At 37.5% G+C, this 72089-nt stretch overlaps 2 protein-coding genes across 7 annotated transcripts in view; one reads left to right on the forward strand and one right to left on the reverse strand.

The window, feature by feature from the left end:
• Positions 1–568, forward strand: part of nkx2.4a (NK2 homeobox 4a) — a 2983-nt gene extending 2415 nt beyond the window's left edge. For both annotated transcript variants that reach the window (XM_053633050.1, XM_053633051.1), the window contains one exon: positions 1–568. This exon is cut by the window's left edge. The gene's annotated coding sequence lies outside the window, so the exon portion shown is untranslated.
• Positions 569–24771: 24203 nt separating this feature from the next.
• Positions 24772–59504, reverse strand: kiz (kizuna centrosomal protein). 5 transcript variants are annotated; one of them, XM_053632964.1, is made up of 15 exons: positions 59069–59504; positions 55850–55912; positions 54662–54824; positions 51319–51399; positions 48865–49384; positions 46687–46894; positions 43484–43603; positions 42873–43040; positions 42235–42385; positions 40174–40339; positions 36927–36986; positions 34661–34768; positions 34171–34225; positions 27014–27063; positions 24772–24975 (listed from the first exon to the last, which is right to left on the reverse strand). In XM_053632964.1, exons 1-15 carry the CDS (start codon positions 59131–59133, stop codon positions 24872–24874), a joined length of 2082 nt encoding a protein of 693 aa, XP_053488939.1. In that variant the 5' UTR covers positions 59134–59504; the 3' UTR covers positions 24772–24871. The 5 variants fall into 5 exon arrangements, 4 of the variants coding, with proteins under 4 accessions (XP_053488939.1, XP_053488938.1, XP_053488940.1 ...); XM_053632963.1 differs by having other exon boundaries at positions 36927–36989; positions 59069–59502; XM_053632965.1 differs by lacking the exon at positions 59069–59504 and adding an exon at positions 55218–55371 and having other exon boundaries at positions 36927–36989.
• Positions 59505–72089: the final 12585 nt, after the last annotated feature.

Consider the following 72089-nt stretch of genomic DNA (forward strand, 5'->3'; position numbering starts at 1 on the left):
ACAAGGCTTTGGGTCAAGCCACCTTTTCTTTTATCCGGGACATGTAGATTTTTTCTACATTAAACACTTCTGCCAGTGAAGGACAAGATGTAATTTCTAGCCTTATTCTGTGTGTTTTGGACTCCCCTTTATTGTCGTAGTAGAAGGGTGCCCGTTGTTGAACAAGGTCGTCGCTCTCAGCAGTGGTATACAAGCAGAAAACAGGATGCTAGGGTGTCAGGTACGAACTTATGATCCACAGAAGATCCCCGAGTGACCTGATGTTACAACGAACCTCCCGCGATGAACAATTGAATTTATTCTGATATGACTATTGTAAGCTAATGTATCCTTTTAGATTAATGAAAAGTAGGGACTGTATATTTGGCTAACACTTAATTTTCTGTTTACCTGTAATATAAATGATACATTTTTTTGGTTGTTTATTTTATTTCCTTTTTGTAAGTTAAGACAAACACATACGCTATGGCTGCTGTATATGTTTCAAACCAATTGAACGTTGACAATAAATCGATTGAATTACAAGTCATTCTCCGGGAATTAATTTGGAGTTTTCATTAGGCCCGTGTTAACACAGCATCAGTAGAACAGAAAGTAAGGCTGATGGACGTAAAGATTGTCAAATCATTAAGATTAATATAATGTGGTATATTTTAAACATGATTAAGCATTATGCAATGTAAATCTACTTATCGTTTTTACAAACCAGTTGCGAATTAAGCTGTTTTCAGAAATCAAATTAAAATGATTAAAATGATTAAAATCAGTTGAATTTTGAAATATATATATATATATATATATATATATATATATATATATATATATATATATATATATAAATGTATAATGGTTATTTATACATTTGTACGTCATGCAATTTAATTTTGCCTTATTCCTTTTTAAAGAGTGCATCGCTTTTTTTTCTGTCAACACGAGTACTGCTATTAGCCTACTTAGGCTGTTGAATTAACTTTAAATATATCACTTTTATTTTATAATACGATATTATTGTCTATATAACATAATTTTTAAAAAGTTACACAAAAAATGTATTGTCAGGAACATCAATCGGCACAATCATTTTACATTTCTTTTTGGCTAACATGAACACTGTCCACAACATGGTGGTATTATTTAGGCTCATTATATTTTTGTTATTAAGAACAGCGTATTGCAACGATTTTTTTAGGCTATTTATCTGATCAATGTTTTTTTTAAGTGTGATATTATAGAGCTATGTGAAGAGGATGGAGTAAAAATATTTAGCTGAATCTATTTTGTATGTTTTATCTCATCATCATCCCCCTATTTCATCTCCCTTGTTTTCATTCTGTGTTCTCGGTGATGGTAAAATTGCTTATATGAGCGAAACAGGAGATAAATTAAATTACTGAGGAATTAATATAGAAGGCTGTTTGCAGGCAGCCATTGCTATAAAGGCTTTTATCAATAGCAAAATGCCTTTCATTTAGACTATTGAACTAGCATGATTACTACTAAAACTACTGAACAGTTATTGTGAATGAATAGTAGAGAAGATTGTTCTCGGTGGAAAGGCCCACACTATTAAAAAGACTGGTATTCATTTATAATAATGGTGTTCCTGTCCAGCTGAATTTTTTTGATAAACATTGTAGGTGTTAATTTAAGCAGTTCAAGTGTTTATTCAATACGGATCATTTTTACTGTGCTGTAATGTTCTAAACAATGTGCAGCTAGGATATCGAGGCTCATAAACGTGTTCTTACTTTTTCTAACTTATAATGCAAAGTAATTCTAAATAATGTTATTAGAGAAATTGTAATATTCCCGTAAATTAAATAATAATAAGAAGAAAATAAAAACAATAACAATAACAGTAATAATAATAATAATAACAATAACAATAATAATAATAATAATTATAATTATTATTATTATAATTATTATTATTGTTATTGTTGTTGTTGTTGTTGTTGTTGTTGTTGTTGTTCGGTTTTGTTTGTTTGTTTGTTTGTTTTTAACCAATTAATACAGATTATGGAAGGCTCTGGTAAGCCACCTTCTAGCTTCATTTCTTGAGTGATAAAAAAAACTCCAAGGAATGCTGCAGAGACTTTTAAGGTGTATTATGAAGAGCCAACTTAGTTATTAAACAGACAGCTCAGTTATTAAAGAGACAGCTCAGTTATTACTGACAATGCGTTTTGAGAATGATTATCATCCATTAGGAAATTGTTACAGGACATCTATCGTTCTCCTGATAGAAAACTATTGCAGTCACAAGGTTATGTGGTCATTATCAGTAACAGGTTAGTAAAGGTTATATGGGCAGTGTTAGATGGCTGCTGTGTGATATGGTTCTGTTGTCCAACATATTTGAAATGCATGCTTTAACCTGTTCCCACCTGATTATGATATTGCTTTAAGTGGGCTTTGGAAGATTGAATGCATGTGCAAATTGCATCCAGATAATATGGTTCTGAGGACAGTGGCTTTAAATGACAGATTATGACCTTGTTTTGGCCTCATTATTCTGAATCTTTAGTAGCATACTAGAAGGACTCTCAATATCCTCTAAATGGTGACAAACTTTGCAACATTAACATTGAACACTACTGATGTGATTTTGTACCAAGCCATTGATTTCTCCAGCCCATTTTCATAGCATTTGTCATTATTGTTTTACAAATCACACTAGTGTGATTGCTAATAGGAAAAGTTGGTTTCAGTGGTAACAGTAATATAAAAATAAAGTTTGACATCTGTTGTAATTAATGCTGAATTTGCAACTATGTAATAAGTCTTTAAATTATATTCTATATAAATAAACATTATTTATGATAAACATTAATTATATTGATTAATTTCAATACTACAATATATGGTGCATTCTGAGTTCACAGAAATAGTTGAAGACTGAATTCTCTGCTCCTGGTCCTAATGATCACTTGATGTTTACAACCTGCAGAGGTGCTTAGACACCTTACAGAAGTGGTGTAAAAATTACATACCACAGTTTTAATATCACACAGTGTAGATGCCTACTACATCATTGCAAGTGTGCTCTTCTTTTTTTTTAACCATTTATTCAACACTTGGAAAATACTAATATAAAGGTTCAAAGAGAGTATTTCTACTCTCCATTTCTACTCTGCCATAGATTTTTGGAGCGCCATTCTTTGCTGCTAATTGCAGGATCCAAACAAATTCTTAACAACGAGTAATTTGAATCCAGGCTGGAGGCCTTGTCTGTATTTTTTCCTGCCATTATTCTACTTAATATGTCAGAAGGTCTGATCGTAGAGAAACCTTTTCAAGTTCTATTGATGTGTCTTTCAATTGACCATGGTGACCTAGCAACCTGACCAGCACTAATTGGAGTAGGCTGCCTGATGTCAGCATTACAGTTTTTGTGGGAACAAATACAGAGCTCATGAAATAATTTTCGAAATTATAGGAACAATGACTCCAGACTATTTATAGGCAAAACAACAAGATGATCTAGAGAATAAAAGAGAAACTGTATCCATCTATTAAATATAGTTAATATAAATAATGAATGTTGTAGGTTTCACGGAAGCTTGCAATATAAGGAGCTATAAAATATTCTCTTAAAAAGGTAAAAAATGAGTGGCAGAAACAGGGGCATTGATTTTTCATTATCATAATTGTTTATTATGTTTGCAAATTAGAATGTCCTTTTTCTATCAGAACTGAATTAAGCATATTACAATACTGAATTACTTCTTAGCAAGTGTTATTATAACTACAGTCAACTACATCTGATCCATTTTGTTGTCATGTCCACAATTATTTTATATAAAATCACTGACTGGAGTCCTTTGTCATAATTTGACTTTTTTTTTTGTTTTGTTTTGAAGCAAGAATGAAGCAAGAGTGAGCATAAAGCTCCCCACCCCCACAAACCCACTGAGGAGGCTGTACATCCCCAAACATAAGAGCCACTTCTGTTACGACCAATTGAGAAGGTCTGAAAATATAGCTCAAAAATAGTTTAATTCTGAGCTTCCTAGATCAGCCTAGGTCAAATTTGCTCTATAGAATGTCTGTTAATAGTTGTTAAATATATATATAAATGTTGTTAATTTGTTTAATTGTTGGTGAAGTTTAAAAAAAAATACCAAAAGAGATTACTGTTAACTTCTCCCTCCACTGCATCTTATTTTCTTCAGATCCTTTGACAATTGTACTTGTACCATACTGCCACCTCAGAAACAGGCTTTATGAGCAGTGCAGCCAAAATTGACTTAGCAAGGTATACAGAATGAAGCAGCTTTATGCTAAACCATGTGCAATGTATGACCCTGTTGGTCCATTGGCTGTGTTTCTGCAAATTGTATGTAAAGTCATTTTTTTGTGGTTATGAGAAGCCATCAGATGAAATGCCACATAAAACGCAAACTTTCCTAATTCTAGTTATTTAAAACTGGAGAAAATAGCCAGCAAATAATCATCCTTCAACAGAATGAAAAACATTTGAAGAATGTCAGAGGACTCAGAAAGCAATCTTCACTCTAATAGATTTCCATAAAAATAAGCAAATGAAGGCATGCTTTTGCTGAGAACTTTAGGACACACATACAGTTACACACAAAAAAAAAAATCACACTTTTCTAGAGCTTTAACTGTATAATTCTGCAATATTGTGAAGGCAGTTCAAACCCCTTTAGTCTGTACTCCTTCACATTTACAATGTGTGTGTGTGTGTGTGTGTGCGCGTGTGTGTGTGTGTGTGTGTGTGTGTGTGTGTGTGTGTGTGTGTGTGTGTGTGTGTGAGAGAGAGAGAGAGAGAGAGAGAGAGAGAGAGAGAGAGAGAGAGAGAAGCATCCCTTATTACCAAACCATGTCACATTCTGCTCACTGCTTGCCTGCACTGCACTGGCCAGCCTGTAATCCCCCCTCCAAGTACCCATGCATCTTATTCAGGCATCCCGTAAGTAGTTAAAGAAACTGTTTTCAGTCGGCACTAATAACTACTGACCTAGAGTGACACAGGCCCACAATAGCTTTGCAGGGCCTGAGTTGCAGAACCAAAGAAGCTGATTAGTACTTGAAGAGGTCTGAAGCAAGAATCAATGGCTGGTCTGTCCTTACCTGCTGGGTTTTGGCTAGCTGTAATTATGGCTGTACACCATTACTTACGCTTCATTAAGTTTAGCAAACATCCCTTAAGAGAAATTTGTTTACTTTTAAACAACTAATATAGTCTATATTAGGGACCATATGGAACCTATATGGAAGAGGCACAGTTAATATGTTGCTTAATGACCACCTTTGAACATTTGAATATTTTGTGAAGTGCTACATTTTAGCTAACATTTTTCATTAGTCCATTTGTTAATTTACTTAAAACTCACATTTCTCTCTCTATCTCTTTTTTTTTTTACCTATGCATGCATGTTCTTTTTTCTGCTTACTTGTAAATGAACAACTTACATTAATGAATACACAATGGAAATACAAGAAACACATTCGCCACAATGTATGGTCTAATAAAATAGGAGCATGGGAGTATACATTATACTCCTGTGTACCAGATATTAATAATTTGGCTACAACACTGCTACTTTGACTACTTTTTGAGAAGAATGAAGAATCCAGTTCTCTAACCAGATGCACAGACTTTTGGCTTTAGCTAACCATGCAATTAATCAGATTAGAAATGTTACAGGGAATGAAAATGAAAAACAAATAGTGAGCAAATTTTTCATTTAATGTATTCAAAAAAATTTCACTTGTTCCAGAGTGAAAACATTATTGGATCAAATAAGGCCAGTAACCAGCTAATGACCCTATTATTCAGTTGATTGTGATTTCAAGAAAGAATAGTCTAAGCTTAATAATTTCCAAAAGTAGGCCTAAATTCCTGACCAAAATTCATCACTTCTAGCACACCTGGCTAAAGGAAGGTATAAAAGTTAGATAGTAGCTATAGCTGGGTTTTTAAAGATAGGACAATGGCAGGAAAATCCATGTAGAAAGTATGTTTTTCCAACAATTCTGCAAGCAACAAATCACACTGCAAAGTAGAAGGATGCTCTGAAAATGTTAAAAATAAATATGCATGTTTCTGGTTAAATATAGTGTTTTGTCTCATTTATACCCTAGGTATCCTATAAGCAGAGTTTAATAATATTATTAACCATTCCATTTCTTTCTAACTGGTTAACTAAAGAGCAGAATATTTTTTAAGCCATTTGCCTTTGATATCTATGCATAGGCTTTGCATTAAATTTTCATAAAACAACCAGGAACATTTGTCCACCTTGACAAAATGCTCCAGATAACAATAGCATTCTCAAGACACACAAGTGTCTAAGTTGTATTCACTCCCCAAAATTGAAATCGGTCTTGAATGGGCTGCATTGTAAAGTGCTCAAGTATTTCAGGTCTCTGCTATGCCTTCACAATGCTACACTTTCTAACTAGTCCACAGCTCCGTCCCAATCCCATGTTGCCAAGGCAATGGCCAGCTGCAATGTCGGGCCTTGTTTGTTTATAGGAGCCAGGCTGGACGGTGGTTCAAATGGATCTGGCCAGTAGCACGGATTTTTTGTGTGTGACCACTTCAGACATGTGAGAGGAATGAATGAAGTTGCATATGTTCAGGTTCTGCTTCATTATGGGCACCCATTATATGTCCACGCTTAGGTGCTTGCTGGGACACACTCACAGATGCACAGTTTCACATGCACAAACACAAACACACACACACACACACACACACACACACACACACACACACATATATATATATATATATATATATATATATATACATATATATATATATATATACATATATACATATATATATATATATATATATATATATATATATATATATATATATGCGCACACATTTACAATATGCACAGTTACAAACATGTGCAGAAACAATGCTAAAAGTGGCATATGTATTCACATTACAAAAATCAGAAACAACTGTATGGAAAATATTACCATAATGAGAGGTTATGGCGAGGATAGCAAATTAAATGATCAATTTTTCCCTGCTCATTATATCACTTTGGTTTGTGAAGATATTAGCCTAGGGATAAACAGGTTAACATACATTGTTAATGTCACGGTAATGTCCTTACATTTACACATGGGATCAGGCCACTAATAAGTTTAATCAGCCTAATTAAGACTGACAAATTAAGTGACAAACACTTTCTTCATTAAGTGCAGATAAACCTAAGCATTTCAGCACGTTTGTCATTGTGCTACCCCTGTATACAAACTGGGTAGAACAAACCTAATACACAAACTACACAAACCCAAATAGCACAGAAAGACCACCCACTTTCTTTCCAATTCTCATCTTGTGGCAACCTGTCTCCTCTTCACCATTCATCAATGGACACGGTACTCCAAGGAAGGCATTTACAATTAGACGCCTGTTGTTCATCTTAATAAATTTCTAGACTGTTGCTTAGAATCAATAGCCTGCAGTCCATGTTCCCCCCGAAGACAAACAGGATTACACCCCAAATCCCACGTTCCTGCTCCAGTTCCCCCTCCTGTGTTACCAGGGGGTCATACACTCAGAGCTAGTATGTGTGTAATAGACTTGACGAGACAGTGCAATCTATGGCACATTCTGTATTCACAACTATCTGTTTATGAATTTGTCTATCTATCTGTCAATCTCTCTATCTCTCATCTATCATGTATGTGCAGTTATAGCCATGCCTTTACATCTTTGCCTGAATCTCAGGTCTATGCACTTGATCCTCCATAAAAAAATGTTTTTATGACTGTTCCCTGAAGAATTACACATAACCTGCATAATATGATGCATATACATTATGCAAATGTAACCAATTAGGCCAGGAAGCGCATGGGACAAAGGTGTGTTACAGCTGGCTGGCCTCTTGGTCACAGCAGATGCTGGAGTGTTTGTTTGGCCTGATTTAAGCAGCTGGTCACAGAGGTTAGTTCTGGCAAGAAGGAGAAAGGAGACATTCATCCTGCCCCACAGGGGGTACTGACACACTGAAAGAGAAAGTTAACTCAGTTTTAGCTCCCTCTTCATGACATACCTCCTGGAACCTTTTGTATGGTTAGATGAAGATACTGGGAAACAGGGAAAAGATGCATTGCAGCCAGTTCCTCATGTTTTCCCAAAAGTCCTCAATCCAGCCACACTTCATGGTTAATTAGCATCCTTTAAGCAGCAACATAATCACAACAGCACATTAAAGCTGTCCTAATCAGCCAGGCCTAATCCTGGATCAGCGCTCTTGCTCACTCTCCCTTATTTTCACAAGCTGCACAGTCCCTAACAGTATTGATTAGAATCAATCGGCAATAGGGGTTGGGTGCTCACTGATTGGAAATCACTTGGAGAAATCATTTTACCTGATCACATGGTGTTGAGAGTATCATTATTGCTTACCATTCTGGTTGTTCTCACCTTTAGTGATTTTACTTGAGAATTAAAATAAAAAATTGTATTTGAGGAAAACATGCTGCATTGCTACACTTAATTTTAAGTGAATCCCAGTCTTTTGTCAACAAACATGTGGTACTATTTCAGGATTAGGTTCCATATGCTTTTTAATATATATATATATATATATATATATATATATATATATATATATATATATATATATATACATATATATATATATATTCGCACATTTTTCATGGAATGGCTATTCTACTTTGTGTTAAACCTACTTTACTAAACTTTAATAAAACCTTACTAAACTAACTTTACTAAAACCTTAATTTACAGAATTATGTGTATCTTTAATTAACACAAAGGCCACAGTTGTCTGTATTATATCTTAAATTACTAGTGAAAAACATGACCATTGACATCAATATTTTCTTTTCCTCATCACCACATGCAGAAAATTGTAAAATAAATTAAAAAATAAGTAAGTAAATAAATAAATAAATCTCAGTCTCTTTCTTCTTCTTCTATTTTCTTTTTCTTTTCTTTTTTTTTGCAACTAATCGGAGCTGCAGAATACGCATAAGGTAATTACTGTACTTTTCAAGACTATAAGGCCATAAATTTAAATCTCCAGCAACTTCTCAAGTGACAACTCATCTAATCACAAGAACAATCATGGAGAGACTATGCTGTTTACTGATTGCACTAATCAAAAATGGCTTCTTCAAACAGCTCTAATTGGTAAGTTTATCCACAGAATCACATGGCAGATATATGGAGGACACCGTCGTGATTCGCCTAACCCAAAAATCCCATTTGCATTGAGTGCCACCAGAATGCTCTTGACTCCCACAAGTTATCAGCAAACCAGACAATTATTCATCAGGCACAAATTGGCACATCAAAGTCAAATCAGGGAATTATGGAGAGGAACACCCAATGTCGGCGCTGATAGATGTAAGGAGAGATGTAACCTTTGATTGACCACATTGCCCTTCCAGAGCCGTCGCCCACATTACCATGTTTAATTCCCCAATGAACCTGATCTGACCTCTGGACAAGTGCTAAACTCAGATAATGGCCATTTAGGTAGATAAATGGAATTTGGCTTTTTTCACCCTTATCTCATGAAATCAAGACATAATTTTACATCAAGGGGTTTGGACAGCTCAACAAATTCATAACTCAAGAAAAAAAATTTGGGGAGGTATACAAGTGTGAAACCATGTAGAGAGAAAATCTGTCACAAGCAGTAGCACTTTACTTAATAGACACAAAAGCATGCTTGATATTTATATAGATGGCATAGTATATAAGAGATTATGTAGTGCAGAAGAATTTCACATTGCACAATAAGATGAAATGTGATTTCTGGTTGCCCAGACTGCTGCACTCTCAACAGTAAAAGCATCTTGTCGATTATCTACAAATCAGGAATGTGCCAGATTTAATTCACATGATTTTCATTAAAGAGAAATTGTGGCCTTACCTTTAGGGAACTTGGGAGACCAGTATTTCAGTGATTACACACATCTCTGTCTCACACAGAGGTTCAAATACTTTCCTCAGTTAAGACATCTGAAGAAATATGAGAGTCTCCTTTAAGACTGATTAAGTTCATCAAAGGTGCAAGGAAAAGAGCACTTTGCTAAGTTTAAAACAAAGTGTGAGGACAGTGGGTTAGAATTTCACAAAAAAGGAAGAAGAAATGAAATAAGAGAGAAGCTGTTCAGTTTTTACACCCCACACATACACAGACACAAACACATACATTCACACACACACACACACACACACGCACAAACACATACATTCACACACGCACAAACACACACATTCACACAAGCACACACACACACACACACATTCACACACATTCACACACGCACACACACGCACAAACACACACATACACAAACACATACATTCACACAAGCACACACACACACACACATACACACACACACAAACACACACAAACACATACATTCACACACACAGACACACACACAAACACACACATACACACAAACACATACATTCACACACACACAGACACACAGACACAGACACACACATTCATACACACACACACACAAACACAAACACACACATACACACAAACACAACATTCACACACACACACACAGACACAGACACACAGACACAAACACATACATTCACACACGCACACACACACAGACACACACACACACACACACACATACACACAAACACACACACACAAACACATACATTCATACACACACACACACACACACACACACACACACAAACACATACATTCACACACACACACACACGATGTTGAAAGGGATTAATCCTATATTATGTAGAGATCTGAACAGCAGGTAGTCAGAGCAGCAACTAAATGAATGTGGTTTGGCCTCCCTTTGCTTCAGCACCGCTTGATGGTCTTTTGAATCAACTGAATAGCGCATATTGCTGCACTTGTAAATGTGTCCTACATTAATAAAAGGTGGAGACGCTTGCATGAACAGACAGACACTCACACTCGAGGACCAAGCTATTCCCAATTTTTTTCTCACTGCCAAGTAAAACAAACCATACAAGTCCCTATTCAGCACTGGTCATAAAGGAAACGTTTCAAAACACTGCACTCTAGGACACGAAGCATAATATAAACATGCATTACAGATCAAAATGAGTGGCCTTGGAGCAGTTTTATGTAGTCTCTTTCCTCTCTAATTCCACTTTTTTCATGTAGTCACCTACAGTACTGATGGAACTTTCAGTTCTTTCATGCTGTCTATTTCAATGAGTTGAATATTCAATTCAGTCGATCAAACAATAAAATTTTGTTTGGGAGGGAGATTTTATTTTTTCATGGATGATGGTCATATGGTCTATATTATTTGCCTAAATGGAAAAGCAGTTCTTTATCGGTTTCACCAGTCTTAACAACACCCAATGCTAATAGTATATATTACCATCTTCGTTTTGTGGTTGGTGTCTTGATCTTTTGGATTTGTTTCTATCAAATACAACTAGATTTCTAAATCTCCACTATTCATACAGGTTCATGATTGTATAATACAGGTTTACATGTAAAAACAACAATAACAATATAACAGTTCACATTAGCCAATTAAAGCAAATCCATAGTAGTAGAAATGCCTCAGAGGTTTATGGAAGCTTGGGCTTGAGTTCTCATTTGATTTTGAGAAATCAGTGTACTCACGTTGTCCAATATTAAATGAGTCTTTTTGAATCAGGTAAATGCTGATCAACAACCACTGCAATCACTCCTGGGAAAGGTTTCACAAAGTTTTGGTTCCTTGCTAGCCCAAAATTTATTCCACAAGTAAAACATCGGACTTCGATTCATGTCATTTCAACTACATGTAGCACAGATTCTGTGACCAATTTACTGATTTTTGCAACTGTTATCCACTACTTTTATCAGCTATCCAAGCCAGATTCATCTTTCTGTGTGGAGTCACCAAGTGGAAAGGCATGCACATAGTAGCAACACGTAATATGAGAGAAAAGCAAGGTACAAAAATGTAAGCAAATTCCAGTTCTGTAGGAGCAGAAGGTAACACATTACATTTACAACATTGTATGACTTCACTAAAGAATTAAACATTAGGGCTCCTGAGTGGTGCAGCAGAAAATTTTTTGCCCTTTCATCCAGAGTTTGCGAGTTTGAATTGATTCCACAGTCATCCATGGCCGGGAGTCCAAGAGAGCATATTGGCCATGTTCTCTGGGTGGGAGTAATGGCTCTTCTCCTGTCAATCACAGAGACACTAGCCAATCACTGGTGTCTAGGGGCTCATGCTGATGCATGCATAAGAGGGAAGATGTGATTGGCTGGCATTACGAGGAAGCACAAGTTAGTCTTCATGCTCCCTGGTTGGCAGCTGTCCTATGATAAACAAGACCTGACTGATATTTATTACCTTTGGAAATTCAATTTCCATGCTTAAAACCAGCCTGCATGCTATAAATTAAACTTTACATGAATAACTTTTAATATTTATAGGACAAATTCTGTGACTTTCCAACATCTCACAAAATACATTTGTGGTGTGATCACTTGTAAGACTACAATATTTTGTTTGTTTAAATACTTTATTTGCAATTCTACTCTTAAATTCTACATGATGGCTTCATTCCTAGCCTAAATTAAGCACCACTGTGTCAACTGAAGTATCCAGGAGGAGAAACTAAAACCCATATATGTGATAAGTAGCTCTTTAACAAGAAGCTGGTAGTAACTGGTATTAGAGTCTGATGAAACAAATTATGGACAATTTGATAAGAGATATATTTTTTTATATCCCTCTACATACTGCCACACTGTTCTTCTTGTCCTCAGAACACAGTGGGACATGCAGATATCATTCCCCTGAGAGAGGCAATAAGACTCCTTCTGAAGGAAATTGATGGCTTTTCCATCTTATGTGTAGTATGAGAAGTTGACAAAACACTAATTATCCAAACAGTTTATATACCATACATTCAGACTGGTATGAAACTTGAGAGCACTTGTTCCCCCTTTTGAAAGCACAATACATCAAAACAGCATGGCAGGCTCTGTAGTGGTCACATGCTCTTCACACACCTTTATAAGTGAGTTTTCCCCTTTTGATGAACAAAGTCTCTAAGTCAACAGGGAGCACGGTCAATGACCACATTGCTTTATAATGCAACACAAGAGGTGGGATAGGAGAGTAGCTCTTAAAAAACAACAACAAAACCTCCATAACCTGAATGATATGGGTTACAGTAGCTGTAGTTATCATGATACCTGGCTAGCTACAGTGTCCTCCACTAATATTGGCACCCTTGGTAAATATGAGCAAAGAAGGCTGTGAAAAAAATTGTCTTTATTGTTTAACCTTTTGATATTTTGTTAAAGAAAATTCACAGAAATACTCTACTCTCATGGATATCAAACAATAGCAAACACACCACAGGTTTATTTAAAAAATGGTTAAATATAGGTGTGTAACAATTATTGGCACCCCCATGAATTCATGTTAGAAAAATATATTTGAAGTATATTCTCATTGATATTTGAATTTTTTTTTAGTTCACCTGGGTGACTAAGAAAGGAAATTGCTCAACCATGACTTCCTGTTTCACAGGGGTATAAACATGAGGTAGCACATAGGCCAAATTCCCTTAGTCATTCATAACAATAAGACCAAGAAATATAGCTGTGATGTCGGCAAAAGGATGTTGAGCTTCACAAAATGGGAAGTGGCTATAAGAAAATAGCACAAGCACTGAAAATGCCCATTTCCACCATTAGTAGAAATACCAGATTAGAATACCATCAATAATTAAAAAGTTCCAGTCAACTGGAAATGTTATGACTCAACCTGGAATTGGATGTGTGTCTATATTGTTTCAACGCACTGTGAAGAGGTTGGTTCGAGTGGCCAAAAAATCCCCAAAGATCACAGCTGGAGAATTGCAGAAGTTAGTTGCGTCTTGGGGTCAGAAAGTCTCCAAAACTACAATCCGAAGTCCCTACACCACCACAAGTTGTTTGGAAGGGTTTCAAGAAAAAAGCCTCTACTCTCATCCAAAAACAAACTCAAGCATCTTCAGTTTGCCAGACACTACTGGAACTTCAAATGGGACCGGGTTCTATGATCAGATGAAACCAAAATAGAGTTTTTTGGCAATAAACACCAGAGGTGGTTTTGGCGCACACAGAGAGGTAGGCATATGGAAAAGTACCTCATGCCCACGGTTAAATATGGTGGTGGCTCTTTAATGTTTTGGGGCTGTTTTTCTGCCAGAGGACCTGGACATTTTGCTAGGATACCTGGCATCATGAACTTTATGAAATATCAACAGATATTAAATGAAAACCTGACTTCCTCTGCCAGAAAGCTTAAAATGGGCCATGGTTGGAACTTCCAGCAGGACAATGATCCAAACATACATCAAAATCAACACAAAAATGGTTTACTGACCACGAAATCAAGTTCCTGCCATGGTCATCCCAGTCCCATGACTTGAAACCCATAGAAAACTTGTGGGGTGAACGGAAGAGGAGAGCTCGCCAGCATAAACCTTGAAATTTTAAGGATCTGAAGAGGTTCTGTGTGGAGGAATGATCTGAGATCCCTTGCCATATGTTCTCCAGCCTCATCAGACATCATAGGAGAAGACTCAGAGCTGTTATCTTGGCAAAGGCAGGTAGCACATTAAGTATTGACTAAAAGGGTGCCAATAATTGTTGCACACCTATATTTAGCAAAGATATTTTTTTATAAACCTGTGTTTTGTTCACAATTGTTTGATATCCATGAGAGCAGAGTACTTTTGTGAATGTCTTTGAACAAAAGATCAAAAGGTTAAACAATAAAGACAATTTTTCACAGCCTTCTTTGCTTATATTTACCAAGGGTGCCAGTATTTGTGGAGGGCACTGTGTATATGCTCTCTAACAACATTAAGAAAAGCAAATGTATAAAATTATATATACAAATTTAATAAAACATGACACATCAAGAAATATCAAAGATATAAGATGGAGGTATAATGACCTCTGAAATAAGTACTGTTAAATAATCATGGATGATTGGGTTTTAAGATTTTGATAATATAGTGCAAAATTCTTCTTCCAAAATTAGTATCATATTTAACATTTTCCATAATAAAATAATATTCCATTATAATAATAGATCTTAGAAACCCAGAACCTGGAAGGGCAAATCATGAACAGATATAGAAACTCATTTAAAATGAATAATGATGCATTTTTACTAATGAAGGAAAAGGTATTTGTTCCCCAAGTAATTAAGATCAGATAGATAAGTAAATTTATGAACAAGACAGACAGATAAACTAACGTACTAACAACTATGAACAGCCATGAATCATCATTAATAGCTGTGGAAACAGTACCGTAAAATGACACAATATACTTGTATGCTAATTAGACTTTTAATGAAAGTCCATATTGTGATTCATAACATGCCTATGTACAATGCCTTACACATTTTATAATGTTAAAAATACAATTGAACTGGCTTGAGATTTTTTCCCAGTTGATTTGCACAATATGTCTAACATTTGAAGGTAAAAAATATTTTTATGCCAAGTTTAATGAATTAATTAGTTAATTAAACAAAAAAGCAAATATTTTTGGTTGCAGAAGGTGAAACGGTGCCCCAGTCTAAAGTCTTTTGCACACCCCAACAGGTTTTCTTCTAGGATTGCCTTGTATTTGGTTCTACCCATCTTACATTCAACCCTGATCAGTTTCCCAGTCCCAGCTGATAAAAAAGCGTCCTCCATCATGCTGCACTGTGTGAATGGTGATCTCAGGTTGCTAAGAAGTGTTGTGTTTTCGGCAAACGTAGCGCTTTCTGCCAAAAAAGTTCCAAGAGAACCATTTTTTCCTTGCATGTTGCTGAGGTTCCAACATTCATTTTGGTAAAAACCAAATGTGGCATGTCTTGTGAACAGTGTTGACCATCTGACTTGTGTAGCTCTATACTCACTTCAAGTTACACTTGGTTGCTGAACTGACATATTCCCTCTTTACCTGTTCATTAACTTTTGGTGGATAGGAAGAGTCGTTTCATTCTTTCTAATTTTATGGTGCTCTGCAGTAGTTTGGGATACATATTTTTTTTATAACCATACCCTGATGGACACATTGTCCTGAAATTTGTACTGGACTTGTTTTAATCTGTTCTTATGATGCTGTGTGTTTAAATATGCTCTCTAACAAACTCTGGGGCCTTCCAGGAACAGGTGTATTAATATTGAGCTCATGTGACACTTACATTGCACACAGATGGCCTCTGTTCAACTAATTATGTGACTTCTGTTGGCAACTGGTTGCATCAGAACTAATATAATGGTTTCACAGCAGTGGGAATGAATACTAATGCAGTCACAACTTACATTTTTTTTATTTGTAAATAATTTGTGTTTTCTTAAGGACAGAGTACAAATTCAGAATCAATACAGCTGCCTTGTACCTCACAGAACAACAAATAGGCGTTGAATGGTGAATTATTGTGTTAATATATTCATCTGTTTTGAATGCCTAAGCCTACCCTTTTCACAGAGGGCTAGTCTTACAACTAGATCATTATTAACTAGGAAGATATTGTTCTATTGATTCATTTCTTCTTTATTTGGAACTTTCCTTTGAAGGTCTACCTTTTGTTTTTCACTGCCTTTTACACGTGTAAAACTATTATTCCTTTATGCTGTGGTTTTGGTCTCAATAGGTGTGGCTGTTACAAACCATTCACAACCTACTAAAGAGTTTGAATAATTCATTGACATTCATTTCTATCTATCTATCTATCTATCTATCTATCTATCTATCTGTTTGTCTGTCTGTCTGTCTGTCTATCTATCTATCTATCTATCTGTCTGTCTGTCTGGGCACAAACCACCTCCTAACTACTGAAAGCTCAACAAGAATTAATACTAACTTATCACTCTACTTAACTCCCTAGTTAGTGTTTTCTTCCCATAAAAAGTGGTAAAGTGGTAAACAATCCTCCATTTAATAGTAATAAAGCATAAAGTGTTATTCATTTCAAAACATTTGCAGTAATTGGATGTGTGTGTGAGTTTGAATACAAGTACTGTCATGGTGTCACTGTTGAGCCCTTGAATAAGTCTCACTGGATAAAAGTGTCTGCCAAATTAATAAATGTAAATGGGTAAATGAATATATGTACATTTGTTCATGATTTGATCTTGCATAGATTCTGGGTTACCAATGAATATTATTGTAAAGTGTTATCCAATTCCCATGACTGATTCTACATTGTGAGTCAACAATAAAACATGACTAAGGATTTTAGAGCTCAGTAATTAAGTACAGCCTTTTTAAGCCAACTGAGTGAACTGCTGCAGTCGCAGAAATGTCATCTGCCACTTTAAATATCATTACTGCTTTACATCCTAGTGTTGATCTGACTTAGAATGTCTTCCCTTGCCTCATCAGTATCTAAACAGGGCTGCTGTTGGGGAGCAGGTGTCTAAGGCTCAGCATTAGCATTTCCCATTCATGCTAATGGCTGAACCCTGTTTCCCCCATGAGGAGCTCTGCGCCTGCTCTCCTCTTCAGAGCACAGTGCATGCTAATAAGAACACACTCTACAATTCCCACACTGTGTGTCTTGACTAATCTTGTTTTATCACCTTTGTTAACATCTCCATGAACAACAGATTTAATCCAGGCAGAGATTACTGTAATGTGACTTCTGCTGGCCCAGATGGAGCCTGCAGCCAACAGTCTATAAGCATTTGTATTCCCGGAGGTAAGACAGACAAAGTGGGATGAAGTGAAATGTTATGGAGGTAACAGCAGGTTATGAACTGGGTTTGAATATGTGAACATGTAGATTAGGGAGACAGATAGACACATAGGCACTGGGAGGAAAGAGGAGATAAACGCACATCGGCAATGGGAGTAAAGAGTTCTCGTCAGGGTGAAAAGTTGACCTTTTCAGATCATTTTAATGCTGTTTAAGCAGCGAGTCAGTGGATATGTGGCAGCCAGAGAGAAACAAGACAGATGATTTTGCCTCTATCCGCAGGACGAGATGATGAATAATTCTGTCCATCCCACGAGATTGCCTTCAATCATAGCGCATAAGGTGCCAGAGCTGTAGCCCTGTGTGCAGCGAGTAGTGAATTAGTTTCTGACAGATTGCCGAACAGGCTCTAATAAGGCACTGCACTGGCTTAATTATTTGATGGCAAGTCAGAACTCACGATCTGGGGCTGGGCTTTTTGACAGGAGAGTAGCTAGAGTCAAATGAAAAACAATGCCAGCAGAAGAGCATTTGAGAAGACACGGAAACACATTTAGGTCAGCCTGTAGTCTTCCATCAGTTGCATTAAGTTCTTATTTATAATCATTAAACCTGTTAAAACCACATGTACCGTAAACGTTGAAATTACACCACAGAAAAGTATTAGCTACAAGTGAAACTATCATTCAAAATGGCACAGATAACTACAGTAGTTAGGCATTTTAGACATTTTCATATTTTCTCTGTCGGCATTGCATACTTAGCATGATAAGTGGAAGTCCATGGGCATAACTAGCCAGTTTTTGTATAAAACAAGCAAACTGAGCATCTAATGTATATGTATAATGTAGGTACATGAATAATGTAGATTATTAGTATAAAAGGTATGGAATTTAAAAGCTACACATTTCACACATTTAGAATTGCAGAAACATCTAAATGGATAGCGTGCACTAGTATACAGTACATTAAATCATAGCATGTATGCTCTAGTTGCATTTTAGATTAGGTGAAGTTCATCATCAAAAAACCAAGTGCTGCTACAGTATAGTACATTCAGCAGTCAGTTAAAACCAAAGTTTTTGGTACACCATTGCATTTTTCATTTGTGATATTATATGATTACATGGTTTCAACTAATTTCCAGCATATACATACATATAAATTACTTTACTATAGGTAAATGGACACTAACTCTGAATCTGCCTCTCATTTCTCCCTGATGTCTGTGGGGTAAAAGAATCACATTACTATTCTGTTTAGCATATCACAGAAATATATTTGCTGTCCAAGGAATGTTTTTCTCCCTCTATGTTCATGCTGCTCAGTGGCATTCTGCTCACATAATCAAGGATGAACGCTGTCTGTCTACCCAATCTAGCCCACAGTCCCATTGGGAGAGGAGACTTGTAGCAGGAAAACCTGCATGAATACTAATTCAGCCTCTTGGCCTTAACAGCTTTAGCAAGCCCATCTCATAGGAATTTGCTGAGCATGATGTTTCCCCATATTAATTACTCCATGGGCATGAGAGGGAAAAACATGGAGAGATCACAGGAAAACCTATAAGGAGGGACTTGCTGCTCCAACTTAAATGTGGTTAATTATAATTTGATTTTGTGCATTAGACACAGGGGCCCAGAGGTGTGGAGTGGAGCTGACTTACATGATCTATGCAATGTGAGTCATCACAAACACTTTACTTGGACCCACAGTTTATCTTCACAACTTACTGAATATTAGAACATGTTCCATAGTGAAAGGTCTTATTCAAACCATACAGCTTTTTTCAGGTGATTATGTTCCAATCTTAAATTGTCCAGTTTCAGTCAACATGTACCCTGTGCAGCCTCAGATTCCTATTCTTGGCTGAAGGTTTGGTGTGCTGTGCATTCTGAGATGCCTTTAGTTTCACCGTGATTGTAAAGAGTAGTCACCGTAGACTTCCTGCCGGCCAGTCTCTTCTTAATTCTCCAATCAACAAGACTTTCTGCCAGCAGAACTACTTCTCACTATGTATTTTTTGTTTTGTTTTGTTGCACTATTCTGTGTAAATCCTATAGACTATCTACACACTATTCTACACACTATTCTGTGTAAATCCTATCCTGTTGTGTGTAAAAATCCCAGGAGGTCAGCGGTTTCTTAAATACTCAAACCAGCCCACCTGGCACCAACACAGTCAAAGTCACTGAGATCGAATTTTTCTACCACTCTGATGTTTGATGTGAACATTAATTGATGTTCTTGACCTGTATCTGCATGATAATATGCATTACACTACTGCCACATGATTAGCAGATTGGATAACTGCATGAATGAGAAGTACAGGTGTTCCTAATAAAGTAGAAGGTAAGTATACTTACTGATTGAATGAAACAATAAATGTAGCTCTATGCTAAACATGATGTTAGAACATAGGTCATCAGGTGGTTTTCTCTGGGTCAGCAAGTCTCAAACATGTCCATAATCAGCATGTGTACTGAACCTTGGCTCACAGCATGTCCTCGGAGTCCCACTTGGACACAGAACAGAGCAGACTGCTTTGCTCACAGAGAGCATGCAGGCCTCAAATGTGTCTTTTGTCCTCTGGCTCATTCAGATTCTTCCTGAATCAAGTAATATTTTACTGGTAATATATGAGATTGGACATAGTGTCTTAATTATGGTGCACAACTTACACAGGCTGAAATATTCTCTCATCATTTTTGCTTCGCCCTTTCAGTCTTCTATCTTTATGCACCAGTCTCACCCCATGTCGGATTGCTACTTCTTCAATGCCAAAGTTGTTGTCTTCATACAATATGGCATCATACAATATATAGATCATGAGTAAACTGAGTATATACTTTCATGTAAATGTGATTACAAACAATTAACAACTAAGGAAATACCTGTGAGTAACCAAAATCAAGATCAAATCTTAGCAAATTTTCAGAGTCTGAGTTACATTTGCGAAGGGAACTGTTTTACTGTCTAAATGTCTGAGTCATCCAAAACCTCATAAGGGCTTGAATAACAAAAAGCTGTGCTTTTGTGTCTCCACTATACTCCATCAGAAACACTGTCAGAGAAACCATAGCTGCATGAATGAATATTTAATTAAGGCCCATTGAAACAGAAGATCAAATGACCTTGTTTTAAATCATTATTCCTTGGTAAAAAAATAAAAGTGGAGAGGGGAAGAATGGAAGGTACACACTTCAAACTTAAACTTGCCCAACAAGCGAGAATAAATTACATAAACATGCAATATGCAAATGGCACAATGCTGGCATATCATTGTTAATGAGAGTCTTTAACTTCCCTACTTGCTTTCATCTGGGTCTTCCTTTCTTTCATTGTACAAGATGCTGCTGCTAAAGACTGAAATGCTTGGTTTTCATAGCAAAGGGACACAAAGGAGTGCATGTAACAGTGATGCTATCAAATATGAATTCAAATTTGTCCCAGCTAAAGCTCATTGTCATATGAGCCTCAGTGTATATTTGTCATCTTTTCTTCCCACTGGTCGAGCCCTCTACATGGATCAAGGCTGGACTAAATCTTTGGAAATTTCACATAATTGGAGCGCACACTTACACACCACTATAGAACCAACCAAAGTGCTGTGGGCCATAAGCAAAGAAGCTTCTGTTTTTTTTCTTCTATAAACCAACACAAGCAGAAAATAAAGGTACCAAATTGTAATTTTCATGTTATTTTGGTGGTACCGTCTGTTCTAACTGTAGTTTGTACCTTTCACCTGAAAACACAAATATAGTATACCTTTAAAAGTAATTTAAGGTACTTAAATTGGACTTTAAGGCCCATCAATATACCTTTACTCTAAAAGCTAATTAAAGGTACACTGCATGCAGCTTCCCAGGTAAAAGATACACACTAAAGGTACAAAAGAAACACCCTTGATGGTACCACTTCAGCCACAAGAAAGAACAATTTGGTACCTTTTATTTCTGAGAGAAAACTCAAGCTCTGCCCTGGAGCTAAAGTGTCCATACACTCTTAGAAACCTTTAAGGATTCTTCAGTTGTTCCCCTTTTGAACCCTTAAATGTTCTATGTGAAACGCTACAGAGTATTTCCCTTATCAGAAAGGGTTCCAAGTAGAATCCTTTTTGGAAACCAAAACCCTTAATTATCCAATGAACCTTTAAAGAACTCTTGAAGAAGTTCATTCTACAGTAATACTATCATATCATATACATCACATACCCCAAATACATGAGGTTCTGAGAACTGCATTAACAGGTTTGAAATGAAAATGAAATAAATGAACAATGAAACAGCATGCAACAGATGATTAAGTTACCTAGACGTTGCATAAGCATATAGTGACCACATGCTCAATCCACATTGCACACATTCCATCTATACCACCGTTTTTATATTTATATTAACAAACTAACTAAGGCCCAAATGTACAACCATGTCAGTAAAACATTAGGGATGGAGACAGTTGACATTGGGTCAGATGTATTTATAACACAATTAAGCAGTGGGGCAGTGGTGGCTTTGCGGTTAAGGCTCTGGGTCACTGATTAGAAGGCCGGGGGCTGCCATTGTTGTGCCCTTGAGCAAGGCCTTTAACCCTCTCTGCTCCAGGGGCACTGTATCATGGCTGACCCTGCGCTCTGACCCCAACTTCCTAATATGCTGGGGTATGCGAAGAAAATAATTTCACTGTGCTGTAATGTATATGGGACCAATTAAGACTCATTAAGCAATATCACACGATCAAGAATGCAGTTATAGTGAATATCCTCACAGCAGTGATTTGGCTGTGCTGATATTCAGTACAAGTGTGATAACGAGTGTGATATTGCTTTTATACAACCAGCCATCCATTTTCTGTACCACTTCTCCTACACAGGGTCCTGGGTAGCCTGGAGCCTATCCCAGGGAACTCAGGGCACAAGGCGGGGGACACCCTGGACGGGGTGCCAACCCATCGCAGGGCACTTACACACTCACACACCCATTCACACCTTATAGGCAATTTGGATCAGCCTACAATGCAAGTATTTGGACTGGGGGAGGAAACCAGAGGAGCCAGAGGAAATCTAAAGCATGGGGAGAACATGCAATCTCCACGCACACAGGGCAGAGGCAGGAATCAAAACCCCAACCCTGGAGGAGCCAGGCAAACATGCTAACCACTAAACCACTGTGAACCCCCTTGCTTTTATACAACAGTTCTACAAAACAAAAATTTACTATGAAATAAGTGACATTTCAGATACAACATAGTCAAATGTCTTGTTTATTTGTATTGTATTTTGTGTACATTCCTGTTAAAGGTGTTAATGGAGTCCCTTCTTCCTTCATCTTCAATGCTCATAAGAAGTAAAAAAGCTTTGGCAGGAATAAATCGTTGTATTTGTCATTATGAAACAAATACTGATTCATAAACATAACTGCATTAGAGAATAGATGCATTCTAGCCATAGTTTTTGGGCTCTTCAAGGGCTCACAAAAATGCTGATGTGCATCTGTGATACTAAAAGCAACTTATGATTGTGCCGATCAAATTAATTCATCCTTGCGTCTCTGACTGTGGAGGAAGGTTATAGCAAATGAAGACTAAACTGCTTGGAGGGAAAGGTCCATTAAAAAGAGTTGATTGTGTTTGTAGAGATCAGCACAATGTTACTCTCGCCCAGTGCGATCTTTCAGCACACAAGTATCTGTTGACATGATCCTTAACTCAGATATTATGTGAGGGGAGCTTTCTGGCAAACTCCAAATGATGCATGCAGGTTTTGGTTTGTGCAGCACTCGAGGGTCAAGGCTACCTACAGCCATTACTGCTAATGAGTGTGGAGTCCTACTTTAGCAGGTTCAGCATCATAAGGTCATCTAAAAACTGACTAATGGAATCCTACTGATGGACTGAATGCCGGTGCTTTTATATTATTACAGGATTCCAAGCCTTTGCATATGCTAATTATATTAACACAAGACCAAATTAACTTTGAGCTTGAAACGTATTGCGAAGCAGGCAACATAGTCCTACTCATGCAGATGCAAGTCACAGGTGATGAGGAATATTGATGGTAGTAGAAACAGTTCTGGATATCAATATGTGGCAATTTTAGTCTGTACTGTTAATTTAGGTCCATTAAAATTGCTGCGGTTATTATCAATGATTAGCTGGCTCAGAAAAAAAAACACTTATTATACAAATATGACACTGTGTTGGATTAGCTGTTAATATTTCTACTGTATTATAAATGTATATTTTTGAATCGGAAAATTACTGGTACATCAGCTAAAAAAAAGAGAAAAATAAAAAAAGAGGCACATCCACGAATGAATAAAGCACAGTAAACCACAGACAGTTTAGCAAATATCACTCACAGCATATCCATTTGTGCTACTGTTTAAAACATAACTAAATAATCTATGATGAATGCTGAAAAAAACTAATTCTCCATTAGACTTGTTTTAAAACAATTTCTTCAAGGCTTGTTTTCAACCCTGGAGAGAGGACCATGAATAGATCAAGGACTAAATCCCTAAAGCATGTAAAATATCATTTGTAAACCTATCACAACGTATACACGTCCATATTAAGTTCAAGGTAAAGTATGCAGTGCAGACAGGAATACCTCCTCACATTAAGCCACTGATTTTGTTCTTGTGGCAGTGCAAATATAGAGAGCATTTGTTTCTATATTCAGATGAGTGCAGCACATTTTGTCCTTCTAAATGGGCCATAGGTACTTGAGTGAGTTCAAAGGTATTTCAGCAGCATCCAGAGAGGCCATTGTGTACCAGCTTTTCACATGAGTTGACTCACAACGTTCCACTCCAGCTCTGATACTAAAATGTGTTGAGATGCTTGCAATGTGTTCAGATCTGAAATGCATAATATTCACCAGAGCAAAGGAATCACTTTAAAAACCAAGTTTAATCTATTTTAACCAGGCCCAAGTGTTGTTCAGTTAAAGAGACTCAAGCAGGGTTAACACCAGCCTGTTTTGAACACTCTCCACATTCTTTGCCCACAATAGAGGGTCTCCCCTGCCTTGTTTTCATGAACTGCTAATGTTCCTCAGTAAAAGATTTGTTTTTATTTAGCGAAAAGGGCAGTTACAGCATAGTGTCAGGAGAAAAACAAACAAGATAGTACGGTCTCTCGGTACAAATAAAACCTAACCGTAAAAGTCATCAAAGTCACTGTTATTAGTGTTGTGCGAGCGAGGACGCAAGGCCATTTCAATGTCAGAGTTGGTGTCGTCAGAATCGCCCCAAAAAGCTGAGAACAAAATGAAAATATATGAACAAAATTAATATGTAATCATTTTAGTGCTTACAATCTCAAAACATTCAAGCATGCACATGCAGGAATAATATTATAAACTTCTGTTTAGCATCTAGAATCATTACATGTCCTTGTCTCTTAGTATGAATTAGTATGTATGAATGAAGTATAATGTATGAGATGATGTATTAGGGATTAGTGATTGTGGTACAGATAGAACCTGATTCAGCCACATAATTACTGTAGTAACTAATAATAATTTACAGTAAAAATAAAAAGTGGAGTGTAAATTTCTATTATATATGCTTTTTGACTGTTCTATGGATGTCCCCTGGCGTTTCTGAACAAAATATAGAAAGCCTTACTACTCATGTGTATGCATTTTTGATTGCTATATAATATTTGCTATATAATTGTTTTCATGGTGTAAATACGTAAGGAATAAAACAATGTGGTATGCTGTTATAAGAAAGCAATCAACAACTGGCCGACATGAAGAAAAAGGTATTATTTTCCGATAACAGCGCATCCTGAAGTGTTTTGTTCCTCTTGTACCACAGCATGTTGCCACAATTACATTTATTTATTATTAATTAAAGAACATCATATGTTTAGTAAATCAGTTAAGTTACATTTACAGTTGTTAAACTTGTGTCAAAACAGTTATAAATAGAGATGCACTTATACAAAATTTCTCAGCCGATACCGATAACCGATTATTCAGAGTGATATCGGCCGATAATCGATAGTTCTGCCTTTCATACCTTCTTTTAAATTAATGATAATTAATTCCACAATTCTGAAGGAAATGCAAATAAAAACTTTATTCTCTCCATTTCACCAAGTTGTTTCACAGTAACTGGTCTCATAAACAGAAAACACATTATTCAAATTAACATTAACACATTAACTAAATTCTGAAGATTAAAGTAAGATTTCTTAACTTATTGAATGTTATTCATTCATATTAACAATGACTGAATTCTAAAAAAAAAAAAAAAAATCTGTTAGTCTCAGATTCACTCACCACAAACAAAAGCATTTCTACTTCATCATTGAACATTAAACTGGTAATATATATAGGCCTAATATAAACTTTTTTTGGTTATACTCATTAATTGCATATGAAATATACTACTCTACAAATATATTTTTCTGTGCAATATATACTACTTTTTTGTCACTCATCTTCATTTAAATCTTTCAACGGTGTACTGGCGCTTTAAATCAGCGGGAGCAACACGAGCAAAAAATCAGACTCGATGCCGCTTCACTGCTGCTCACTTCCGGTGTAAAATTTTTAGCGGTGCAGAGATTACAAACTGCAGTTTTGTTGTCGTTCCACACAAGAGACATCATTTTTACACACGGCATGAAATCGATGTTTTCACGCCCTCTTTTGATTGACGGGATATAATCTGCCCTGATCATCGGATGTTTTTAAACTATCAGCTGATAGCCAATAGCAGGAAAAATAGCGTTTATCGGCAGATACATTGGTGCATCTCTAGTTATAAACAATAGTTCCCTGACCAGTCTCTCTTATTCTCTTTTGTTACTTAGTAATGAGAAAGCACAAAATCCTCCATCCTGAAGACTCTCTCATGGTGGAAAACATGCTGACCGTTAGAAAACACTGATACTGGGGACTCCTTCCATAAATGTTTAATAATTGTCTTCTTACAACTGTCTCCATATTAATAACATGGCTTCCATTTGTTCATTAGTAATTATGTGGAGTGTTTGCTAGTGAATAACCTGTTACTATAGAAACAATGTATTAGAACAAGCACATTAATATAAACCCTGCAGCTACTACTAATATCAGATCTATCTGATATATCAAAATAAATCAACACCATCTGACCAGTCTGATTTGTGAATTCAACACTTGAATAGTATAACTTTGAATAACTTTTTAACAAGAGACAACACATTTAAATGGTCATCTGCAAGAACAATTATAGTTTTGCTCCAACAACTGCACCTACACCTTCAATCTCCATGGTAACTGCAACATTGTGGTCTTTACCTTTTGACTGAACAGCAGAAAAAGCCTGTGTTTTCTTCTTTGAATCATTCCTGTAAAGAAAAAAAAGAAAGTAAATAGAACGTAGAATCTATCCCAAACTGTCCTAGAGAACAATCTGAATCATGTCAAATCAAATTTAACCACCCAGAGTACAAAATCCTCCCTTTTTCGTCATGCTCTTAAAAGAAAGACAGCTCAATAGCACAAATCTTTAGCCTGTTGTTGTCAGTTACACACCATACTAATCAAGACCGATGGTAATATTTACACACTCGCAAGTGTCTAGCTGACTGAATTAGTTTTTTGGCTTGGTGCTGTTGATCACATTATCAGACTAACAGCCCTTTAAGCCTACAGTCTTTTCACTGCAATGAGGTAGGTCAGCCTATTTACACACTGTACTAATATGCAAATTATACACACTTCTACACCAAGTCACAAAGACACTACTTGGGCCATATGTGTGATTTGTAAATATCTCACAGATGTTATGAAAGGACCAGCGGGCATATTACAGAAACGTTCAATCTTTATTCTTAAGATCTGATAAATTACAAGATTGTAAGATAATTTTAACTGGATTTAGGATTCTTATCATATCTTACAATATCTTATCTTGTCTCTAGTTAAGAAATCTTAAACTGCTCCATCAATTTTGATAATTAACTCTCAGGTGTGTTACCAAGCAACCAACTACAAGCAACAACTGTGAAGTAAACTTTCAATTAAAATAGAGTATGTTGAAGAGTAAAATCATTTGCACCATGACTGGTAATGCTCTGTGATGGTTCGTTGGCTTCTGTAATGTTGGTCGCAATTCTTATGCTAACTGCATTATCATATTTCATGGAAGTCTATAATTATTTGTCAGTGTCAAAGCACAGCACATCATCTGGGTACTCCAAAGTCTTTCCACCATCAAACATCACAGTTCTTCATCTTGTATCACTAATAAATATAATGCCATTCTCGGGCATGGCTATTGTAATGTGTCTGTTATTGTTGGCTTTCAAATAAGTGTTAAGTTAGGACACCAGTGGGTTGTCCTAAAGTTAAGAGGCTTTTTTTAAGGAGTTTTTGTCATGTTAGGATGCTTCTGTAAGACCCTGTTCTTATCAGTAGTTAAGATAAGATATACGCACTTAGGAAATCTTATTCTGTAATCGCTTTTGTCCTAAATGAGGTCCTTAACTGAAATTGCCATGGTTACCAAACAGATAAGATAGTATTCTAAAGTTAGGCTCTTTCTGTAATACACTTCCAGATCTACAGTCATAACCCACTAAAAGCATCAAATTGTCATATAATATTCAGTTTAGTATGACCACCATAAATTACTGTGAATCCATGTTGTGGTGAGACAGATTTTGGACAGCAGCCGCAAAAAGAAAACAGATAAATCTTTTATCTGTTCCCAATCCTCCCAAGCAAGATGTCACAATGTCCCCAGTATTTTTAAAACATCAAAATGACTTTATTTTCTTTTATATGGGATACAAGAAATAAGAGGACAAGCTGGTAAAAGCAGGTATTTCTTAAAGATTGACCTTGCCACTGTTAGCAGGTGTTAACTATCTAAAAAAAACCAACGTGGTAATGCTTTTCCAACACACAAATAGACCCGGAAATATGGGAAAATTCTTTTTTTTTTTAATAAAAAACAAAAACAAAAAAAACCCTAAAAGATAACATGACAGTTCTAAATTTCTGATGAAAACTAAACAATGTAAATATATATTTTTGGAAAGCCGACCAAATCCAGAGAGCTGCCATTTCCCTGCTAAGGCTGTTTGCAAACGAGCCGAGTGGCCAAATAAACTTCCTTGACTCCTTTTCTAATTGTGCTGAAGGACCCAGTCAAGGCCCTCTTTATTCATAAGTGTTCTGAGCAGAGGGTTGCTGGGTTCCCATAGCATCAGTGATATCTCTATGTAAATGAGTGACCCCTGGCAAGCCTTTGATCTGTAGCAATGCATATGCAAAAGCCCAAGCTACTTTTCATACAGGCTTCCTCTTCAATTTCCATCAGCACAGGGTCTATTCAGGTCCTAACAATGTCGTCTTCGTCTTCATCTTTATCAGCGTCCTCAACGTTATCATATACCCATATTGTTTATTCTGCTCCTTTCTCTTTTTGTCTCATAAGGGAAGAAAAAAAAATACTGGGTTATTCCCTGAACTATCCGGGTCAGCAGAAGAGTGATTTGTATCCATGCACATTCACATTTCAGTCATATTGCTCAATTATCTGCACTCATTCTTGGCACTGTTAAAAACAAAAAAAAAAACAAAAAAAAAAACAGTATTTTTGTTTAAATGTGTATATTCAAACACACTATATAGTATGTTGCATCTATTGCAATAATAATCAAATATGGTTTGCTAGATAGTTTCATCCCACACATTTTTATGATCTCATCCGACATTAAATTAACAGGACATAAAGTATGTCATTTCATTGTTTTTTTTCTACTAGTTTCAATAATGTATTTCACAAATGAAGCATGACATAACTTCTATCAGAAATGTTCTGCAAGTTGAAGTGATTATGAACTAGTTGAGATGGCTGACAAGCCTAACTGTGAAAATATCCTGCTTTTATAAATGACTAAACTCATGAGAAGCAGAGAGAGAGAAAAAAAAAGGGCAAAAATTTAATTTATTTTATTTTTTTATGCACATGCTCGATGTAGCCTTGATGAGCACAATGGTATATTGAATGTCCACATTAATCATGTAATTACATAACTGCACTGATTTAGACAGAATATCACACAGAAGTTAGGAAACTAAAATTGTGGAAATATTGTTTCTTATGGCCTGGAAAGAAAAAAAAACTGCTGTGCATCATTGATCAAATTTCTGTATGTAAACCTACATAGAATACAAGTTATGTTCATTCACTCTTTCTCTAGTAAATGGTGAGAAATAGACAAAATAAGCAGGACAGAAGAAAAAAAAGAAAGAAAAGAGTACAAGTGTAGTGTATTGCAAAATATGTAGCAATATTTCTTTTTTTACTGTTACATCAACAACATTGTGTTCTTTTTGTCTATAACTAGAACAAGTACAATAATAAATACGTTTCAATGTGTAAAATTGGGCTATTCTTCTATATGACTTGCATGCAATGGGAACGCTCCATCAAATGCTCCTCTTCAGACAGGGATGGGTCTGATTTCAAGACATGATTACCATAGAGAGCTGCGGATGCCACTGACCCCTCCAATCTAATATTCCATTTCCATAAACATTTATGCCAGTTCATCTTGTGCTGAGGTTCACTTAATTGAGGCAACGGATCTGAATATGTAAGACTGGACTGGCAACTGTTTGGCTGTGTCTCATACACGGAGGTGAATGTAATGTGTAAAATGATGCAAATTACCACTTTGACGGAAACCTCTGTTTTACCTCCGCTGCAGTGCTTGTGTGTGTATATATGTGTGTGTGTGTGTGTGTGTTTTCATCCTCTCTGTTGCACATTGTTTTGGGCATTAGGACATATTTGTAATGTTGGATGCAGAGTGCCCCAGTTCATTTCCATGCAACCATTTGATACATTAATATATGGGACATAATATATGTGTGGGTTGCTGTTATGAATTTGAACCGAGAAATAAAAAGGCAGACGACTCGCTGTATTCGCTGTGCTACAGGTAAACACACTGCTACTGTTCCATGCTTGGCATCTGGGCAGTCATTTTCATAATAACTGTGATCTCACGTCATTATAATTGTGTGATTAAACATAATAAAAGGCTCTGGGAGACGACACTGTTTCTCTGCTCTGAAATTGTTTTTGAAAAGAAACAAACATGCGGTCAAAGTCCCTGAACTACTGCATTTATTATTATCCATCATTCAGGTCACTTAACAATATCTCTCCTAAGAGATTAAGCAAAATGCATGATGGAAGACATGCGGAAAAGAAATAAGGATGGGAGAAAGAAGAAAAACAGAAGAAAATAAACCTAATTAATTTCTTGAACTGAAGAATTTGTAAGCTATTACATATGTCAAGAATCATTCTAAACTGGCATCTATTATGTATTATAATTAATCCCATGTGGTTAAGGAAAATTCCACTTATTTACCTGGCTTAAAAAAAAAAAAAAAAAATGCCACCCACACAGAAATGCTAATAGCACATGCACTCTGAAACAATGTTTGTGTAAGGGTGCAAAAATGAGCCAGTGCCGCCATTCTCACCTCCTCCTACACTCATCGCAGCACTGACCTGCAGCACGGCTGATTTAGGATTGATTAGACCTCTGCACTGCACTGCGGCCGGAGGAGGTGGGTGGGGGAATGGGGAGTGTCACAATGAGGTAATGACTCAGTCAAGAGCAGCAGGAGCGACCTCTATAGGCCAGTGTCTGGAAACGACATGTTTATTCAGTAAGCCTAAATAGGACTGCTCTCTATTGGCTGAGCAGAAGAACTGCAGGACAGGGTTTTTTTTTTTCCTTTGCTATGAAAACAATGAAGAGGAAGTTCACCGGGGTATTCGAGTCGTAAGACCTATTTTGTACGTGTATTTACAGAATCACCTCATGTCAGAAATCCTGAATTAGGCAGAGAAATATTATGAGGTTTTACCTGTAATGAAATGCTAAAACAGAGAATGTGGTATGGGAGGGGCAAACATGAAAAATAAAATAAATGAAAAGCACAATGAGCAGCATGATAGGACATAAATAATGAGCAAACAACTTTTTTAAACCATATAAAAGGATGTGAAATAATGTGGAGGCATGGATTTAACTTTTAATTTGATTGACTTGTTTTGAGTCACAAAAAAAGCAGAGTGACCCCTAGTGGCTGAAAGAGTTAAATGCTGCAACAAACAGCTCCCTCTCTAGCTTGCTCTCTTGGTCTCTAACACACACACACCTTCACAAGTGCCTAGCCGACAGGCCAGGCAGACTATTGTGTTTGTGTATGTAGGAATTACCTCCTGCTTCATTGCCAACAGACAATGAATTATCAAGCAAGTGCATGTGTCTCATGCTGTTTGCACAGAAAATTAACACGCGAGAAAATTCAAGACATAACGTCTCTCTGCGTCCACTGATACTCATTAATGTGGAGTTTGCTACTAAATTATAACATAATTAAACATAACTAAATAATCCATGATGTGGCACTCAGACTCACAGCTCATGCCTACAGTAGAAGAAGACACAATAGCAGCAGGAGAGGAGGAAGCTGTGGCATGCACCCCTAAACAAAGGAAGGGAACAAGTGGTCTTTACATGGAGTGCGGCTACTTTACTAGCCTGCATCATGCGTTTCATCCCTACTGGAGCACAATGCCCTGCCGATTTACACACCACAATGCCAGCAAAAGATTTAGTACGGCTCATCTTTAATAAACTGTAGCTGATCTGTTTGCTTTCCATGTCATTAATAGTAATTCACCACTGTGTATGTATATAAAAGTATCTTACAGCAAGAGGAGAGGGAGAGAGAGAGAGAGAGAGAGAGAGAGAGAGAGAGCGAGCGAGAGTGAGCAGAGAAAATAAGAAAGACCCCAATTCTCTCCAGTGCCATAATAGTGAAATGAGCAGATATAAATGTGTTAAGAGTATCTCTTGCATCTTGTATGGACTGCATGCATTTAATCTGGAAAGCTTATTAAGGGTGAGTCATTGCTATGCAAAGAAGCGCTCGGCGCTTTTCTCTGCTCCTTTCAGCCGAGTGCAGTGTTTGGCCAATAGGCCTGGCCCCCCGCCTCCCATTGGGCATTCATAACATGCAACATTTGCACAATGTATCTCTCAAAGGCTACTGAATAGGGGGCCTTAATACTCATGTAAACAACTGCAAACCAATTACTTAATGAATCGGCCCCACACATAATGAGGAGCAACACAAAGGCCCATAAATGCATTTTTTGCACCAAAGCCCTGCTTTAAACTCCAATCCCTCAGCTCTAGCGTCGGCTTAACTGCCACATCGTAATTATGGCTAAGACAACAGAGAGGCAGGCATAATTTTTTTTTCAACTTTGGGCCCAGCCAGCATGTCTTTTGATGTTGCTCATCATCTCAGTAACAAAATAACAGCAATAAGTGTGTGTGTGTGAGTGTGTGTGTGTGTGTGCGTGCATGAGAGAGAGAGAGAGAGAGAGAGAGAGAGAGAGAGAGAGAGAGAGATGAGCACATGTTTTGTAGTGTTCAAGTGTAGGGCACTTGTGGAAGCAATAAAGCGCAAGAAATTGCTATGGTAAGAGGCATTCTTAAACAGGGAAAAAAAAATAATATGAAAGCGTTCACTGGAAAACTATACAACACTGAAAATCTTCTGCCTTTAAAGTGCAACTTCATATTGTAGTGATTTACAACCAGACCAAGCAAACAAAAAACCACTGTGACCTCATCATTGAAACAGCCGTCCTAAGGTCTCTGGGTATCTCGCCCAACAGATTCTGAGGTGTGTGCTATAACTTTGGTTGGGGGGGGGGGGGGGGTTATGATCTGAAAGCATCTCGCCCTGGAGATGGCTCATGTTTATTAATGCAGCCATTCATTGAGCAGGCCATGGCATCCATCAGAGAGCTCTGATCGAGTGTGGCCATTATGCCCTTCCCTTGGCTAATAGTGTATGCTAGCCAGGAAAGACAGAGAGAGAGAGAGAGAGACACACACAGAGAGAGACACACAGAGAGACACAGAGAGAGAGAAAGAGAGAGAAGGAGTGGACCAGAAGAAAAAAAAAAACCTAATACAAAAAAAAAGGCAGTACAGATGGATAGCCTGGGCCAACAGACTCCTGGCCCTTGTGTCGGCACTGCGCTCAGTAATCACATGAAATCAAAGACGATTACTCCTCATAATGTTTGCCCACCCATTACCTGCCCTAATACATCCACAGTGAAGAGGCACATCAGCACAGAGAGCCTTCTCCTCTGCATTTTATAGCTGATTGTACATAGATTTATTGATGTGCAAGTTAAAATATTCTACACTCAAGCTTTTCTGTGATTTAAATCTCTGATTTGCTGTGTGAGGATGCACGGTATTTTTAAAAAAAGGGAAAAAGAAAAAAAAAAGAAAAAAAGTTCAGTTTGACTGATGAAAATTCATCACAGTTGCTCTATTTATAAAAAACACATTATCATGTAAATCATCGTTATCCATACAGTTTCTTACCGCAAGTCTTGAATAAGCCTCTTGCTACTCCCCGATTTTTCATGATCTGATAAACCTTAGAATGTAAAAGGAAAAATCATGTGCATTACAAGCAAACTTATTATGAAAATAAGGTAGTCATACCATAAAACCATTGGGCAATATGACAAAAAATATCATATGACTATAATATCACATGTATCTGCTAGCAAAACAGTCTAGTTGTATAAATGTAAAATATTTTTGTTTTAAACAGTTTTTTTTTTACAAAGGAGAAATCTAAAAATAATTTTTAAAAAATCCAAAAACAAAGATTAATAAAAAAAAAAGTCATCACTTATCATATAATTTAACATTTTTAAAGATTTATTTTAAGATTACATCTCAGAAAAGCCTACTGCGATAAATTACATCACAGTATTGATATTATATTGGCATACTGCCCAGCCCTACTTAGGATTGTGTAAATGATCTCTGTAGTCTTCCAAAAGAGCACGGTTAGATCAGATACCTGATGGCTCTAAGTCAGAACCATCTTCCTCCTCCTCTTCCTTCTGTGCGCTCTGCCACTGGTTCTCTTGTGTGATTGATTGCTTAAGCAGCTGATATGCTTTTGTCTCTACAAAAAAAAAAAAGAAAGATAAAAACACACACAAAACAGGCTGATCAAATATTTGCCCAAGACCTGCGTTTCCAACTTTGCAGGGCCTCCATGTTTAATGAACCAACAGGAGCCTTTGAGAGCTCTGATGAGGAAAGAGTGGAGGGGGAAGGACATAAGATGAACACTAAACTACGGATTTAGTTCAGACACGCAGGCAGCCGGCTGTCGCCACGCAACAACAACGACGACCATCCTTTTGTGTTATCACCTGAATACAGTCAAATCATGCTTCAGTCTACATAACCTTTGAAAGAAAATGATAAGGGTAGTAAAGCCTTACTTTGATATTCTTTTTATTAGAATGTACATTAGGGGAATTATATAATGCACCCTTTTGCTCACAGTCAGCGATGTTGAGCTAAATTACTGTGAGTTATGTTTTACTTTTCAAACTTACAAAACACAGCATCAGTTTTATCCTGACTACTGACAACTTCAGAAAGTACTATCACTGTACAACCCAGATTAGCTACACTACTTTTTAAACTACAGTGATGAATGTCACTCACTTACCACTGATACTTATTAATGATACTAATTTAATGCCTTTGATGACTATTATAAGGACTGCACAGGGACTCAGACGGTACCTCACAACTTCAGGACCTGGGGTGTGTCTGTGCACCTTCTTATATGCATGTAGCTTTTCATCATTGTAATTCAGTATGCTCTCACCTCCCAAAAGCATCTTAATAGGTGGGGATTGGCTACTCTAAATTGTCCCTAGAGGTCAATGGTTATGTGAGGTTTTTTCTTTCCTGTCAACATCTGAATTAATTAAGTATCACGTGAGTTTATGAGCCATTACTAACGTTGTGACTCCACATAGGTTTTTCTCCTCACATTTCTGATCATCATCATCATCATCATCAAGGCAGAAAATGGTGATGGGAAAATTATAACAGAATGACAATCGCAATGATCTGAATTATCCATCCATCTTCTACCGCTTCCTCCTTTTCAGGGTCACGGGGAACCTGGAGCCTATCCCAGGAAGCATCGGGCACAAGGCGGGGTACACCCTGGACAGGGTGCCAGTCAATCGCCAGGGCACAATCACATACACACTCAAACACCCAGATCTGAATTATATCCAAACAAAAATAGTGCTGACACTGTGATGGACTTGACATCCCTCCAGAGTCTATTTCTGATTTGCACCCAGTTATCCATAAGTGGTCACTGAAGGAGAATGAATGTTATAAGATCATAAAAGCCAATCACTAATTGTAAACCCCAAAAAGATCACCAACTGACTGGCTCTTAAAGTGAATCTACAACATAATAGACTGCAATGCCTCATTACCTCACGGAAATTATTAGAATTGTTGAAATGTAACTGTCAACAGATGAACAACGCCTTCCGATGCCCATTTACTCACTAAGAAAGATAAACGTGTACTGAATCTAAAAGGTTTTTTTTTGTGTGTGTGCTGCAAAATCTACAAAAACATCATTGTTTCCATATAGGAATAAACACACATTAAAAAGGATTTATTTAGATGATTTGGGTGTTTACTGTGATGACTGCAAAAGAAAGACCCCAGCGTCTGCCTGTAAATATTTCCGACACGGGCAGGGATAACAGAGGTGTTTTTTGTACTGCCGTGCCTTTGATTAGTGGCAGTAAGATGCTGGACTTCTTTCTTTAGGGAAGCCAGCAGATGAAAGGCACAGTATGAAATCAGATAGCCAAGTGGAATAATGGACAGTTTTACATTTCTGAGCCTGGTGCTGGGGGCTTGCTAGTCTGAACTCTTAAAGGCATACCTTCACATCAAATCTTTTCAAGTCTGCCTCTAGCTGTAGAAGATAATGAGAACCAATGCCAGATCTTGTATGGCACCCCCCGGCCGGCCAGAGGACAATTAAATGGCTATATTATTCTGCCCAAGAATCTCAGTTTTATGTGTACCAATGACAGAAGAAGGGGGAGATGAGCCTGTTTTCTCTTGTGATAATTAGAGGACCTCTTCTGCTCTTCAGCTGGAACTTTCACCTCCATCATCTTTCCACAACTGTCTATTTTTGGGTGGGGGGCAGAGACCCCCATTATTCATTGACCAAGAGAAAGAACTTCCAATTGGGCGGGATTTCTGGACTGACTTTTTACCTCTAATAGGAAGACTTTCCACAGGGCTTTGGTTGGAACTGTCCTCTTCATCACTTTGTTCTTCTGGAAAAAAGAAACGAGAGAAAAAAAAAAGCACGGTGAGAGGGGGAGAGCAGGAAAGAGAGAGGAAGATGGAGAGAGGGGGGAGGGGGGGTTGTTGTGCAGTCTTTGTGTATCTGAACAGCAGGACTGATGGGGACAGGGACGGGTTTAAATGGGGAATTGAAGGTCCACTAGGCATTAACGGGGTAAAGAAATGGAATTCTGACGGAGTGTTTTCTCATGAGGACCACAAAGCCCTGGCACAATGCTCTTCTTCCAATCTTCTAGCAGAATGGAATCACTATATTGAGACTTTCCATCATAAAGCATTACAGATCAACGCTTACAAGCGTGACCTTGTCTGCCTCTGAAATACCTGCAGATTCCCTCTTTGATCTGTGTGGGCATCAAGTGCCGTAACCAGCTCGCTCAATTTTTGTGTTAAGTAGGATCCTTTTTTAACTTCACTCATACCAGCCTTTATTAAAATAATGTAATTAATGAAACTTTTGTTTGTAAAAGTGTTTCCTATTTTACACAAAATCAAAGCAGCTACTAGCCAAGAAAAGTTTAGTTGACTGTGTACTATGATACATGGAATTAACAAATATTTATTTATGAACAAAATTTGATAGGTCAACAATTTACATAATGCACAGACTATATTATATCTCTAAATGGGGACATTATCCCCATGTATTATCAAACAAATACTGTTTTGTCCAGACAATAAGTCGCTCTGTACAATAAGATGCACAACTGCAAAGCTCAACTTCTTTGTTCAATTCATATTAAATGTATCCAGCATTTTTTTTTTTTTTTTTTTTTTTTTGCATAATGCTTTAAAACAGCACTTCAGAGCCACCTACTGGTATTGTGTTGCTTGTTTTGTGCCTGTTAGTGAAGGGTTGCTGAGCTGAGTTATTGGCTACAGTCCTTTCTCAATATCTCTGTCTGCCCTGGAAAATAAAAAACCTCATCTGTACAAAGACAGTACATGTTTAATGCTTAAAGTTGAAACCATGACATTTTTGCTTGCATAAAAAAAAGTCCTGCTATGACAAAGATTATTTCATCTAAGTGATAATAGTAAAAACAGTGTTCCATCACACACAATGTTAATTCACATGGAAGCTCTAGCTTAAGATACAGACCCATACACCATGAACTGACCTTTACCACATTCTTTATTTTTTACAGTTTGCAAATTAAACTTTCTATGAAAAATCTATATATGAAATATCTATAGAGAACGTGCTAAGCTTGCTCACTTGTGCTGTTAGCATATCTCATAGCTGAATGGTGCTCTGAGAACAAAAGCTTCAATGTGGCAATTGTTTTGTGATTCCTTTTGCTAATTCTGATAACTACTGAAGTGATTACATTCACTGAAGTGATTAAGTGTTGGTGGCAAAATATTGCAATTGCAAGTGTAGCATGACTACATGATAAACAGGAATAGTACAATTAGGCAAAAAACACAAAAATGATGACATACAGTCTCCTTAAAAAAATGTATTGGAACAGCAAGGCCAATTCGTTTGTTTTTGTTAAACATTGTAGACATTTTGTTTTGAGATCAAAAGATTAATATTAGACGATAGATCAGAATTTTAGCTTTCATTTTTTGATATTTACTTATATGTTATGTTAAACAATTTAGAACATGGTACCTTTTGTTTGAACGCACCCATATTTCAAGTAATCAAAATTATTGGAACACGTGACACAGGTGTTTCTTGCTACCCAGATGTGCCCTGTTAAATGGATTGTTTAAACAATTAATAGCTCTGAATGTTTACTCTTGGTTTGAGCCCTGGGTCTTGCCTATGAAGACTGTGTGTTGTTAAAAAAAAAAAAAAAAAAGAGTATAAACCCACATGAAGATCAGGGAGCTGTCTATGGGAGAAAAGCAAGCAATTTTGAAGCTGAGAAAAAGGGAAAAATCAGTCAGACACATTGCATATGCATTGGGCATAGCCAATACAACAATTTGGAATGTGCCAAAAAAGAAAGAACCCACTGGTGTACAAACAACCAGGCCAAGGAAAACAACTGCAGTTGATGACAAACATTGTTGTGAAAAAAAACCCCAAAACAACAAACAGTCAGTGACAACACCAAAAAGCTCCACAGGGCAGGAATGAAAGTATCACAGTCCACCATTCGTAAAGAGAACCGGGAGCAGAAATACAGAGGTCATACCACAAGATGCAAACCTCTCACGAGCAGTAAGACTCAGAAAGCCAAATTGGAATTCACAAAGAAATACAGAGATGAGCCACAAAAGTTCTGGAACAAAGATTAGCCTCTACCAAAGTGATGAAAAGGCCAAAGTGTGGAGAAAGTAAGAATCTGTTCATGATCCAAAACATATGAGCGCATTGGTCAAGCAAGGTGGAGGAAGTGCCATGGCGTGCGCTTGTATGGCTACTTCTGGAAGATGCTCGCTAATCTTTATTGATGATGTATCTCATGATGGTAGCAGCAGAATGAAATCAGAAGTTTTCAGAAACATTTTGTCTGCCAACACAACAGAGGATTCATCAGGCAAGTCAGTTGCCAGACCTTAATCCAACTGAGGATGTATTTCACCCCCTGAAGAGTAGAATGAAGTGAGAAACTCCCAAAAACCAACAACAACTGAAAGAAGAATAAGATAAAAGGAGATGTCACCGACTTGATGCAAGGGATATGCAACCAAATATTAAGTGCCATTTACTTTAAAAAATTGGGTGATCTGCCACCAGAGGTGTCATGTTTTAAGTTTAACATATCTAGATTAAGAAATGAAAGCTGAAATTCTAATCTATTGTCTACATTCATTCAAAACAATGGTAGGGGGCAAAACAAGTCTTATAGTCCAGAAAATATATGAATGATTCTAAAGCAAGCCCTACCTGTGGTTCAGAACAACTAGAAAGATTCCACATAGAGTGATGTATATTCTCTCGATACATATATATGCCAAATAAATGTATCTTTTTTTTTTAAATAATAAAATGTTCATAAATTGTCACATTGTTTAACGTTTAGCATAAGTGTTTTAATTCCAATGATTTCTAACATTTGTTTTTGTTAGAAATCAGAATTCAGTATTCAACAGTGTTCTGAGCATAACTACATTTTCTGTATGACCTTGTGGAGGAGAAGATGGCAGTGTATGGCTAGCAAAAAGTGTGAGTAGCTGTGGGTGTGCACTGACCGCGCGTTCCAGTGGAGCTGATGGATTTCTTGGAGGGTCTGACCAGTTTGATCTCCACGATGTCATTTAAAAGCGAGGGTAAGCTGCAGGATGAGGAGTCCTCACTCTCCGCTGAGTGATGAGTCTCAGCCGCATGGGTCAAAAGCCTCTTCAGCAGCACTTCGGCCTGTATCCCAACCCCACACACACACACCTGTAACTCAACAGCACTGAATATACTCCTCTTCTCGATTCAGCATTCCTTACAGATAGAGACATCTAGAGTGACATAAATTATACCAAATATGTCTCCAACTGTGTAACTGATAACACGTTCAAATAATTGGGATGTAATCAGCTGAGGATATCCTGTCCGCCTCATCTCACTATGACATCTCTTCATAGGAAACGCAGCATACAAGTTACAAGAAAGCAGTAGCATGACAGCTGACGGTGACTTTGAATATATCTCCAAACGAATCGCTCTTATCTATTAAGACGTGTCTCTCTCTCTCTCTATTCTTCAAATCCCAACTCTCAAATCAAGTGTGCTGTTCGTAACATTTAATGAGTATTAATCTAAAAACTCAAGCACTTCAAATATTTTACGTAATTTTAGCTCCGATCTGTAGGTCAGTAACACAGATTACCAGAACAGACTGTCACATGCATCTGGGTTTCTATTAAGACCCTGAAGCTTATTATTATTATTATTATTATTATTATTATACAAATCTGTATTAGTTAATTGCAGCATGGCAAAAAGAAAAAGAAAAAAAATTCAGTGAACTGGTGCATTTTAAAATTTAATATTTAGTCTTGCAACCCGACATGCATGCAAAACATTTTCTGTTCTCTCAGAGCAAACAAGGCAGAGAGAGGGAAAAGCACTTATCCTCCTGCTACTCTTGGCCATGATGATGGGAGAGCTGTTGGATCACACTCTTGAGAGCTCTAGTCTTTCTCTTTCTTGTGTTTGCACATTCTCTTCACAGTCACAACAGCTAGTACACTAATAATTCTCCTCAACATACTAATGTAAAAATATCATCCTATACAATTCATACATACATGAAAAAATAAGAAGGTAAAAATACTGTAAGCTAAAGGTGCATGTTTCTGGGGTGTCATTTTTGCACTTGCAGTGATTACTAAAATTATGGATTAATAGCTAATAACACTAAGGCCACAACATTGCCTTTACGTCAAAATCTAGGGCTGGACTATATTTTGATATAATATCGAGATCATGATAAAAGATTACACGATAGACTTCTCAGATATTGTTGGTATGGTGATGAATTTTTTAAATGTTTTTAATAATTACAAGGTACTGAATGGATGACGTTGATTTGATGTGATTAAAAAAATAATTGTCTTCTTTGCCTTTGTAGGCATTAAAGAAATGCATCATTGAAGTCAGTTTAACGTTTCTTTTTGTTGTCTTTGTTTATTTTACTACTGTTTTGCAGACAGTTTGCAGCGTGTATCGTAGAAATGTTCTTAAGCATCATAATATGATATTTGTGTCATATCGCCTATCTCTAGCAAAATCTATAGAGATATTCAATATAATATTTCACGTGTAGCCTAGAATTGTGTGATACTGATTTTTTTCCTTGTTTGTGATTTTCAAAAATTGTGATAAATGATTTAATTGTCCAGAAGACAAGCATTTCTACCATTTCAGGTTTAAGGATAATAGGGCAGGGCGTAATAATATTATCAGCTGTGCAGTCAGGAATGAATAAGAAATAGTTAATTGATTTTAGTTAAGTCTAACATAGGTTATTAGATTTTATTTCATATAATGATTCTTCCTTGATCTTCACAGAAAGCGATTATATGGCACAAGCCTAGTATAGACTCAGATTTCGATGAGGAGAAGAAAAAGATGAAGAGGAAGAAGATTCATCAATCAGAGCCCAAGAGATGCCAGGCAAAATTCCATCTGTACTAAACACTTGGGTATTTTAGTGCAATACCAGTATTGAGCTTCACTGTCAAAGACAAAAGACACAAAACCATTCAAAAAGAACATGCGTCTACACCTATTTAAGGTTGAGTGGATAGAAGCGCTACCTTGTCTGCGTAGGAGGCATTGTAGTGCACTAGGAGCGGAGAGAAGAGCTGCACAATGCTGTTGAGGGAAAGAACCTCTTGCTGCAACAGCTGAAGGGCGTGTGTGAACCAGCGCTCCCACAGGGCAACGCTATCACCAGACAGACACGACCTGAATGCACATACACACACACACACACACACACACACACACACACACACAACACTGACGATAATAGCACATCCTACATTATCATAATATGTATAACCGAACAGCATTTGATATCAAACTATTGTTATACAATTACAGATAATTACAAGGTAATAATTTATCACACAAAAGATATATAATAAAATGCATTAACCACATTTATTTCATAAAGAAAGCAGAAATAGAGATAAGGAACAATAACAACAAGAGTTACTACCCAGTACAGCATGTACAAATATTCCTTTTCATGTTGTTATTTAGTGGACTATATAAGTGAAATGAATGCACATTCCATGGCTTAATCTGCATATCAATATGCAGAACATAAATGATTATTTTCCATCTTTATGTTCAATAGGGCTCAGTCTCTCTTATGAACAACAATCTGCTACAAACTACAGACACTACACAGCCACGCTACAGCAGCCTAATGCAGGGTGTAAACTACCTGATGTGTGCTGGATCTACTGCAGTGGACCAGTGTATGTTAACCAGATCGCTGTGTAGCAGGCAGCCATGAGTTGTGGTCCATAACAACCAGGGCAACTGCTGCAGAACCACGGCTCCACATGCACGCAGCTCCTCTCCTCTCAGCTCTCCACGCTGACGACACAGGCTGCGGAATACACACAGTTATAATGAGCTGACACACACACACACTTTTATGTGTATTGATTTTTTTTGTACATGCACACGCATGAAACTGCAATCCATTTTATAATAATTATTCACACAAAAAGTCACAACTTTACAATTCTATCAAATTTGCAAGCAAAATAAGAAAATCGATCATTTTAAGATGCCATGCTCATTCATTTGCCGACACACATCCTAATTATCAGCCCCTAACTCAACAGCAAGAAGGGAGTTACTATGACAATTCACAGTGATCTGAAACCCTTCAGAAGCCGAGATTTATTGATAGAATTTTGCCGATGCCAAGTAATGGCACTTAATTTAAAGTGAGTGCTCTTAAAGACAGGATAACGCAATTTCCCCTGGAAGTATAAACACTACACAGCAATGAAAAGAAGACTCGAGCAAAGCAGTGAATTGTACCTAATAGTCTCCCTGAGCTTCTGTTCACTGACTGCAGAACTACTGTACAGCTCGGTGTCTCTAGCAGGGAGTCGCTCCTCAATGCTGTCCAGCAGATAAAAGAATTCCTCCAGTGACAGTCTGAAAGTAAAAACAAAATTCCAGATGAGCAAACCACACCACAGTTTATGTATTACCTGTGTGTGTGTGTGTATTGTTCCCATCAATCTGTACAGGAACTCAACATTTTTTTGTGATTGCTGTGGCCAAAAATGCTTGGTTTTGTGCCTTTTTGCGGAAAACTACTTGAATTGGTGAAAATATAATTGCACATTTGTTTTGCACAGTCTTTCGCATTATTTGTTTGTGAATGAGCCCTTTTGGCTGCATTCAAGTTCGATGCACGTAAATGGAAGAGGACGTCACATGACTGTCTTATGAAACAGTTAATACAGTTAGACAATAAAGTACAATGTATACTTCATGCAATCTCATATGAAAATTTACATGGCAAGCAAATTCAAACCCAGCACTTGCTTTTTGGGGAAAATTTTTTTTTTTTTTTTTTTTTTTAAATATGTCAACAAATATTAAATCACAGGTGATGGTGGAAATAACTGTTAATCCTATATCTGTCTTTGTGGATTTTTAGCCAGGCCCAAATCCCAAGCCCTTCCCACATGAAAGGCCCAAAAAGAATCTATGATGGTCTATAATTGGTTCAGAGGTCAGAGAACATTCGCTGTCTCTATTTGACGGTTGTTTCTTGATAACATCCGGAGTAAGCCACCCATGTAAGTTATATCCATGATGCGGTGTAGAGCACAAGCCATCTGGCCAAGCCCACTTCAGAGAGACTGCTGCAGTCTCTCTGCAGTCTGGAGGAAAATCTAATTTTACTCTAACTCTCTATCTCCTTCAGCAATGGACAGAGCATCCATGTTTCTGTGTTTTATTTGGCGGAACCATTCAACCATGGCCTTTCCTAACAACAGTGCTGTGAACATTTGATTATGTACTAGCTTATTCTACAGGGTCTTTTTTGTAATCTACTGCAGTTTGTATTTATTTCAGATGTCTTTCTTCTTTATCATAAAGGTGCATATAATTTGCTATCTAATATTTAGTGGATTAGTGGACACGTTTGTATTACCTTTGTACGATTTCAAATCAAGCATTAAAAACAACAAAAAGAGAGCATGCAGATTGCTGTAAAGGCCAGGATGTGCTCAGATTCATATTTAAGGTTTGCATTCACTAAGCTAGGAGAATAAAAGAGTTACAGAAAAGAGCCTAATATGTACTTCTCCTCACAAGGCCACATATTCATACTTAAACATTAGTTACATTAGTAAAATCTGAAGCTGTTGCTTAGTAAGAATTGATTTAATTAAAAGGTGAAATAAAGTGCATACATATAAAACGATCTGAAACTGAAAAAAAAAAAGACACATCTGATGTCAAAGAAACTGTACATGGAAATGAGAGGCAATATTCATGTGCAAACTGTAGCAGTTTGTAAAAGATTCCACTATAGCAATCCAGTAGGGTTGTAATGATGTACAAAACGATACGATATGATGTGCCTCGAAACAATACCTTTTCAATACAAAAATAAAAATAGCCTGAATATGGGCCTTAGGTTTCCATTTTCAATAATGTCATGTCAGTCATTGTGTGATCCATTCAGACTCTTAGCAGTATATAACAAAACTAAAGAATGTAACAAAATTAAATATGCCTAAGCAAATCACTAGCATGATTCTGGATGGTGTGTCTGAAGCACAAGGCTCCCCCCCCCCCCCCATTCTGCTTTCAGCTGTTTGTGCTGTCAGAGTCACACAGCTCTGACAGATTTGTTTTCAATCCTGCATTCTCCACTTCCAAATATGAACTTCCCAAAAACTGCAGTGATTTCTTTAGCCTGGACGGAATCAGTGAGGAAAGGCGACTATATGATATGCTGTATCATTACACCCTTACTAGTCAGTTTTCTACACGTTTCACTACAGGGGGAATATTTTTTTAGTGGAATATTACAAATATACTGAGCAATCTGACAGCAGATATCCTGCAGATACACCTGCCTTTTTAAAAAAAGTTTTATTAAGGTATTAGATAAACCAACCTTATAAGGTACACCATGCATATTATAACTATATACGGTTTATAGTTTGTTTTTTCCATGCACAATGTCTGTTAGTCACCATGTACACTTCATCAGTAAAGTGTAAAAGTGTAGTTTTGGTGTGTTCCATTATAGTAAATCCACTAGGGTTTTAAAAAGCCAGCACCTCCATTGTATCTGAGAAGGAGAATGTCACTGCTATGCTGAGAAATATCACCACCTAAATAACATCTGGTCAGCAGTGGTCCATTTCCATTGATGGATGTGGTAGGAGAGGTTGCCAAATTATGCACAGCAACAGATGGGCTACAGTGACTTATAAACTAAGGGAATGTCTTCTGAAGTATTCCAGAATGGTTACTATTCAATTAAAGTTTTTTTAAGATAAAAAAAAAAAACCTGATTTATCAATCAAATATAATATTTACTGCTAAATTCCATGGTCAATAAAAGCTGACCATAATGAAAAGCAGCTCAGCTGGTAATACACATACAAAACACAAGCATCAATCTGGAATCGAATACACTGCCGAGCAATTCGCTACAACCACATTATTTAAACTGGTGGACATCATCTCATGGGCTCTTTTCCTAAAGTGCTGCCCACACTTCCATTCCTCTGAACACTCAGAGAGTGTCAAGAAATTGTCGACTCTACTGTGAGCAACTCTCCCGAGCAGAAAATTGCTCCGTTATAGCATTATCAGGGATTAGGGCAATAATGTTGAAATCGGGTCTAAGCCTTCCCTACATGCTACATGATGTCCCGAAGCTGCCACTGAGTCTCAATGAGTGAAGCCCTATGAAGCATGACCTTAGTTCATCAAATTCCCACAGACAGACATATACAGAGGAGCACAAACACACACACACACACACACACACACACACACACACACACACACACCTGAATTCGCACATACAGAGATTCACAGGAGTGAAACAGGAAAAAGTGCTGGCAATTGTTATGTTTGCCTGGTTCTTCAAAAGAACTCTCTTGTGGACTTCTCAGTCACTAATAATAAACGTGTTGGCTTCAGCTGCTGCAAACCTTTGTACCACAATTTTTTGGAGACATTGTTTCATAAAGCACTACCTCTGTTCTGGCTTTGGGAAAAGAGGTTCTCCAGACTCCACTCCATTTTTAGACTCTTGAATCGGTGTGACATTCTTCATGGTTTTGTGCTGCTCATGGAGGCCATCACCAAGTGAAGCTGAAACATCTCTGCTGGAGTCAAGTGAAAGGTCAGGTGTGACCTCTGCATCAGAGCTACCGATACTGGAGCTTTTGCTTTTACTCTGATCTGAAAGCACACAAACACACTCAACATTTCAACACTTAATATCTAACAAGAGATCAAATAACTGAGTTGCTCAACCTCCCAAGATTAAATAGCTCCAATTCCTGTCTACTGTCTGAATGATCATCATCTAACAGCACATACTAATCAGAGAAAGCAAATAAAAACATTTCAACACCAATTTATTTTATTTTTTTTGAGTGTTGTGATGCAGTCTCTATATGTGAATTGGGAGACACAACGGATTGCTGTAGCATGACCGAGATTCAAATTCAAATTCCAGTAAGAGAAAAGCCCCCTACTGACTTCAAATCTGATAAATAGTCTGCACACTTTAACAAATATAATGTCCTTACATTTTAAAGACTTGAAACAAATAATATAACAGTGTAGCACATAAAGTTGAGGAAATAGCACTAATAAAATTAAATAAACAGAAACTCTAACCCGGTCAGAGCAACAAAACAGAGAAGCACATTAATACAGAAGTAGATTTAAGAGGAGTAAGTCCACAAAATCTAGACGAAGTAATGCATCGACAATATCTTCAATAAGAATCCGAATTCTGTAGAGCTGGAAGGCCGAGTGCAAAAAAACAATAAAAGAAAAGTAAAGAAATTCTCCACTATATAGGTGATGCAATTCACCCCGATATCAAGTGTTTCCTATATCATATTCCCGATATCATAGTCTCCTGCTTCCTCCGCTGAAATAAAGTCCTTCTGAGCACCGTTATATGTTATGCGAAGCCGAGCTGGGTGAAGTATTCCATAGCGAGCGCCCTCAATACCACGAAGTTGACGCCGAACCTCGTTAAACGCGGCCCGGGCCCAGGCTGTCTTGGCTGTGTAGTCAGGGAAAACGGAGATGGTCAGATCCTTTACTTTAATCCACTGGATCTCTCTTGCACGGCGTAAAATGTCAACACAGTCAGTGTAATAGTGGAATCTACACACAGTAGATCGTGGTCGTTCACCAGGCTTGGGCTTCGGCTGAAGGGTCCAGTGGGACCGGTCCAGAACCGGCTCCTTCTCCAGACCAAACGCCTCTTTTAACAAGGCCGCTACAGCAGCGGTTGTACATGTGTCAGCGCCCTCTGGAACTCCCACTATCCTAACGTTACTGCGCCGTGACCTTGACTCCAAATCCTCACATTTATTCTCTAATTGAGTCACGGTCGCAGTGAGAGACTTGATAGTAGTCTTCATGTGAACTATGTCATCGGTGCAATCGGAGAGCACGTGCTGCATTTCCACAACAGTGCCTTTCAGTGTTGATATGGTGGCCTCGGTAGCAACTTTATCACTAGCCAGCTGTGTCAACCTGGATAGTAGACAGCGCACCCCCGAGAGTCTCCTGGAGCTCCTTTTTAAAAATATCGGCAATCTCCTTCCTCAGTGAAACCAGCAACTCAAGCTTGAGTGCGACGAAGTCAGGGTCACTGCTCGGCAACGCGGATTCAAAGGGAGAAGGGGGCTCGCTCGCGGCGCGCACCCTAGCCCTCAGTTGTGTCTGAATACTACCACGGGTTTTCGTATTCTTTCCAGACATTTTAACGAGCCACAAATTTAAAAGTGCAAACAAGGAAAAGATGTAGAATAAGTCAAAATATATTATATGACCAAAAAGCACTAATTATTACAATTTTAATCGAAATCAGCAGGAGACTCCAAGTTCGCGTCCTACTCCATCGAACTCCGAATTCGAACTTCACTGTGCTCCTCTAGCAGTCAATTAAAAAAATAATCTTGTATAGTAGCACTATTTATATTGTTCTCTGCTTGATATATCACTTTGCTTGTATTTCCTCATTTGTAAGACGCTTTGGATAAAAGTGTCTGCTAAATAAATAAATGTCGATGTAAATGTAAACCTGTGTTTATTCTGTTTGTGACATAATGGTTCGCAAATCATAACAGAACATTGCCTACGAACATTGAAACCAGCATAGCATAAATGTCAAAATGTCTAACCTGGAACAGGTGTATGACGTTGTAGTGTCGGCTCTCTAGAGTTCCTGCACACAGAGGAGCCTGTTGAGTGAGTGGTATCTGGGGACGCACTCTGGCTGAGATGGCTCTGCAGTGATGCACTGCTCTTTGGCCTGCTGGCGCTTCCATGATGAGAGCACACTCCAGATGCCTTCAAGGTCACATGAGTAGAAGCCAGCTGTCCTGACCCGCACACCTCTATTTCGCTCACACATGGATCACAATCGAACACCGGTTGCCTTTCAGGGAAATCACTGGAATTTAGAATGTCATCAGATAAAGATTTGTTGCCGCTGGCTTTTGAAACTGGGGCGTTCATCAAAGGGCTGCTTTGTAGCAAAGAAGATGAAGGGTGATTAGGTTTTGGCTCCATCAGTGAATGTGCGCTCATGATGCCATCCTCCACCAAAGTGTCTTTGAGGGGTTGCCAACCCATTAAGGTGATAGCAGGTTGAGACGACATTCGCCCAGTGCTGAGAGAAAGGGACCTGCTTTGTTCCTGCTAATTATTTGGAGAGAGAGAGAGAGAGAGAGAGAGAGAGAGAGAGAGAAAGAGAGAGAGAGAGAGAGAAATATGAAGGACTCTGGAAGAACTTCTCGCAAAAATGTATGGGAAGAATTATTGACATCCCTAAATAATATTTACATTACTTGCATACATGTGTGTGGGATCATTTTAAAAGTAGTATTTTGCATACAATTTGCACACTTCAAAATCTCCTATTCTTGAAAGAGTAGTGTGTTAAAATAAATCTTTACTTTATACCCACATTTTTAAAACATCCCTTATTGTATGTGGTATTCATCTTTCTCACAGGATCTTACAGACAATGCCAGAATTATTGGAAGTCATGAAGACAAACACACATGAACACTACCTATTGTAGTATACTGTGGGATCTCAGGCAAGCACTGAATATGCGCCATGATTTTAATGTTGATAGACTCCCCAAAGAGGGCTCTATGTAGTCAACAGGGTGTGGTTCCAGACATTAAGAAAAGAACTCCGGTTACGCTTGCTCCTTTCCCAATAAACTCAAAACCAAAGTCTTTCAAAAAGGGCCGTTTTTAAGGCATTTAATTTGGGTAAATGGTATAATTTCTTCTCCAATCATCTTTTCAGCTGAGTGTACTGAGATCTCTGTCTTAACTTCTTAATCTTCAGAAATGTTTTACTCCCATGCTGCGATTCATGCCTGCAATGGTACTACGGCACTATGGAGCAAAATCTGCCACACAAAATAAACAAAACGCGTGGCTTCTGTGTCTCTTCTGATAAGGGTCTTAAATACCAAACAGTTAGCTGCTTAATAATATCCACTGTAAACCGCAAGGCCTGCCTGGCAGATCCAGTGGTGTAAAAAAAAAAAAAAAGAGAGAGAGAGGAAGGAAAAGTTAATTTCTTGGCTGAGTGATTTCATCGCTAGCTGCAGGGCAAAGTAGAAAGTGTTTTGCTAAAGTAGCAATTGATTCTTCTATCAATCTGTGGCACACGCCTGCTCTTCCAAGGAAAGTATTAAATATGAAAATCATATCCCGTTATCATGGCTTCCCAGCTTTCAGGCTGGTAAGCTCCCCTAATGAATACTGCTGCCTCGGGGACATGCGCACAGCCAGCAGTGGCGTGTATGCATAATGGAGTGATTCCTCCCATCTCTGCTCATTGTAATATTGCCAGGCTCGAGGGGGGGTGGGGGGGGACCACAGTCACAAGTGACTGCTTGAGACAACATGCTCCAAGTCATTATGAGCCGTCTTCCACATTTCATCTGAAAGCGCTCAAATCGCTTCAAGTGACGGAAAGAAGCAGCCGCAGGATTCAACCACATTTGTGGCCCAAGCACAACGTGCTGGATTAAACACCTGTGCTACCACAGATATGGTGACAAAACCGTAGTGTCTACATAACTGCGATTTTGGTTTTGCAGGACTACAGACCGAAGCGTAGTTTAACCGCTCATAATCGCAGATGGCTAATATAACTGTAGCAGCAAAAGACTGAGGCTAAAAAAAGACAGCAGGCAGTCAATGCTCTTAGCATAAAAGGTAGTCAATACAAGTTCTTCTTTTTTTCCCCGAGAGCTTCATAAAAAATGTGTAACATGTTGGTTTAAAGTCTGCAATACTACTTTATAAAATTAAAAAGGGATCATTTCAGCTCCAAGAATATCACAGTAATTACTTCAAGCACTTCCCAAATACCTTTTGATTGTAAATTAATTGCAGCCTTTGAACACCAATATGCTACATAAAATATCAAAATAAAAGTGTCTACTGAAGAAGAACTGCAGAGTAATTGATATGCTAGCTTATTATTCTTCTCTCCCACTTTCTTTTCTTTTCACTGAAAAAAACTGAACTGGTGATATCTCATCAAATGCAGAGATAGCTTTGTTAAACTTGAAATGCCAAATAATGGTTTAGGAAAGCTCTTACCTTTTGTGCGTCAAGTCCTCTTTCGCGTTCCCTCTCCTTCCCCTCCTCCGGAAGCCTTGCAATGCGATTTTTACATTCCAGCTGTATGAAATGTTATCTATTTAGCAATTAACCAACATGTTCTAGCTCATCCAACTCAATACTAATACTAATACTAATAATTTTAAAAATGTCTTATTTAAAAAAAAAAAAAACCTACATATTAGCAAGCTTTAACACTGTAATTTGCATCAATGCACTGGCAACCCTTAACACCAAGACCTACATTGTCCAGGTTTCGAAAAATTCATATACATTATAAATGAGTATAACTCAACTTCACTGGAGCACATGTTTACTCATCACTTCAACGCATACTTAAAGTCTTACAGCGTAAACTTGAAAATAAAAACGAGGAGAAAGAGGAGAATTAGGTTTATCTCTGAAAGTGTAGTCACTTGGTGTGGATATTCCCCTCTGAGTGCCCTTAACACTGCCTGCCAGGGCTCTTCATCAATCCAGTGGTTAGTCAGAATGACTGTCTTAATCCAAATTTCAATTAAAACGCCTAATGGCAGCTGTGAGGACACTGGGATTACCTCCTGTCTGCCACTTCATTTGCCTAAGACAGTAGCAGCTCCACAACAAGAAACCAAGCACAATTTGACATTTTTTCGTAATAACTTCCTAAATAATTATACATACACACACACACACACACACACACACACACACACACACACACACACACACAGCACTATAGACATACAGTGACAGGAAGACAGGACAGATTTGTATACATCATTTGTGCTGTACAACTGTGCTGTCTTTGTAACAAAGAATGTTGGTAACTCAACTATTTATTTCAATAAATAGCAAATAATGCAAGTTTAATTTGACCAGGTATCTGCAGCTATGTGTGCTTTTAGCTATCATATCAATAATGTTAAACAACCTTTAGAAATCCAACGTGGTCCTTAATTAAAAATCCACAAATATAATCTAGACACATTAAAACAAAGGCTGTCTTTTTTTTGTTGAGAAGGGGATTTCCAGAGGTACTTTAGCATCTAAATAGTGGGCAATTAATTTGGGGTGGTGTAATTAAACAAATTTGCTATTAAGCTGTCGAGCACTGTTCAATTTAAAGTGATAATCGACCACAGCCATTGTTTTCTTTTTCTCATTTTCCTTGATAAATGGTAGTGTTGGAGTGTTTACTATTCTTAAAGCGTACAGAGTTTATGAATTAGGCAAACGCAGATGAGAAATCAGACAATGATACTGGATTATAGGTGAATTGAAGCTGAAAACTATTACTCATGTTGCAAAAACAGTCTGCATGTAGGGCTGTAATAGTGTGTGATCGAACTGTGTAAAATTACAAAGTGATAAATGTAAGAGATTTTATGGAAATGTCATTATCAAAAATAGCATTTCATATAAATAAATAAACAAGCAAAAAAAAAAAAAGAGATTCCGTCAAATCCTGGGGGGTATTTTCAACTTTTCTTTAGTTTAAAGACACTCCAGGAAGCACTTTTCTTTATATTAACTCCCACTAAACCCAAAACAAAACTAAGTTTGTTTTTTTCTGAGAAACAAAACTGAATTTAAAATGCAGAACAATTAAATATAAACGAGATTTAAAAGGCCTCAACAATTCCAAATGTTTAAAATATGTTACTGAGTTTCTAACACAGGTATTTTAGACATACATGCTATGATCATGTGACCAATTAATGAACAAGTGCAACTTGTTAACAACAAAGCAATTATAATAAAAAGTCCAATATTATATTAAAACGAGGTGTATGTAGTATGCATGGACAGCAATGTGTACAATGATCATGAAGACACGCCCATCTGTCAGATGTAAATGGATCACAATTAATAAAGACTTTACTACTGGAACATTATTTACATATATCACACACACACACATCCCTCAAAAAAAAAAGTGAATATCGTGGAAAAGTAATTTTTTTCTGGAATTGAATTCAGTGTAACTTTCATATATTCTAGATTCATTACACAAAGTGAAATATTTCAAGCCTTTTTTGTTTTAATTTTGATGATTATAGCTTACAGTTCATGGAAATCAAAAATCCAGTATCTCAAAATATTAGAATAAACAATTTATAATAAAGAAATGTCGACCTGAGAAGAGCTCTAATCAGCTAATTAACTCAAAACACCTGCAAAGGTTTCCTAAGCCTTTAATCTCTCATTCTGTTTCAGTACACACAACCACAATCATGGGGAAGATGAAAGTAAATTTTGCATTTCATTTGGAAATCAAGGTCCCAGAGTCTGGAGGAAGAGTGGAGAGGCACAGAATCCAAGTTGCTTGAAGTCCAGTGTGAAGTTTCCACAGTCAGTGATGATTTGGGGTGTCATGTCATCTGCTGGTGTTGGTCCACTGTGTTTTCTCAAGTCGAGAGTCGATGCAGCATCTACTTGGAGATTTTAGAGCACTTCATGCTTCTATCTGCTGACAAGCTTTATGGAGATGCTGGTTTCCCTTTCCAGCAGGACTCGGCACTTGCCCACAGTGCCAAAACTACTAGTCACTGGTTTGCTGAGCATGGTATTACTGTGCTTGATTGGCCAGACAACTCACTTGACCTGAACCCCATAGAGAATCTCTGAGAGACACCAGACCCAACAATACAGACGAGCTGAAGGCCACTATCAAAGCAACCTGGGCTTCCAGAACACCTCAGCAGTGCCACAGGCTGATTGCCTCCATGCCATGCCGCATTGAAGCAGTAATTCCTGCAAAAGGAGCCCTGACCAAGTATTAAGTACATAAATTAACATACTTTTCAGAAGGTAATCATCAAGATTAAAACAAAAGAAAGGCTTGAAATATCACTTTATGTGTAATTACTCTAGAATATACAAAAGTTCCCCTTTTTGAATTAAATTACAGGGATTTTTTTTACTTTTCCACAATATTCTAATTTTATGAGATTCACCTGTCTGTGTGTGTCATTATATATATTATAGATTCACCAGACTGTGTATTTTTAAATGGTCAATTAAGACCATGATATTTTTATACTAGATCAACATACCATGAACATTTCAAACCACATCACCCAATACATGTATGAAAACTGTAGTATGTTACATCACATGGAAACATTAACAGGATCACAGAACATACACCAAACATTCATTACATCTGCATTTGGACACCTGGGGGGGTCTTTTTTTTTTTTTTTTTAAAAGGACAGACTATCAGAAAATCCTTGGGTCAATGAGAAATTCAAAACCACAACAACAAATATGATAAATATCAGCTCTTATAATCTAATTCATAAGCAGCATTCTGCAGAACAGTTGCCAAGAAAAATACCTTCAAGTGATGCAGTACGGTGTAGTCTACAGAGCATTCCTTCGCTTTTAATACCAGGCTCTCAGCACTTCTCAGAAGCTCAAGGTTACGAGTCTTTGCTTGCTGCTCTCTCTTACACAGCTCCCTATGATAGTGCCACATCTTGGTGCATTTTAGCCTGGCCCTGGGGGTGGGGGAGAAAATATATATATACATATTTTTCTACCAATCTTTAACAAGGGTGTCAATAATTCTGGAGTTGATTTAATAAAAATCATGTCATATAGGTTTGCATTTGGTGTCAACCTGCATCAGTTAGTCAGCATATATACACCTGATCAGAAACTAATAACAGCTTCTGCCAATCATTGCAAGAGTGATACTGAACAAAAATGGTGCTTAAATTAATTGAAGACTAGCTACAAATTTCTGCTAATGGCTTTGGACATTTAATTGCTACTCAATGGCAAAAATGCTTTTTCGCTTAATAAATAAATAAATAAATAAATAAATAAATAAATAAATGGGGAATGAAGGAAAAAATCTGTATTTAGATCATAAAGGCTGATTCACTAACCTCTTGCATATTTCCTGCTCATACGCTGTTGCAAAATGTTTGTTTGCGTCCATGAATTTAGTAGAGATGCACAAAAACAAATAGGTCTCCAGCACTTGTGTTAAGAGCCATCATATCATACACGAGTGGAGAAGAGGCTAGTTATCTAATTGTCCTAAAACAAAAGTTTAGGTGTGAAGTCCAATTCATACAACATGAGAAACATCGTATTCAAGTGTTAGAAAAGTGCATCAACAAAATGTACACCACATCAAAAATCTTCAGTGTTACTAGACACTGATCTCGAATCATGCACTTATTCAGAATTTAGTGCTTTTCATGATGTCTGAACTAAAAAATGAAACTATTTTGTTTAGTTGTATAATCAATGGCGGATTGTTTAAATTAGGATTGCAAACACGTTATTTTATCATTATCTTTGTGAGAAACTTCCACTGACAATTATTAAAGCAGCTAATTATTGCTAGGCCAACACCTAAATCTAAGCTTAAACTCAGCAACGAAATTCAAACATTTTGACCCTTTTAGTGTGTTTATTTATTTGATTTAAATAAAACCTTCAATTTGTATTTAAAAACACACACACACACACACACACACACACACATACATAAGTCAAACAAGACACTCACAGTCTTTCTTCTGATCTTGAGTGGGTGAAAAACTCTTCCTCCAACTCATGCCTTCTTTTTTCCCTAAAGAAAAAAAAATTATTTATAAACACACATTATTATGCTCTTTATTAATGAATTAGCTTATGTTTGGAGCTTTAAGAGACATTTCTCTGCCCAGTCTCTTCAAGGTTCTTGCAAAACAGCAGTAATAGCTAGTCCAGTACCCGACTACAAACACTGAAGATAGTCAGATGTCTGGAGCTGATCTTATAAAGCAGTAAGTCAGTTAGCTGTAAACACCAAACACGCTGATGTACAGAGAACCTGTAAACACGCTGATGTACAGAGAACCTGTAAACACGCTGATGTACAGAGAACCTGTAAACACGCTGATGTACAGAGTACCTGTAAACAGCAAACACGCTGACGTACAGAGTGCCTGTTAACAACAAACACACTGATGTACAGAGAACCTGTAAACACGCTGATGTACAGAGAACCTGTAAACACGCTGATGTACAGAGAACCTGTAAACACGCTGATGTACAGAGTACCTGTAAACACGCTGATGTACAGAGAACCTGTAAACACGCTGATGTACAGAGAACCTGTAAACACGCTGATGTACAGAGTACCTGTAAACACGCTGATGTACAACCTGTAAACAGCAAACACGCTGATGTACAGAGTACCTGTAAACAGCAAACACGCTGATGTACAGAGAACCTGTAAACACCAAACACGCTGATGTACAGAGTACCTGTAAACACACTGATGTACAGAGAACCTGTAAACACCAAACACGCTGATGTACAGAGAACCTGTAAACACCAAACACGCTGATGTACAGAGTACCTGTAAACACACTGATGTACAGAGAACCTGTAAACACCAAACACGCTGATGTACAGAGAACCTGTAAACACGCTGATGTACAGAGAACCTGTAAACACGCTGATGTACAGAGAACCTGTGAACTCGCTGATGTACAGAGAACCTGTAAACACGCTGATGTACAGAGAACCTGTAAACACGCTGATGTACAGAGAACCTGTAAACACGCTGATGTACAGAGAACCTGTAAACACGCGGATGTACAGAGAACCTGTAAACACGCTGATGTACAGAGAACCTGTAAACACGCGGATGTACAGAGAACCTGTAAACACGCTGATGTACAGAGTACCTGTAAACACCAAACACGCTGATGTACAGAGAACCTGTAAACACCAAACACGCTGATGTACAGAGAACCTGTAAACACGCTGATGTACAGACAACCTGTAAACACGCTGATGTACAGAGAACCTGTAAACACGCTGATGTACAGAGAACCTGTAAACACGCGGATGTACAGAGAACCTGTAAACACGCTGATGTACAGAGAACCTGTAAACACCAAACACACTGATGTACAGAGAACCTGTAAACACGCTGATGTACAGAGAACCTGTAAACACGCTGATGTAGAGTACCTGTAAACACGCTGATGTACAGAGAACCTGTAAACACGCTGATGTACAGAGAACCTGTAAACACGCTGATGTACAGACAACCTGTAAACACCAAACACGCTGATGTACACACAACCTGTAAACACACTGATGTACAGAGAACCTGTAAACACCAAACACGCTGATGTACAGAGAACCTGTAAACACGCTGATGTACAGAGAACCTGTAAACACCAAACACGCTGATGTACAGAGAACCTGTAAACACGCTGATGTACAGAGAACCTGTAAACACGCTGATGTACAGAGAACCTGTAAACACGCTGATGTACAGAGAACCTGTAAACACGCTGATGTACAGAGTACCTGTAAACACGCTGATGTACAGAGAACCTGTAAACACACTGATGTACAGACAACCTGTAAACACCAAACACGCTGATGTACAGAGTACCTGTAAACAGCAAACACGCTGATGTACAGAGAACCTGTAAACACCAAACACGCTGATGTACAGAGAACCTGTAAACACCAAACACGCTGATGTACAGAGAACCTGTAAACACACTGATGTACAGAGAACCTGTAAACACCAAACACGCTGATGTACAGAGAACCTGTAAACACGCTGATGTACAGAGAACCTGTAAACACGCTGATGTACAGAGAACCTGTAAACACGCTGATGTACAGAGAACCTGTAAACACGCTGATGTACAGAGAACCTGTAAACACGCTGATGTACAGAGAACCTGTAAACACGCTGATGTACAGAGAACCTGTAAACACGCTGATGTACAGAGAACCTGTAAACACGCTGATGTACAGAGAACCTGTAAACACGCTGATGTACAGAGAACCTGTAAACACGCGGATGTACAGAGAACCTGTAAACACGCTGATGTACAGAGAACCTGTAAACACGCTGATGTACAGAGAACCTGTAAACACGCTGATGTACAGAGTACCTGTAAACACGCTGATGTACAGAGAACCTGTAAACACACTGATGTACAGACAACCTGTAAACACCAAACACGCTGATGTACAGAGTACCTGTAAACAGCAAACACGCTGATGTACAGAGAACCTGTAAACACCAAACACGCTGATGTACAGAGAACCTGTAAACACCAAACACGCTGATGTACAGAGAACCTGTAAACACACTGATGTACAGAGAACCTGTAAACACAAAACACGCTGATGTACAGAGAACCTGTAAACACGCGGATGTACAGAGAACCTGTAAACACGCGGATGTACAGAGAACCTGTAAACACGCGGATGTACAGAGAACCTGTAAACACGCGGATGTACAGAGAACCTGTAAACACGCTGATGTACAGAGAACCTGTAAACACGCTGATGTACAGAGAACCTGTAAACACGCTGATGTACAGAGAACCTGTAAACACCATCCTGTTTTCCACCTTCTCGCGTTTAAACACTCGTTTATAGTTCTGCGTAGTTAAGTCAGTAAACTCCATCTACTTCAAACTTGAACTGTAGTGATACACTATACAGGAGGCTAGTTAGCTAACAGCTTAGTAAAGTCACTTTCCCCAAACAAACGTTAACTAGCTAACTGTACAGAAGCACATTGCTAAGCAACGGCAAATTTGACCAGTTAGCAAAGCTGTGCTAGCTAGTTTCCTTCAGTAAACCTGGTTTAACCGGTGTATCACACACTGACTTCTTAGGCAGGTCTTGACTCTGCCTCGCTTTGCCTCTTCTTAGACAGCTTTGTTAGCCAGCTGAAATGATGTATGCACCTTCTTACCTTTCGTGTATAGTGTTCTGAATAGATCCAATAGTTTCGAAGTATTCGGAAGTGCAAAAAGCCATTACAGGTTAGCTGAAACCTGCACACGCAAGCGAGCTAGCACAGTAGCCTTAGCTGTACTCCAAACCGCAGCTAAACAGTGAGTCTAAGCTGGTGTTAGCAGCGGTTGCCATGTGTACTGCCGCGCGCGCGCACGCACACACGCGCACAGCGGCTCTTACAAACTACTATGCGATTATATACGGGGTTTTACGGTAACTACTAGGCGCTTGGGTAAAAAAACAAATCCAGCTCTGTTGTTTTCTTTCATATTTCTTAAAATGAGGCAGTGAAGTGATTTCATATTAAGCGAGGATATAGTATAAACAGTCATTTGCAAGGATATATACAACTGTATTGTTTTTGTTCTTTTTTACAATTTAGCTTTTTATCGCTCCTCAAAAATAGAACGTTTCTTAATATCAGAGTGTCTTTCTGAAGCTTTCTTTTATATTTCTTACAAATGGCACAGTGAACTTCATATTAAAGGAGAACATTTAACATGTGTTGTGTCTGCGCGCGCGCCTCACATGAACACGATTTTCAGTCATGTACAGGTGCATCTAAAAAAAATCTGAATATCGTGGAAAATTTCATTCTTTCCCCCGTATTTTAATTCAAAAAGTGTAACTTTCATATTTTCTAGAGCCATTACACATAAAGTGAAATATTTCAAGCCTTTTTTGTTTTAATCTTGATGATTACGGCTTACAGGTCATGGAAATCAAAAATCCAGTATCTTAAAATATTAAAATATATAATTTATAATACAGAAATGTCGACCTTCTGAAAAGTATGTTAATGTATGTACTTAATACTTGATCAGGGCTTTAATCCTTTTGCATGAATTACTACATCAATGCGGCGTGGCATGGAGGCAATCAGCCTGTGGCACTGCTGAGGTGTTCTGGAAGCCCAGGTTGCTTTGATAGCGGCCTTCAGCTCGTCTGTATTGTAGGGTCTGGTGTCTCTCAGAGATTCTCTATGGGGTTCAGGTCAGGCGAGTTGGCTGGCCAATCAAGCACAGTAATACCATGCTCAGCAAACCAGTTACTAGTAGTTTTGGCACTGTGGGCAAGTGCCGAGTCCTGCTGGAAAAGGAAATCAGCATCTCCATAAAGCTTGTCAGCAGATAGAAGCATGAAGTGCTCTAAAATCTCCTGGTAGATGATGCATTGACTCTCGACTTGAGAAAACACAGTGGACCAACACCAGCAGATAACATGACACCCCAAATCATCACTGACTGTGGAAACTTCACACTGGACTTCAAGCAACTTGGATTCTGTGCCTCTGCACTCTTCCTCCAGACTCTGGGACCTTGATTTCCAAATGAAATGCAACATTTACTTTCATCTTCCCCATGATTGTGGTTGTGTGTACTGAAACAGAATGAGAGATTAAAGGCTTAGGAAATCTTTGCAGGTGTTTTGAGTTAATTAGCTGATTAGAGGTCAACATTTCTTTATTATAAATTCTTTATTCTAATATTTTGAGATACTGGATTTTTGATTTCCATGAGATGTGAGCTGTAATAATCAAAATTAAAACAAAAAAGGCTTGAAATATTTCACTTTATGTGTAATGAATCTAGAATATATGAAAGTTACACTTCTTGAATTAAATTACGGGGAAAAAAGAATTTTTTCACAATATTCAAATTTAGATGCACCTATATATATATATTCTTTTTTTAAGTGGAAAAAGGCTTTATACAAGTTTTCCACATTCTACAAATTGGGAAATTTATTATAGATTAAAGAGATATTTTATTGTTTCTTTTCTTTTTTTGCCTGGCTGGTTTAGTTAGCTACATTAGCACTTAGCTAGCTGAAGATTCTAAGATAAGAAATAATGTATCTGAATGCAGCCTGGTTGTAGTTAACTGTTAGGACCCAATTAGATTTTAGTTTAGTGTATTTAATTATTTCTTTATTTATTTTATTTTTAACTTTTTTTAATATAAATGCTCAAAAGTGAATTATCATAGCAGTTCAAATATGATCTGGCAACTGCCTTTGGTTCATGAGGCGTACCATATGTTTTTACTTATCAGTTGAATTTTAACTAAATAAATAAACAAACAGCCAACCAGAAAATTGCAGCAGGATAGGGTTCTATGTGTGTTTTCCACCTAGTCAAACATCCACTTGATAAATGTCTCAGGAATGTCTCAATGCTTTTTAAGTCAGTTATTCTACTGACACTGTTTTTGAACCGCATATTGTACTACTAAGTTTTTTTTATATATTCTATTATTGCTTTAAAAACTCCTAACTCAATTTTAAGGTCTCCATAATGTTGAGAGAAAGAACCAATGTAATAACATTACTTGCTAAATTAGTAGCTAGGTAAATCACTTGCTCTAAAGATACTCTCCTTTAACAGTTTAAATTAAAAATATGTTGTTGTTGTTGTTGTTGTTGTTTTTAATGTAAGGGTTCCACCAGAGGCCTCGTTTTGTGATTATCCATAAATGCTGCTCAAATACTAATGTGTACAAAACCTTCTATTGTTGAATGACACTTTCAATTATAACAGCTATGTTGCTGTTATTTTTGTTGTTGTTGTTCTTATTCTTATTCTTATTCTTCTTCTTCTTATTATTATTATTATTATCATCATCCTCATCATCATTATTATTATTATTTGAAGAAGCTTTTATTTGTCACACACACATTACAGTACACTGAAATTCTTTTTTTCATATATCCCCACTTGTTAGGAAGTTGGGGTCAGAGTGGCAGCTTGGCATTGCTGGGGCTTAAGCCCCCAAAGATTATTGTAGTAGTATTATTAGCATTAGTATAGTAGGAGTATTGCAATACAATCACTCTTGCCACTAATGATGTCAACAGTGATTTCACCCGGTTGACCATTGCCTTTTTCTTCCTTGTTCTATACTGGAGCTATACAGAGATACACAGAGAGATAAGGTGCATCAGCTATTGCTGTATAAAGTGCTACTTCATGAGTTCGATTTCACCATATCCTTTTCAATCATTTGCCCTGTAAGCCACTCTAAGAGCCCACTTGCACCTTTGTGGTCCTGTGTCCAGGCAGTAGGTAAACAGCCCAATTGCCTTAAAGCCATAGCTCAGAGAAACAACTTACAGAAGAGTTACTGAAGCGACTGACCATCATTAATAAATACCACTGTTATTGTCTCACATATTTACAGTGTGGAGGAAGAAGGGGCTCAATTCTATCAGAGCAGGGCCAAGTAACTGGGCGTTATGAAAGTAAGTGTCTCTCAAGTCAATAGAAGGGATTGAGGAGCGCTGATAGGAAGGTAGCTGTATGGACTCCCTGTCATGATTCAGTTTAGCTAGCAATCTTCTGGACTTTTCAGTTTCACCAAGATGAAATAGAGAGAATTTGAACCCACTTTCTGTAAATTGCTCTGCTATTCTGGCATCTAATAATATATGGTTGTGTCTTTTCCCATTTCTCAGCTAGGATTTGTTACTATAATAGATTTCTCATCAGAAAGGCTACACTGAAATCACTTTGGTCATGGGTGCATGTTACTTGAGTTTAGTAGTAATGGTGGTTGAATTGTAAGAAAAGTGTTGGACAAAATTGCTGAAACATATTGTTCTCCTGTTTAAAAGAACTCTGTTGAGTGGCTTTTTGATCGTTTGGTGCTCATTAGAGTCTGATGCTGATTGTTGTTGCAGATCCAGTTATGTATAATGTCATTTCTAGAACAGAAAACAGCCAAAGTCATATTAACACTGCTGAATAGCCATGCACAATTATCTTGAATGGTGAGGTGCAAGTTCACAGATAAAGTTATTACATCCATTTGTTGGGGCATTGTTTCCCAAATTAAGGGTCACATTTCTGAACAGTGTCTACATTTACTTCGTTACACTTATTTGAGTAACTTTTTGGAGAGAAAACCAAGTACTTTTAAGAGTAGATTTAACTGGCCATACTTATTCTCTTACTCAAGCTCATTTTTAATCACAGAAATGTACTTTTACTTCGCTACATTCGGTGGAGTTCCTCAGTTGCTGTTAATGTAGTTTTAATAATTATTTTATATCATGTATAATGAGGCCTCAAGTCTCATGATATGCTGCAGTGGTCTGAATGCGGATGCAATAACCACTTAATTTTTGGTGGCTCAGAAGAGAGGGAAGAAGCGAAAAGAAACACACTCTCTCTCTCTCTCTCTCTCTCTCTCTCTCTCTCTCTCTCTCTCTACACACACACATTCTCTTCTCTTCTGTTCCATTGTCTGTTCTTTTGTTCTCTGTCTTGTGTAAATGCAGATGTTGACAAGTTTGCATTGTTAACATGTTGTGAAAATAAAGACAGTCAGCCGTTGGGAAAATGTTTGTTTTTTGGTGGTCAGTGTGAGATTTTGTGTTGAAAATGACAGTTTGTGTGTTATTGTACCCATCACAGGACTGGGATATGCTGCTTCATCTTGTACCCAGGATTTATATCATAAAAACACAACATAGACTTTCAAGGCGAGGTGTGACTTATAGTTCTCCACGTAGTCCGAGATTCAGGATTCATTTTAATCAGATCTGAAGTAACTAGTAACTTGCTACTTGAGTAGTCTTCTCATTGGATACTTTATTACTCTTACTCAAGTAATTATTAACATTATTACTCTTACTGTTACTTGAGTAATTATTTTTATAGCTAGCTTTACTTGTACTTGAGTAAATTTTTTGGCTACTCTACCCACCTCTGCCACCTCTGACTGAAGAACAAACAAATATAATTGACTGACAATTATTTTAGTTTTGATGCCCATGTGATTTATATTTCTCAAACAGCAGAGGTGAGCTATTCTGGTCTCCTTCTAATGTGGGCTCCACCCAAGCAGTTTCTATAATTCCTGCCCCATCTAATTGCTCTTTAGAGGTTTGTTGTACGTTTTACATGCTAATCTGTCCTATTCATGGTCACTCTGAGCATAATAAATCCTCTTGTTTACTTCCTGCATGTATAATTGATATCGTTGCATAGCTCTTTGTTTGAGCAAGGAAAGGCTGAAAGGCATTATTTTGGAGATGACAACCGTGAGATTTGAGAGCTGCTCTTTCTCTGAGAGCAAGCACAGATTCAAGTGAGATTCAAAACAACCGATCCTTGACAAATGTATCATTCACTAAGCAAACACTCATGACTGATAGAGATTTATATATTGCCTATTAGGATGAGGTATTAAAACTGAGCAGAGTTAAAAAATAGAACAGTATTGAAAAATAAAAAAGACCATCCACACTTGCACCTTTGTGGCCGTGGGTCCAGGCAGTAGGTAAACAGCCCAATTTCCTTAAAGCCATAGCACAGAGAAATAACTTAATGAAGAGTATACAGACCATCATTACTAAATACCACTGTTTTTTTGTCATATATTTATAGTTTGAAGACACTGTATACTGTGTATTTGATCATATTTAGCTCAGAATTTGCATGTGAATTAACAGCAATTTACTTTCTGTTCTAGATACATCACAAATGATTCCTTGACACCTTTGCTTCTCTGTCTAGGAAATCCAGGGTGCAGGCATGAAGGAGACAGAAACATCTGTCTGTTGAAAGATTTGATAACCAGGATGTGCAAATTGTCTTTAACTTTTCCTTGTTAAAGGCTTTTATTTGTCTTTAGTGAAAAATCTGAAGCTCAGTTGAATGCCTTAGCTTTATTTTTATATTCAGCTGATTTTTCAGTGTTGATGCTCAGGGCTGTCACTCTTGGTCACGTTTCGCACAATTGGGACTGATCCTAAAGGGGTCCAGGGCTGAATGTAAACTAGATTTCATTGAAAACTCTGTATATAACTAAAAATTCAAACATGTTCTATTGTTAAAGAATACAAAATGGGCTGCATCATACAATTTATCATTGGTCATTTAAATGAAAAAGTCTTCGCAGCAGGAATATTTCTTCAGTGATAAACACTGGACATAAATGCATGTACTTCCATGTGTGCTACAATACAAAATCTTTTTTTGTAAGCCCACAGTGAAGATTGTTCTTTTATTCTGTATCTGAGTAAATTGTCTCCATGAGGCTCAGGAGAGTCCCAGAGCAATTGCAAATAAGGTGAATTAATTTTTGCTCTGAATGTATTCTACATCCGAGTATAAAAGCTTTCAAGTTCTCTGTGTTAATTCAATGGTCACTTGTTTCATAATAGGTTTATGCCATCAGGAAAGTGAATTTGACCAGGCTTTTATCATTGTTCCAGTAAATGGACACTTGTGGTTAGCACCATTGAGGTATCATTTTGACATAGCTATATCAAAAAGGTTGAATACGTAATTAGCAAGTAATGATTTGCGTTCCTAGTATAAAACATACAATTGTAAAATACTCGTTCATTCATTCATTCATTCATTCATTCATTTATTCATATGTTTATCATTATCTAAACATAGCTCTTCTTCTGTATTAAGCTTGCTTTATTTTGGCATATAATCAATATCTTAGTGATGTAATGTGGAATAAGAGTAAACACCTGCAATAATAAAAATCCTCTAAAATGCCTAGTTAGAAAGCTTGTACCTTTTTGACCTCATTTATAGAACATTTTAAAAGCATTATGTGTGCATAGAATTTTGTACATAATATAATTTTTAATATGCATGCAGAAATATGTGCAAATGTAAGTCCTATATACTCAACCATTTCTGTCAGTGTGTTTGTGAGCGAGAGGAAAAGAGGTGTAGAAGTGATTAGTGCGGTACTGTCAAGTGGATAAAAAGGTGCAAAAGCCTTCTTTTTAAAATGAATGGTTGAAACATCAATGAACTAAAATGGATTGGTGCTTCATGAGATTCTCTGAAAGCTTTTCTTCAAAACCCAAGATTAAGAAGGAATTGGTCACAGCCTGTGTCCTGAACAAATGTCAAGACATTATGACACCCATGCCAATGACAATAATTGTCCTTGGACAATTGGCAATAGAAGAATTCGTTGACTTGTAGAATAGATTTGTAAAATAGAAGCTCTCTAATTTTGAATTGCTGTGGCATAAAGCTAAACAAAGGCTCGTGTAGATTGGAGAAGTCATTGTGCCTAATTATGAGAGATAATTTGAAATGCCGCTGAAAAACATGCGCTTGTGAATGTAAAGCATTTTAATTGGGCAAAATTGATTAGAATGGAGAGGACTCTGCTAAAAGCAGGCAATGTCATAATAAGGTAACATAGAATCTGCCCAGTAACACCTAGGTGTGAAAGCTGGCCATTATTGGAGAAATGCGAAAAATAAAAAAAAACACTGACTAACGTGTGGACAAATGTCATTTATTTGAAGCAAATAGTCTAAATCTGTCAATTACATCTGATTCATTTAGGATACATTTCACAAAAGGGCAGGCTGCTAATATCTCTCTTATTCAGTCATTTTTCCCTTTGAGTATAAAAAAAATATAATAAAACAAAACAAAACTGCTCACAATGTTTAGTGCTTTTCAACTTGTCAAAAGGAATTGAAATTATGTGGTGAAACAAGCATATTGCTCCAGTATATTCTACCCCTTATTCTGGAATCACAGTGTGAACGAGAAGACAGTGATATCCTAGCAATTCAGTCACATGATTTTTCTGTTGTGTTCACCATATTTGGATTTTTTATTTATTTTATTTTGCTTTGCTGCACAATGTACAGAGAACATAGCTAGAGTTGAAAATATTATGGCAACAATTACTTACCTTATTTAAAAGAGAATAAACTGTACTTTGACAAATGATAAAATAGTCTGTTATCCTTATGTATTTTCCCCAGAACTGCTGATTCCACTTAAACTGATTCAAAACTTACCAAATTCGTGTTTTCCTGACCTCATATGCAACCTCTATCCCTATTTTGGAGCATGCCTCAAAGCCTACAGGTGTTTGATCATGATTAGAGAAAAAAACTCAATCATTATAGGGATATTGGCTAACTAACTAACTTTTGGCTAACTAAACTGAAACAAGTAGCAGTCGGCAGCCACCTTGTCCATTATATGTGCAGAAATTAGCTTATTTAAATGAATTCAGATTGGCTTCTGCATCCATGTAGTGTAAAAAGAGAGAGGAGAGAATTCACCATTTTGCAAACATCTTGACACTACTTTTTTTGATGTTAGAAGGTCAGTTATGGGTGGTAGTTGCTTGGTGGTTAAGGCTCTGGGTTACTGATCGGAAGGTCGGCGTTCAAGCCCCAGCACTGTCAGGCTCTGGGTCACTGATCGGAAGGTCAGGGTTCAAGCCCCAGCACTTTCAGGCTCTGGGTTACTGATCGGAAGGTCGGGGTTCAAGCCCCAGCACTGTCAGGCTCTGGGTTACTGATCGGAAGGTCGGGGTTCAAGCCCCAGCACTGTCAGGCTCTGGGTTACTGATCGGAAGGTCAGCGTTCAAACCCCAGCACTGTCTGGCTCTGGGTTACTGATCGGAAGGTCAGGGTTCAAGCCCCAGCACTGTCAGGCTCTGGGTTACTGATTGGAAGGTCGGGGTTCAAGCCCCAGCACTGTCAGGCTCTGGGTTACTGATCGGAAGGTCGGGGTTCAAGCCCCAGCACTGTCAGGCTCTGGGTTACTGATCGGAAGGTCGGGGTTCAAGCCCCAGCGCTGTCAGGCTCTCGTTTACTGATCGGAAGACTGGGGGTTCACGCCTCAGTACTACCACTGTTGAGCCCTTGAGCAAGGACCTTAGCCCTCTCTGCTTCAGGGGCACTATATCATGGCTGACCCTGCACTCTGACCCCAACTTCCTAACATGCTGGGGTATGTGAAGAAAAGAATTTCACTGTGCTGTAATGTATATGTGATCAATAAAGACTCATTATCATTATCATTATGACAACTGAATTTTGGATAACATGTTGTCATGTCAGTACACGATGGTGTCCAGCAGGTATTATAAAACTGGATCCACATAGTCTCACTGTTTGGAAACACAAAATGGGTCAGTAAATTTTGGACTCCATAGTTACAGTTCACTTCCTCTGATGAGTCTGCGTTCATACCTGCATTTTCCCACCAACATTACAGGACCACAGTGTCCACAGTGCATGAATGCAACACTCAAAGACAAGTGACAGCTTTAAGGACTGAAAGTGGGCTTCAGTTACACTCTATATGAAGTGCACGTGTCACTTGGGAGTTCTCCCACTGCCTACTCTGAAACAACCTGGCTCGGATTGATGTATCTGGAACTGAAGTGTACAGTCTACAAGGAGCCACCCGCTGTGTTTCAGTGCTATTTCGTATTGGTCTCTTTCCACTTGGCCCATGTCTAATGCTGGATCACTGATATTTTTGTAAACAATTGCTCTCCTTGGTCCTGAAATGACGTGTCGCGTTGTTAGCCAACATGTACAGGACAGGAATCAAGGGCAACGCGGTGATACAGCATGTAGTGTTGCTGCTTCACATCTCCAGGTTCAATACTGAGCTTGGGTTATTGTCTGGACCACTTGAGTTGGAATGACTATATATATATATATATATATATATATATATATATATATATATATATATATATATATATATATATATATATAGTCATTCCAACTCAAGTGGTCCATATATATATATATATATATATATATATATATATATATATATATATATATATATATGGGTTATTCCAACTCAAGTGGTCCAATAAATGCAAGGTTGGTTGTTTGACAATTTAAACTTTTTCTAATTTAACTGGAGTGATTACTTCTATGTATTGGCATAGCAAAATGGCCAATTTTTTTACTTATTTATTTTACTCGGTTTAATTTACAAGGCCATATATATACTAAGAGAAAAAAGAGAAATGAATCCCATTCTCTCACTCATTCACTTTCAGTAACTGCTTCATCCTTGCCAGGCTCACAGTAAATCTGAAGCAAAAACGACATCTTCAAACAGCGTCTAAAGACCTATATATATATATATATATATAGGTCTTTAGACGCTGTTTGAAGATGTCGTTTTTGCTTCAGATTTACTGTGAGCCTGGCAAGGATGAAGCAGTTACTGAAAGTGAATGAGTGAGAGAATGGGATTCATTTCTCTTTTAACTTCAAGGACACAATCTGAAGCATTAAACCACAAACAGTCGTTTGTTTCAGTTTTTGAAGCTAATTACAATCCATAAAGGTACATAATTATTCCAGTTTCAAAATACACTAGTTTGCTGTGAGGGTACATGAGTGTTCAAGGAAGCAATTTTAATTTCCTAGAATAAAGCCTTTCTTCCATCTACCATGCAGTGGTAATTAGGACTAAGATTAATTCCTGCAGAATTAAGTGAACAGACTGATTAGTTTTAGGCACCATGTAAAAAAGGAGAGTAACTCATGCTTCTACATTTGCTTTGGTAGTGATGCATAATAACAAATAAGTACTTTGTTAATGTTCCTAAGTATGTTTTGGAAATATTTGTACTTAAATATCAATCTTTCTGTTAACATCAATGTTTACTTTCTTTGCCTAGCTAAACATACCCAGTCTGACTATGTTGGGTGTCAGACCCTTTACATACATGATGTTCATCTTCTCTTATGGTGTGAGTACAGCAAAATATTCCAGCACAGCAAATCTTTTAATATAAGACCAAGTGAAACTTACAAGCCATGTAATAATTGTTAAAAAAAAAAAAAAAAAAACTGTTAACCAATTAACCTGCATACTCTACATAATTTCCATGATTACACTAACCTGTGTCAGTACCACACTAGCATAGAATCATGTGAAAAAATAAGTATACCCTATACCCTTTTTTTTTTTTTTTTTACATATTTGGAAGAAATAAGGAATATATATTATAAGGAAACATTTGATCATCTTTGAAACAGTGCCTATTAATAATGTTGATATACTTGGACAAAACCACAAGAACAATTATCTTTTTCAGTCATTTATTCAACAGAAATATCAATAGATGGGATATTCTTCTGTGGAAAAAGTAAGTACACCCTTGGCCTCAGAAGCTAGTATTGCCCCCTTAAGCAATACATGCATAATTGTCCACCAGGCTTGCTGGAATTTTTATCACTCTTCCATGCAATATTCTTTCAGTTGCAAGATGTTTGAGGGTTTTCTTGCACGTGTTTCAAATCCCCCTACAACATTTCAATGGGATTCAAATCCGGGCTTTGACTAGGCCATTCCATAACCCTCCATTCCTTCTTTTTGAGCCATTCCTTGATGGATTTGCTAGTGTGCTTAAGATCATTATCCTGCTGAAAGGTTCACTTTCAGTTTAACTTAAACTTCCAGACATATGACCTGACATTATCTTCTAGCACTCTTTGGTATGATGCATTTTTCCTGGCATGCCTCACATGCAGGTCAAATTTGTGCAGATTTGGTCAATTCTCTTTCTGATTGTAGAAGCATGCACTGGGTGTGTGAATGGGTGTGAGAATATGTGTATGATTGTGACCTGTGATGATTTCACACACTGTCCAGGGTGTCCCCCACCTTGTGCCCCAAGTTCCCTGGGATAGGCTCCAGGCTCCCTACAACCCTGTGTAGGATAAGCAGTACAGAAAATGGATGGATGGACATTCCATTTCTGTCCCCATGTTTGTCCCCTACTCTGAGTTCAGTAGACAATTTTATCAGACTGTCAGAATTGAGTGGAGACAGTGAGAGAAGAATCGTGTGAGCAAGCAACATGCGCATACAGTGATGATTTGGTTGGTAGTGTTAATGAAGGCTGTTAGTGATTTTTTTTTTGTCTCTGTGGAGAGAACTGGTAATTTAAGTGACAGTGTCTTCTCCATAATCCATGGTCGGTTGGTTTGAAGGTTAAGACTGCTTTATTCATGAGTGTCCATGAAAGGTAATTTTTGATGTGAAGTTTCTTTTACTGAGTTAAAAATTGGGCAAATTGAAGAAAAAAAAAAAAGATTTGAGTCTCAGATACACGTTGTCATGACCTTGATCTTGTAAAATTTTCATGCACTATATCAGTTCAAATGGCGAACAGTATTAAATCCAATATCTCAAAAAATATTATTTTATGGCACATAGACACACACACACACACACGCACACACGCACACACACATGCTGAAACTGTGATTTCCATTCACATAAATGGTATTAATGAGTGAGCAAGCACTGTAGAACTGATTTGTTTGTTTTTGTTATGCTATTAGGACCGGTACACTAATATTTTATGCTGCTATTTTATAGGCTGTTGGCCAATTAAATTATGACAAATTTGCAGTGATAGCAAATGAACATTATTATAATGACTAGAACGATTCAGAAACAATAGCCTCTATATTGGCTATAAATACATATAATTGCCTACTGTTTTTCATTCATTTTTTCCTTGGCTTAAAAACAATTGTGTTTTAAAGGGATGGTCAAGATTCTTCTGAAATAAACCTGACCTGAAAAAAAAAATCTAGTAACCTCAGTAATTTCAATAGTGTGGAAAAAGAAACCAATTTAAGCCCCTGCATAGCCTGATTTTGAATACAGAGAACTTTCTATGCAAATATTGATGCAACTTTTCCACACAAGTTGGCGATTCTGTACATGGCCCATTATTACAAGACCCCACTTAGTGAACTAATAGATGTGCTTTTTCCTTGTATCTGTTGACCTTTCTTGGTCAATCAGTTCCACCCCAAAGGTCCTATTTGACACCATGACCTGCTCTAAACAACACTGTGGGGTTATAAGAAGGATTGACAGCAAGCAGCATTTATTTATGTGTGTGAGGGTGTGTACACGTTCTCACTCATTGTGGCTCACCTTCTGCTGACACTGTCACTGGAAAATGTGCTTATGTGGGCTGTGTCTCCTAGGTCAAATTACCACCCAATCCTCCGGCTCCAGTGAATGAGCTCAGGCTGAGCGCTGTATCTCTTGCATTAAGCCATCTGCGTTATATAAGGCAAGTTCATATGATGAACTCTGTCACCAGTCTCCCTGCGTCCCCAAAACCCAGCATGCATAGTGATTGCAGATTGTGCATTTGAGAGATCCCCCCCCCCCCAACTAT

Source organism: Ictalurus furcatus, chromosome 9 (assembly GCF_023375685.1).
Source record: "Ictalurus furcatus strain D&B chromosome 9, Billie_1.0, whole genome shotgun sequence".
Classification (NCBI taxonomy): domain Eukaryota; kingdom Metazoa; phylum Chordata; class Actinopteri; order Siluriformes; family Ictaluridae; genus Ictalurus; species Ictalurus furcatus.

Excerpts from the sequence above, each read along its gene's own strand:
- kiz (XM_053632963.1), bottom strand. The coding sequence starts at position 59,133 with ATGGCTTTTTGCACTTCCGAATACTTCGAAACTATTGGATCTATTCAG. Across the intron at positions 49,385-51,318 it reads GAGGACTTGACGCACAAAAG|CAGGAACAAAGCAGGTCCCT; the intron begins GTAAGAGCTTTC and ends CCAAATAATTAG. Across the intron at positions 46,895-48,864 it reads ACGTCATACACCTGTTCCAG|ATCAGAGTAAAAGCAAAAGC; the intron begins GTTAGACATTTT and ends GTGTGCTTTCAG.